This window comes from Quercus suber, unplaced genomic scaffold (assembly GCF_002906115.3).
Source record: "Quercus suber isolate HL8 unplaced genomic scaffold, Cork oak 2.0 scaffold_309, whole genome shotgun sequence".
NCBI classification, from domain to species: Eukaryota; Viridiplantae; Streptophyta; class Magnoliopsida; order Fagales; family Fagaceae; genus Quercus; species Quercus suber.
Window position 1 is genome coordinate 672,068 of NW_027069765.1, and position 72,089 is coordinate 744,156.

Consider the following 72,089-nt stretch of genomic DNA (forward strand, 5'->3'; position numbering starts at 1 on the left):
AGAAGGGTCCTACAAAGATCGAAAGAATTAGATCAAGGACCAAAAAAGCAAAGGCTCAACCATAGGAACCCTTCCTCATCCAAACAGAATGATTGTTTGGAATGAGTGTCTCATGAGAAGTGAGACGAGGGTTGGAAGAATGATAACCGGAAATGCACATAGTCAAGGAGTTAAGAGCATTAAACACTTTCTTTAACAACATGCTATTTTCACTTACATCCAGTTTACTCTTTTTAGCACAACTTCCAAGAAGTTCAAGTTTCTCTTTTCTTTTGATTCTTTTAAGAGCATGAAATTTAGAGCAATGAGGTCTTAGATGACCAAAAGCACCACAATGGTGACAAATAATGTGTTTAGGTCTACTAGGCTTTTTGGGAAGGAATCTAGCAACATGGTTTTGTTCTCTCTTCAACTTATGACATTGAGGTCTTATATGACCAATCACACCACAATGGTGGCAAGTTGGAACAAACTTAGATCCATCCAAAGCCTTAGGTTGAGACCTAAACAGAGATTTTGACTTAACAGCCTTTCTCTCCACCTTTTGATTTCTTTTATATGAAGGAATGTACACCAATTTGTCTTTTGAGGTAGAACACACAATAGGCACAAAATTGGGTACCACAACATGATTGCAACAAATATTATCATCCTTTTTAGCAAAAGGTTCAACAATCAAACACTTGGCATGCATCTTAAGAGATTCATTTTTACATTTTAGCTCATCAACAAGTTTGTTAGACAAAACAAGTTTAGCATCCAAGTCCATATTCAAACACTCAAACTCTGTCAGCTTTTCAAGAGAAATTTCAGCAAGTTTTTTATTTTTCTCAACCAATTTGTTAGATTCATTGAGGTTAGCAATCAAATCATCTTTTTCACAAAATAACTTGCTCAAACCCTTATAAAACTTCTTAGCATTTTTCTTCAAGAGTTTAATGTTAGGAATATCAACAACATTCAAAGATTCATGTAACATAGCATCACAATCTTGAGGATTCACACTCATAAAGGCATTTTCACAAACACGTGACATGCTACATTTATCATCAACCAAATTATACAAAGAGGCATATAAAGCACAATCCATGGCAAATGAACACAAGGGGTCAAGGATCACACTTAGGCTTTTTAAACCACAACAAGTATACTTACTCTGATATCAATTGAAAGTTCAAAATGTGTATAAAACACCCTTGAATATTTAGACCCTCAATTTACAAATTACCAATTCAAGCTTAATGTCAAACAATATATGTGCAGAAAATGAACAAAAGATATTGATAGAATTGATAAACAATCTAAACCAAATAAAATCGCATCCACAGCAGAGATTAAATGGTAAAGATTAAGGGAAGAGAGATGCAAACACAAGGACAACACAATGATATGTTATCGAAGGGGAAACCGAAGCCCTTGGTGTAAAACCTCTCCGCCGCCCTCCAAGCAGTTAATAATCCACTAGAAAATGTAGTTGAGATATATAAACAACAATAGACCCTCCAAGGCTAATCTACCTAGTGTACCTAAGCCTTCCAAGCTTCTTGCTCTAACGAGGTTGCACCAAACCTTTTTTTTTTTTTCCTAGTTTACCGGATTCCGCTATAGCCTATAGCTTCAACCAATAACCATTAGTACCTTCTTAACTGCGTCCCAATGCACCAAATGACCTTCTCACAAATATGGGTATAGTGAGAAAAAGATTTGGGTATGAACATCTCAAGGATGTAACAATGGAGAGGACGAGAGTAGAGGAATTTGAAGAGTTTCTTTGTGAAGATTGAGGATGAATCAATCTTGTTTTTGTCTAGAGTTTCTCTCTCAAAATTATCTCTGGAAGCTCTCTATATTTTGTGAGTATAAGGGGTATTTATACTAGGGTGAGAAAGGAATGCGAAAAGTTAGTTTTTCCCAAATAGGATGGTCTGGTGGCTTGGCCTCGCGATTTGATTGAGTCGCGAGTTCAAGTCGCGATATAACAGAATGGCCAAGCTAGACTTGTTGTCATGTAGTGCTCCAACTAGCACGACTGTTCATCTTCTCGCATGCTTCACTTGTGTGCTGCAGTTGGCGGCTTGCCTGTCGCGAGTCACCCGCGAGTCCTAGCTGCAAGTCCCTACATCTTTGCACAATCTTGAGCATTTCTTCACACTTTCTCACTCACTACTCTTATATTAATCCCACCTAAATACAGGGTTACTAAATGCTAAATTACTAGCAAATTTGGTATGGAATAAAGCCAATACAATGGTTGATTAAATTTAACCTTACAAATTGAAAAAGAGACTCGTTGAAAGAAAGTGAAACTATCCATTTACTAGTCATCTTATGATCATTACGTTGGGGACCATGACAACTATTGTCGGCTAGAAAACTACTCTAATAATGTTTAGAGTAATTTTTTCTTTGCCTTTAATGTTTGGCTTTCGTGCCAAAGTAACGGCTATTGAAGAGAGCAAGGACCTTGACGACATCAAAGTCCAAGAGTTGGTTGGCTCATTGCAGACATATGAATTGTCACTATCCACATGAAAGAAGAGCAAATCTCTTGCTTTTAAAACAATTGATGAGAGAATGGTACCTCATGACTCTTTGGAAGAAGATGGAGTAGATAAAGATGTGGCATACCTTGTGAAAAACTTCCAGAAATTCTTAAAACTCAAGAATAGTGGGAAATTTGGTGACAAAAAAAAATTTCAGAGTTCCGAGAAGGAGAAGAAAGAATTCCGAAGGAAAGAGGATAGAGATTCCCAATCCTCACAAGGAATCACGTGCTTCGAATGTAATGGACACGGACACTTCAAAAAGGAATGTCCTAACCATTTGAAATCGAAGGGGAATGTCTATGCCACCACTCTAAGTGACTCAGATTCATCACACTCTGATTCAAAAGATAGCTGTGATGGAGAAGGAAACTACTCCGCATTTATGACCATTGCTCATGTGGATTCCTCAGATGATTTAGGTGCACCTGTGAAGGAGCTTGGTGAGCACTCTAATTTGGAGTCAATTGGAATAGTTGAGGAATCTGAAGATTAGGTAGATGGAGAAGCAGTGGGACTGCAAGAGACCTACAATTCCCTTCTTGAGAAGACCGGTGAATATGCAAAGGTGGCTAACGCAGCCATTAGAAAGATGAAGAAGGCTGAGGAAGATTACAAAAGCCTTCTGGTGCGATACAAGGAGGCAAAGTGTGAGATTGAGACACTAAATGGTGAGCTATCAGAAGCTTATACAAAAGTGAGATTTCTTGAGCAAGAGGTAGTGCAAGCACATGCCAAGATAGGAAAGGTCTCCTCCAAGAATTTAGATGATGTTATTTCATCTTTAAAACATTCCTCAGATAAGTCCGGAGTAGGATATACCGGAGGGAGTAGCTCATCAGACAATATCACCAAAGAAGTGAAGTTTGTGAAGTCCAAAGATATGGTTGTAGAAGAGCCTATTTGTGAGAGACCGCGCCCCCGGCCCGTTTTGATGGATGTTGGGCCAAACCCACGTGAATGGGTGGAGTCATGTTATAGTCTCTCAAAATGAAGGTTCGACTAGTTATATTTTTCCTTTTAGATTAAGAGTTTTACAATAGAGTCGTCACTTATTTAATTGTTGGAATAAATAAGAAAACCATAATTGAAAAATTTATCATTTTATTAATTTGAAATTGAATTTACATTGAACATAGGAAATATTAAAAAGTATAAGGATAAACATTTGATCTACTAACTCTTAATCTAAGTTCGGAGGCTATGTTACAAGGTGGGAAGGTGTTAGGCACTCACTTTGCCCGGTGAAACCGGTCTTCTAGACTATGGTGGCCAACATTCATATCACATCATCCAATATGTTATCAATCAATTTGCATATTGAATTTAAAGTGTGTGCATGTGATAAACCCTAATTCAATTTATAAAGCATTTTATTTGGGTTGACAAATAAACTCTAGTGAATGTGTGTATATGGTGATATCCTAGATTCAAGGACTTGAAAGAATTATGAAACAAACATGTTTTTCATATTTTTGATGTGGATTTAAGATCAAAACTAGTGTTTATGCATGAACATATGATGAACAACCAAGAACATGTGAAGAACACATAAGAACATTTAAGAACATTCAAACATATTTAAGAGAATTTAAATAATCACTATCATGCTTTAATCCTAAATTCTCATCATGGCAACACAATAAACAAGTTAGGGAAAGAGATTATACCTTCATGCGAGATCCATACGGTGGAGAAGGAAACTCTTGATGGAGGACCTAAGGGTGAAGAAAAAAAGAAGAACTAGGAGAGGGAGAGTGAGTCTCACTCAATACCTAGAGTCTTAGGAAGACCAAGATATAACAAGACTACTCTACTTCACTAAAACTTAAGAGAAGAGAAGAGAGGCGGGATTTTTTGTGTGCCTTGGAATGAAGGAGAGGGAGGGTTTATATAGTAGTGGTGGAGGGAATATGAATGGAAGGCCATTTAATGAGAGTTGACAAGGATCATGAACCTAGACTTCATTTTAACATTGGAAAAAATTTGGTGCGTTAAATGGAGAGATTGGTGGGAGTAGGGAGCAAGCCAAAATTTGGTTTTCCCGTAGCTGCTGTAACAGCCTGTAGAGCCAACTTTGAAAAATCATATCTAACTCAATTCTGATCAGAATTGTCTCGTTCTTGTACTCAAATTGAAGCCCGGATGTCTAGTTTCTGGAAAAATTAACCTCATTTACAGATTCAAAATATTCTGAGAGATATCGATGAAATGGTGAGCAAAGGTTATGTGTTAGAAAATAGTTTCAGCACAATTAACATTAATAGGTCCCAAATTATCTCCCAATTAACATTAAATGGCTCCAATCACTCCCATTTTAGACTTAATTGGTTCCATATTTACTCTAATTAAAAGATAATTGTACGAATTACTCATTGAATAATTAATGTTTAACTATCTAATTAATTAGGTGTATGCAACATCACCATAAAATGTAGTTCTAACCAATCAAATTATGATACATCATTATCACCAATTGATTACACTTATAACCAATTGAAATCAATTGTTCATAATCACATATAGTCAGACTCAATTTATGATAGTGCATCTCAGTCATTAAAACTTGATTCAATCTGGTGGTCCGATTAGGACTTATGACCAGTCGATTTGATCGTTACAACATCAAGATCACTTGGTGAAATGAGATTAAGGATCTAATGGCTAGATTCAAGATGCATATTTTCAAGGTGAAAGTACAATTTTACCCTCCATGTGAGGTTAAATACGGGTTGCAAAATGAGGTGTCAATAGAATGCCCCTCATTGGTAGAGCTTGAAAAGCGAATGTCAATGTGTGAAAGAGACACCTAACTTTGCAATTAGTATTTAACCGTGGTGAATGTATGATGTATGTAGATAAAAATGTAGACGGTTATGTTGCGGATCAAAATGTGGACCGAATCTCGAGGGAGATTGCCTACGTACCTCTTAGTTGGAGGATTAGGTCCAAACGTAGTTCATGCAGGCAATTTTTTTTTTTCCATGAGTATAGGACATGCTTACTAGAGGTCAAGAAAAAAATGAAGGACCAAGGATCCTGGCTCATGTTTTCAGAGGACCAAGGGTTTTTTAGGCTTTGGCTCATGTTTTCAAAGGACCAAAGGTTCTGGATCCTGGCTCATGTTTTTAGAGACTTAGGATTTTTGGATCTTAGCTCATGTTTTCAAAGGACTAAGGGTTTTTAGGGCTTTGGCTCATGTTTTCAGAGGACCAAATGTTCTGGATCTTGGCTCATGTTTTTAGAGACCTAGGATTTTTGGATCTTGGCTCATGTTTTCAGAGGACCAAGGGTTTTTGGGGCTTTGGCTCATGTTTTCAGAGGACCAAAGGTTCAGGATCCTGGCTCGTATTTTCAGAGACCTAGGATTTTTGGATCTTGACTCATGTTTTCAGAGGACCAAGGGTTTTTAGGGCTTTGGCTCATGTTTTCAAAAGACCAAAGGTTCCAGATCCTGGCTCATGTTTTCAAAGGGCCTAGGATTTTTGGATCTTGGCTCATGCTGATGTGTGTGAGCCTTTTACCCTAGTGCTTGTAAAATAAATATTTTCAATTAGTAACAGAGTTATTCATTGAAAAATTTGGCATACCTAGCGAATGCCCCTAGTTTGGGACATCTTCCTTGCTTCAACGAATACTGAGGGTGGACAATTGACTTGATGTTGCACTATTGGAGAATATGGAAAAGGGTGATAGCTTTTTATTCTTGAAGAAGAATTTAATGAAGATTTTTTTTTTTTGGACTTTTGAATTTTTTTTTTTTTTTAAAAATTTGGAAATTCTGAATTTTTTTGAAGGAATTGAAAATTTTGATTGATGATTTTTTTTTTTTTTTGGGAAAAATTTGGAAATCTTGAATTTTTTCAAGGAATTGAAAATTTGGTTGATGGTTTTCTTTTTTTTTTTTTTTTTGAAATATGAAGATTTGTTCATTATCAAAAACTAAAGAAGATGAAGATAAAGATGGAGTAAAAGTGATGAAGATTTATTCATGATGATTTTTTTTTTTTTTTTTTGTTGAAAAACCTATCATTTGAATGAGAATAACTTTGGCTGGAAGTTGATGCGGATTGCTAAGTCCTTGCTTAATTCCTACAAAAAGATAATTTCAATTTAGCAATGGATATTCATTGAAATGAATTGGAAGTACTTACCCAATGCCCCTAGTTCGGGGCACATTCCATGCTTAGATTGAAGCTAAATTCAATTGATGTTGTGACCATTGGGGAACATGAAAGAAGATCATGATTCGCCATCCTTGGTTCCTACAAAAAGACTTTCTTTCTCTAGCTAGTTAGAAACCAAGTATCGTGAAAACTTGCAAACAATATAAATAGGCCAATGCACCAAGTTTAAACATGCTTAATGCAAATTAATGGGCTTAACCTAACATGCACCCAAGAAATTTTGTCACATTGTTTTGACTTTATTCTCCAAGGTTGTTTGGGTGAATGGGACCGGACCTCTGCAAGGCTGCCTACGTACCTCTCTCATAGAGGATCAGGTCAAGACGTAGTTCAAGAGAACTAGATTTTGAAAAAGAATGTTTAAAAAAAAAAAACAAATTTCCTTTTTATTTATTTATTTATTATGAACAAGAGATAGTCCTTTGAACAACCATTTTGGCAAATCAAAGTGTTTAAGAATAAAACAAATCTCTTTGATTAGGAAGGATCAAGATCATTAAACTCATGTAATCAAATTTGCTTCATCCTTTTGAACATCGTCAGATTAAGTCTCCAAAGGCAATCAAGAAATGAAATGTGATAATATTTATGAATCACATTGTTGGGTGCAAACAAGGAGAGTGCTCCAGATTTGGAAGTTCTTTTGAGTCATTTTGAGGATTTGAGAATTTGAGAAATTTTGTCCTCGAACATATCATTTTGTGGGGTTTGACAATTTTTAAGCACTTTTCCTTTTTAATTCAAGAGCAAAATATTATTAGAGTTTAAAATGCCCCTACAATTAGCAAGACTTCAAGGAGGTCTTATTCATGGGTTGTAATGTAGGTCGGGTTTAGGTTATGAAATGAATGATATAAAAAGCTCAAAATTTCCTATAATGTTCCCCCAAGTATGTATTACTCAAAAATCAAGTATTGGAGGAGTTTTCCCATTTCTTCTTCGCCATCTTCTCACTAGTCTTCATTGATCACTTGTATCAATATTTGTTTTTATACTCATCCCCTTGAATCATACCTCTAGACTTTCATCTTGTAAAATTCTTTTTTTTAGGTTACATCTTCAAGTTTTCAATTTGCTAGGATTTTTCTTCTTCTTCTTCTTTTTTTTTTTTTTTTTTGCCCTAACTTTTGCCTAGACCACCCTTTTGGGTTNTTCTTTTTTTTTTTTGTTTTTTTTTTTTGTCTTTCATCTCTTGATTAAATGAACTTTTTCCCTCCTTGTATTTCTCAGCTTAATGATTTTCGGTCATTTTGATGTACTCTCTAGACTTCTTTCTTGCCTCAATGCTCTCGTACCTTTCTATGCTTGATGAATCTTTTCCTCTTTTGATGAACTTTCTTTTGGATGAACCTTCTACTCTTCTTGGCATGATGAATTTTATGTTCTTCAAACTTGATGCACATTTTTTTTTCTGTCACATTGATGGAATTTCATTGCTCTTTCCTTGATTGAGTGAAAGCTCATTTTTCTTTGATGATCTCTTATCTTTAGCTTAATGAATTCTCTACTTGTCTTTCATGTCCTCTAGGAGAGTTTTATCAATTAGCTTCAAAGCTCAAGGTCGACTCCTTCTCAACATGAGATTTAAGCATGCATACTTTGAATTTTCCCACCCTAGGTTTAGATTTTAGTGGGTTCATGCGAAAAAGATGCTAAGTGTTTAAAGGCTCAAATGGGCTAGCAATAGATAATGATCATTCTAGGTATTAAGGTATAATCTTGTTTTACCAAAGACGGCCTCCTATCCCTAGCAATGCTTACTTGTAGGCACAATGACTTGAGCTCTTTTAATAAATTCCTCTTAAAAGAAAAAGTATAAATGCTCTATTGGAGACACAAAAGTTTTCAGAAATTTTGAATGAATGTATAAGCCTTTAAAATTTTTTGATGGATAGATTTTCTTTGATTGCCTTGTTAGACCATTTCTTCTTTTACTCAAAGTAATTCAAAAATAGTATTTACATTGATCAAATGAAATCAATCCTTTCTTAGTACAAGTTGATTGTTCAAGCTTTTAAACATCTTAATTTAGAAAATGTTTTTCCAAGGGATCCTTATGTACCATTTTGAAAAGACAACTTTAAAGAATCTTGAAATCTTTGAAAGAAAAAAAAAAAATTGGTCTTTTTGAAAAAAATCACTAGGAAGTCCAATGCCCCTAGTTCAAAGAATTTTTTTTTTTTTTTTAAATGACTTAAGGGCTCAATGCCCCAGGTCCAAGGACTTTTTTCATTTGAAAATTTTTCCCTTTTTTTGGGAAAGATTTAGAAATCTTGAATTTTTTTTTTTGAATTTTTGTTTTTTGTTTTCTTAATATATATACACGAACAAAGGTCATTAAATGCTACATGAAAATTTTGAATTCAAAGAAACATAGAAACATGGAATAAACAAACAAATTTTAAGCTTAACCATGATGTTGCAAACCAAATGTGGAGTGAGGCAAAGTGGGGCCACTTGCTTCTTCTTAGTCCATTTAGGATGCTTGAGGCATGGTGTGCTTGAACCTTGATTATGATGAAATGGCTTGGGCTTGCACTTGGAAGGCTTGAACCTTGATTATGATCTTTTGATATTTGATTGAAATGGCTTGTGCTTGCACTTGAAATGCATGCATTTTGTGAGCTTTTGGCTTTTGATGTTGATCATGCATACACACCTTTGATGGGCTCAAGTATTGGGCTTAGAATGATTCAAGAAACAATTTTCTGTTTCCATACCAAGTAGAGTTCAATCACAAGCCTTTGGGCTTGAGCTCATTCATAGCATACAAGGTTCAAACAATTATGATGGGATTAAGCGTTGGACTTGAGTCATCATGGTTCAAACAACGGTCAAACAAATGCATAATGAAATGCAATTTACATGGACCGACCTAAAGGTAGGTTCTATGGGTCATTATAACATGGGTAGAAGGTAGGTTAAAGGTTTCCACAAGCTAGGACGTCGTACCTCCCAACTTGTGATGCCAGGAGTGCCGCGTTAGTTCGAACGGTACAATTTGTCCTTATGAGCCACTATGGCATAACCATGATGATCCTTGTTGCGGTGGGTGATAAGTTCACTGCTGGGTATGTGAGTTTCAAGAAGACCACAATCCACGACTAATACTACCGGGCTTCTGGGCTAGCATACAAATACAATAAATTTCATTCAAGCAAATGATGCATGACATGCAAAATAATGACATATTAGACATGTTATATACAAAAAAACAATAAACAAAAAATGACATGGTTGGCCACCATAATCTAATTGAAGCTTAGCCCTCTATATCCCCAGTGGAGTCACCACTGTGAGAGACTACGCCCCCGGCCCATTTTGATGGATGTTGGGCCAAACCCACGTGAATGGGTGGAGTCGTGTTATTGCCTCTCAAAATGGAGGTTCGACTAGTTATATTTTTCTCTTTAGATTAAGGATTTTACAATGGAGTCGCCACTTATTTAATTGTTGGAATAAATAAGAAAACCATAATTGAAAAATTCATCATTTTATTAATTTGAAATTGAATTTACATTGAACATAGGAAATATTGAAAAGTACAAGGATAAGCATTTGATTTACTAACCCTTGATCTAAGTTCGGAGGCTATGTTACAAGGTGGGAAGGTGTTAGGTACCCACCTTGCCCGGTGAAATCGGTCTTCTAGACTATGGTAGCCAACATTCATATCACATCATCTAATATATTATCAATCAATTTGCATGTTGAATTTAAAGTGTGTGCATGTGATAAACCCTAATTTAATTTATTAAGCATTTCATTTGGATTGACAAATAAACTCTAGTGAATGTGTGTGTATGGTGATATCCTAGATTCAAGGACTTGAAAGAATTATGAAACAAACATGTTTTTCATATTTTTGATGTGGATTTAAGATCAAAACTAGTGTTTATGCATGAGCATATGATGAATAACCAAGAACATGTGAATAATACATAAGAACATTTAAGAACATTCAAACATATTTAAGAGAATTTAAATAATCACTATCATGATTTAATCCTAAATTCTCATCATGGCAACACAATAAACAAGTTAGGGAAATGGATTATACCTTCATGCAAGATCCATACAGTGGAGAAGGAGACTTTTGGTGGAGATCCTAAGAGCGAAGAAAAAAAGAAGAACTAGGAGAGGGAGAGCGAGTCTCACTCAATACCTTGAGTCTCAAGAAGACTAAGATATGACAAGACTACTCTACTTCACTAGAACTCAAGAGAAGAGAAGAGAAGGGGGGTTTTTTGTGTGTCTTGGAATGAAGGAGAAGGAAGGTTTATATAGTAGTGGTGGAAGGAATATGAATGAAAGGCCATTTAATGAGGGTTGACAAGGATCATGAATCTAGACTTCATTTTAGCCTTGAGAAAAATCTAGTGCATTAAATGGAGAGATTGGTGGGAGTAGGAAGTAAGCCAAAATTCGGTTTTCCCGTAGCTGCTGTAATAGCCTGTAGAGCCAACTTCAAAAAATCATATCTAACTCAATTTTGATCGTAATTGTCTCATTCTTATGCTCAAATTGTAGCTCCGGATGTCTAGTTTCTGGGAAAATTAACCTCATTCATAGATTCAAAATATTCTAAGAGATATCGATGAAATGGTGAGCAAAGGTCATTTGTTAGAAAATGGTTTCAGCACAATTAACATTAATAGGTCCCAAATTAGCTCCTAATTAACATTAAATGGCTCCAATCACTCCCATTTTAGACTTAATTGATTCCAAATTTACTCTAATTAAAAGATAATTGCACAAATTACTCATTGAATAATTAATGTTTAACTATCTAATTAATTAGGTGTATGCAACCTTACCCTAAAATGTAGTCCTAACTAATCAAATTATGACACATCATTGATCACCAATTGATTGCACTTATAACCAATTGAAATCAATTTTTCATAATCACATATAGTCGGACTCAATTTGTGATAGTGCATCTCAGCCATTAAAACTTGATTTGATGATAACTTTCAATCTGGTGGTTCGATTAGGGCTTATAACCAGTCGATTTGATCGTTACAACATCAAGATCACTTTGGTGAAATGAGATTAAGGATCTAATGGCTAGATTCAAGATGCATATTTTCAAGGTGAAAGTACAATTTTACCCACCATGTGAGGTTAAATGCGGGTTGCAAAATGGGGTGTCAACACTATTACTGAGAAAGTTAAGAAAAAGAAGGTAGCTGATCAACGGGTGTTAAATAAGTCCCGTAATCAATCAGAAGCCAGATTTGAAGCTAGAGGAAGATCACTTCCAAGATCAAAATGGGGTCCTAGAACGAATCAGTTGTGTCACTTTTGCGGATTGCAAAGGCATACACGACCCAACTGTCATAAGCTGAGAGCATTGAACAATGCCAGCGCTTCTCGGTCAAGAGGAAGGAGATATGACGAGAGGTCTTGGGGTGGTGAGTAACTAAAAAGCCAAAACTGTGATCCCGGAATGATGAACATGATGAAGATGATTGGTGCCTTCACAAATTACTTGGAAAGCTTCACAAAGAGGTTTGACAGTCCTAACTTTCATACCCAATCCATCAAGGATGTCACCCCAAACACACGTGACGTGTGGGTGACGAAGGGTACTCATGCATAAGCATCATAATATGTCCATGCATCAATTCTTCCTATGCTTTGTGATTATGTTTGGTTGTATGCTTTTTGCTTTTGCTTGTTTGATCTGTTGTTTTTTTATTTGTTTTCGTTTTTAAAATGTTTTTACATTGTTTTTTATCAATCTTTATTACTTTTATGTCAAAAATCTAAAAACACATAAAAAGTAGAAAATCCAAAAAGTTTGATCAATTTTGTTGAGCTTTGTCTCAAAGCATGTTTTGCCTTGTACCTCTGTACTAATGGCTTTGTGCATCTATGAGCTTAGCTTGTCTCATATGCACTCATATCTTTATGGGAAATATCTTGAAATCTATGTGATTGTTGCAAATAGATCTTCAACCTTGTCATGAATAATTAGTGAATGGTTTTGTTGATCTTGAGACATGCATAGACTTGTGTCTATATATCTTCCCACTTTTATTTTTATTGCTTTTAATTAAAGGGCTCACCAAATGTAAATCTCCAAATGAGAAGAGATATTGAGCAGTAAAAGCCTGCCACACAGACTAGTATTTGACTTGAAAAAAGGGAAAGCGACCAAAATATAATGTATGGTGCCCAAAAAGCCAAAGGCTAACTCATCAAATTGAACTATTGAAAATTTCAGGCATCGATCTCAAAATGAGATGTTTTTATTCAAAATGATCAAATGATATGATGTATTTGGAGCCAAATGAAAAGCTTCAAAGAAATGTTCTTAAGTTTATGTGGGAGGTCATATATGCATATTTCTATATTTGAGATGGGTCACATTATCTAGTACTAGTTGTGTATGCCTTGATTGAATTAATCATTGAAACTTCACATTAGACTAAGGACTATCTCATTTTTTATATTCACACACAACACCCAAGTCTATATTCAATGAATGCCATATTCATTTGTGTGATTGTACTTGTTTAAATGTGTTTTCACAAACTCAATCTTTGTTGATCAAACACAAAAAGATTTTTGAGTGTTTTAGCTTGTTTTTGGAAAGTATTTTGTTCTACAAAAATGTCAAAAATTTCAAAAACAGTGTTGCCTTGTTTTGGTGACTCAGTCGGGGGTTGGTCCAGTCGCATGCACCAGTCGTGAGCTCATTCCAAGACTTATCGTGGATCACTGGCGAGTCAAGATTTCAGTCGCGAAAAATACTTAGAAAATTTTTCAAATTTTGAGTTTTTGTGATTTTCGCGGTTAAGTGTGGCGACTTGTTCACGGGTGGAAGGTCTAGTCGCGAGGGGTACACAGGTATTTTCGCAGCTCCTCTGGCGACTGTCTCACAGGTTGACCTTCCAGTCATGAAAAATACTTAGAAATTTTTTTCAAGATTCTTAACTTTTAAGTGTTTCGCGGCTTACCTAGCGACTGACTAGCGACTTGATCCAGTCGCGAAAAACGCGTGTTTTACATTTTAAGGACAGTTTTTCAACTACTTTTCAGTTTTCCCTCGATTTTCAGTGTCTGTTCATTATCTTCCCCAAATCTCTCTCTTAAGCACTCCGTGTCTCTTTTGAAAAAACTTCCATTTTTGCATCATGTCTACTTCAAACATCAAGAAAAAGGTATGGTTTTTCTCTATCTCACTTCATACTTTCTGATTTGATCTTCTTTTTCTTGATTTGTGAGTTGCATCTGTGTTCTGCGAAATAATGTGTTCAAACATAGGTTTGCCTAAAATGTTGGGTTTGAGTGTTTGGGGTTGTTTTCTCTTGTTGCGAAGTTTTTTTTAGTGTCATGTTTTTGCATCTATTACTAGTCTTTGCTCTGAGCATTGATATTTGATAGAGTTTTTACTCTTTGGGCATATGGGTTTGGGGTTTTCTGTGTTTTACTCTGAATGTGGTTTTGGGTTTATCAAGATGTATGAGTTTTTGGAGTGTGTGGCAAGCATTGTTTTGATTTTAAATCACTGTATCATGTGTGTGCTGCTACCTTGGGGTTTTTCTTGCACATTTCATACTCATGATGCCATATCTCTTTGTCATATGTCTTGCCTTGGGTTATTTGGTTTTCTCTGTTTCTATTCATCTGTTTATTTCTTGTTGAAATATGTGGTTAGGTTTGTGCTCTGAAGAGCTCTTGGTTGTTTAGACTGTGCTCTTTGTCACTATAAGATATGCATTGTTGATAAAATGTTATATCCTTTTCTGATCTGTGAAACCTCTTTTCCTGCCTGTATCTCAACTGTATTTGGACTGAATGGTGATTTCAAACAACCTCTTTCTTAACAGTTGCTAATGTTTTGTATTTCATCCATTGTGCTATGTCTTGTTGTGGCGTTTTTTGCTTGTTTATAGATGGCCTCATCTCCTACAAAGAAGAAGACTGTTGCTAAGAAATCTGACAAAAGGCTGAAAATGGACCCTAACTTATTTAGGTCGGTTCAACACTTTGAGAGATATAGGGACTCTTTCTTGAAGGGAACCATCATTCAGGAAAGATTTGTTGATTTAAGGGATTTGAAGGATACCTTCATTCCAAGTTGTTTTGAGGGTAGAGGTTGGAAAAAGTTGCTGAGTGAACTACCTCTTGTCTGTGAGCCTCTAATCAGAGAATTCTATGCAAATGCTATGATAAGGGGGGAGGAGGAGTTGAGTTGTTGGGCGAGAAGAAAGGAATTCACCATCAATGCACATGACATTGATGAGGCGCTAGGTCTTGAAGGTTTTGAGGACTCTGAATTCATTAACTACAAAGACAGGATGCTATCTTTAAACACTGTCCAGGCTAGGATTGGTGGTGTTAAAGAAAACAGATGTCTTTAACACTACTAATTTTCCTAAAGACATGAGGTGTCTGACCACCATAATGATGTACAACCTGTATCCAATAAGGAAGATGACTACATTGATAAATGCCAGAGCTATTTTCCTCATGAAACTTAAGGAGAAAACCTTCATTGACATCAGCTCACACATCTTTAACACTATAGTGGATAAGACTAGAACCACCTCAAGACCCAAGCTGATATTTCCTAGACTTCTCATGAGGCTTTTCAGACTAAAAGGTGTTGAGATTCCTCAAGATATCAATGCCATGGCTCCTCTATTAGCCATAAACAAGTTTACCCTCACAAGGATACAAGTCCATATTCCAGGTGATGATGAGGAGGGTGACCAAGGAGAAGGGGATCCAATAGAGACTGAAGCAAAAGCTACAGGATAATCAGTCACACCCAGGAACAGAAGCAAGAGGAGTAGAGCCTCAATTTCATCAACTATACCTCCTGATGCATTTCAGATCATCCTGGAAAGGCTTGATGGACTCAGAGAGGTTCAAAATTAGCATACTGAAAGGATGATAGCAATGCAGGATCAGCTTGATGTACTTTCAGCTAAGTTTGACAACATCTACACCAACCAGGAGTAGTGTCCCTTTGGCCATTCTGGTCAAAAAGGGGGAGAAGTTTTGAGGAGCATCTCTTGAGGGGGAGTGCTATTTTTGAGGGGGAGCAATTTATAAACAACTTGTTTATTTTTTAGCTTTATCTTATGTTTAGAATTTGGATATGGTTTTGCTATGTTTATGTGTTTGATACACTGTGGGTAATTGGTTCTAGTATTTATTTATTTCAGATGTTTTTTCAGTGTTTATTTACTGCAATTTGTACCTATTACCTTTGTAGGTTTTTAAGGTTCTTAGTTTAAACTTTGTACCCATGTTGCTTTTGTAAGCTTTTAGGGTGTTTCTATGTATTTGTGTAGGCTTTTATGGTTTGTACCATGCTTATGCAGCCTTTATGCTATGTTGCTTTGTACTTCAAGCTAAATGTTATGCATTTTCCTTAAGTACTCTTACTCTTGTGCCCTTGTAGGATTTTATTCCTAGATGCAGATATTTCATGTATTATGCATTGGTTGAGTGTTGGTCATTCAAGTGATTTGCTTTGTGCTTATCAACTTGAATGTCCTGATGTTCATTCCAAGTGAGAATGAACATTGTGATCACTTTTTTACAGTGATTGCTTGTTTGGTTAAGCCATGATTTATTTCTTTATTCCATTTTTGTTTGATCGCATTGTGCTTGTTTCATATGCATTGCAAGTTTTCTGCATACAATGATATTATTATGTTATTGTGTTTCAGGAGATGTTTTGGTTTTATGGTTCAAGAGCTTCACAGATTCTAGAATTAGGTGTGAGTGAGTTTTTCAACTGTTCCCAACTCACGCGTTAAGTCTAGAGTTTGTTTTAGGGTTTTGTCATGAAATAGCTAAAGGGGGAGATTGTAAGGTTGAATTTAATCAACCATCTTGTTGGTTTTATTCCGTGCCAAATTTACTTGTATTTTAGCATTTATAACCCTGTATTTATGTGGGAATCTTGTAAGGGTAGTGAGTGAGAGAGTGTGAAGAAATGCTCAAGATTGTGCAAAGAAACAGGGACTCGCGACTGGATCTCGCGGGTGGCTCGTGGCTTGCAAGTCGCCAGAAATTGCACACGTGCCAAGCATGCCAGAAGCTGAAGAGTCGCGCCAGCTATTGCATTATAGGACAAAAGTCCCAGGCTAGCCAGGCCATTAGCTCGCGGCTTGAACTCGCGACTCAACCCAGTCGCGAGGTCAAGTCGCCAGAACACCCTGTTTGGGAAAAACTGACATTTCACATTCCATTCTCACCCTAGTATAAATACCCCTCATTCCCACGAAATGTAGAGAGCTTTCCAGAGAGAATTTTGAGAGAGAAACCCTAGAGAAAACAAGATTGCCTCATCCACAATCTTCACCTAAAAGACTCTTTAAATTCCTCTACTCTTTTCCTCTCCATTGATACATCCTTGAGATGTTTTTGACCAAATTATTTTCTCACCATACCCACGATTGTGAGAAGGTTCATTTGGTGCTAAGGGAAGCAGTTTGGAAGGGACCAATGATTATTGGTTGATGCTATGGTTTGTAGCGGAATATGTTAAGCTAGAAAAGAAAAATGTTTGGAGCAACCTCGTTGGAGCAAGAAGCTTGAAGGGCTTAGGTACCTGGGTATATTAGGCTTAAAGGATCTATTGCTGGTCATGTATCCCAACTACATTTTCTAGTGGATTATTGACCGCTTGGAGGGCGGCGGAGAGGTTTTACGCCGAGTGCTTCAGTTTCCTCTTCGATAACATATCACGTGTTGTCCTTGTGTTTGCATCTCTCTTCCCTTTATCTTTTCCTTTTATTTTCTGTAGTGGATGTGATTATAATTGGCTTAGATTGTTTATCAATTCTGTGTTTAGCTTATGTTCATGTTTCGCACATTAATTGTTTAATAATAAGCTTGAATTAGTATTTTGTAATTAGGGGTCTAAATGTTCATAGTGTTTTCAACGCTATTTGAACTCTCAGTAAACAACCATGAAACTCATTATGAGAAATGTCTATGATCTGTAAATTAGTGAAGGTGAATTTGGTCATTGGATTGCCTATAGTACCTTGAAATCTATTTGCTCACAATACAAGAACCAATAAGTTTGGAAGAGTTCCCAACCAATATGGAAAGATGCCATTAATCTTATTATTACCAAGATCAAGCACTTCCAAGTGTCTACAATTGAACAATGATTATGGTAATGATTATGGTAAAGACCCTTCCAATTGATTTCCATTCAAATTAAGACTTCTTATGTTGTTTCCCTTTACAAATGTTTATGGAATGGTACCATAAAATTTATTACTGCGTAGATCCAACACCGAGAGACTATCACTGAAGTTTCCTAGACACGATGAAATCATGTCACTCAGGTTATTATGAGATAGATCAAGGACTTTAAGGGAACTAATATTACAAATCAATGAAGGGATCATTCCACTTAAATTGTTCCTTGAGATTGAAAGGAAGGAAATGCTTATCGGAGGTACTAGAAGTGGTCCTTGGAGTGAGTTGAAATAAAGATCAAGGATCTCCCAATTTTTTCCATGGAAGTTGGTCTATACTTGTCAAGACGTTGTTTGATAGATTCAAATATCTCAAAGAATTCTTCCCCACATCGAACAGCCAAGTTGGTGTATTGCCTTTGATTTGGTTATGGGAAAGGTCTAACTTTTCTAAATTTTCAAGGTTTGTTAGAAAGCTTGGAAATTCCCTAAAGTTGCAACATGACAAATATAATTCATAAAGTTAGGGTAAGGTATAGTTAACGTTATTGAAAGTGTTGACTGATAGAAGAGGGTTGTGTGAAAGATCAACAATTTGAAGGTTTTTGAGTTTTGAGAACATTTTTTACTCCATAGTGCCGCTTATATTGTTGCAGGAGACATTTATATGATAAAGGCTCACATGTTTAGAGATCGACACTAGAAGAGGGCCTTGTAGTTTGTTATTACTCAAGTCAAGATACCCAACAGATAATATTGAAATTCATCAATATGCCCAATGAGTTGGTTATTATCCAAACATAAATTACGCTAATGTGGTATGGAATACAACCAAGATGGAATCGAGCCATCTAATAAGTTAAGTGATAAACACAAAGATTCTAGCTTGGAAGGAAAAGGTATGTTTCTATCAATAGGGTTTTCTATTGCCCTTTTGCCTAGAATAGTGGACTACTGGACTTTTATAGGTGTTTCGGCTGGTTCAAGTTACATGACCATGGGAGTGTGGATAGTTTAGGGTTTGTGATTTGTTTTAGTTTAAAATATTAGTTTTTTTTTTTTTTTTTCTACTAACTATATAAAAAGAGTAAATAGCTCTATCTACATTACACATTTGGTTTGGTCAATTTGGTGGGACAAAACTTACCAATTTTGCTTGAGCTGGCCTTTAAAAAAAAATATATTATACAATATATATATATATAAGCACTGACACTGTGTTATACTTAGCTACTTACACTACAAATTGTCCTAATATTTTCACCATTGTTAAGATGTCACTTCCTTGTTGTTCAAAATAAAATTTTAAAAAATAAAAAAAGATTGGGACCAACCACAACTAAAAATAAATGGTGTTGTCAAAATGTTGTGACATCTTATTGATGTCACAATATAATCACAAATTCTAAGGTCTTAGTTCCTTATAAATCCAAAAAAAAAAAAAAAAAAAAGAGATTAGTACATAAATAAATAAAAAAAAAATAGAAAAGAGATTAGGACCAACCACAACTAGAAATAAAAGGTGTTGTCAAAATGTTGTGACATCTTGTTGATGTTACAATATTTTTATAACTGTTGAGGTGTTAATTCCTTATAAATCAAAATAAAATAATAAATATCAAATCAGGACCCACCATAGCTAAAAATAATGGTATTGCAACATGGCTTATATTCCAATATTGTTATGCGCACTAGTTAATCAAATCAACAGCCAAGATCATAATTGATCAATTAATTAATTTGGGTTGATTTGATTAAAATCAATCAACCGGGTCTAAATATCTAACACATGTTAACATACTCTGATATTAATTTCTTTTGAAGTTCTACAGACGGATTCATAAGTGTTCATGTGAAATGCCCAGATTATGATTGCACCTGAAGAACCTAATTTTGGAGCACTTCATCTTAATGAACAAACTTATAGATGAAGCGTTAGGAACAGATATGTCTTCAAGGCAGGTAATTAGTTAGTGGGGGGATGGGAATCGTTTTATAAGGGTTGGTGTAGTGTACAAAAGATATCAATATTAGGGGAAACATAAACTGCTCCCAAGATAAAATACTATATATTTTGACAAGTTAGATATGAAAAAACAATAATTTAAATCCAATTAACTCATACTAACTTCTCAACAGAGACATCCATTCTTGTGGAGTGACCTTATCTTCAATTATACAATCAGTTGAGCGTGGAATTTCACGTTGTGTTTAAAAGAACAACTTAAATATATACATATAGAACCCCAAATCTTGCATTGCTATTTTCTGGCCTGTGATTAACTATAACGTCACTAGTCAAAGCCTACTTAAATAATTTTAGCTATATTCTATACTGTTAGTTTCACTTGTAACTAACTTTCTCTACTAATGGTTCTGTTCTTATGTCAACTCTTACTTTTGATTAGAAGATTACTGCATTAATTAAGCCTGTGTTGTGTGGACTCTGAATGGGGTATAAAATGTGTATTATGCCCTACTTAGTAATCAGATTGAAAATCTTTAGGATCTTAAGGTTTCTAGGGCATGGAAGCAATAGGTTGTAGAAATCTAATAGAGACCATTAACATATGTTCGGCATGTGCTTATATATACAGCTGTAGATCAATGTCACTCCTCCTCGCATTAAATTTTGTAGAAATACAAGGATCTTAGGAATGAAAATGATGCATATGAAAACTACAATGAGAAAGGCATAAAAAATGTAAATAAAATGTACAATCCCTAATTAGATTTTCCTTTATATATTTTGATTGTGTTACTTTCTACTTCAGTCCTTAGCGTTTGTACAATGCAGTTGTGCAATACTAATGTTTAGGTAGCCAGGGCTTTTTTTTTTTTTTTTTGATAATCATCTATTAACATTAAACAAGGGAAACAAGAGAATAGCTGCAGGCAGATTATCGTTATTGAAATAAAAAGACATGTTGGAGCGTATAGCAAGCTTTGCTGCTGTATGAGACACAAAGTTGCATACCCGCTTAACCCAACGAAAACTAAAACAAAGACAGGACTCGGAGATACTAATAATATTACAAATGATGTTACTTATGGACCAATCAGATGGGAAGTCTTTGGAGATTAAGGGCTCAACACAAACTTTAGAGTCACCCTAAAAAATGACATAGCTCCATAGCTTGCTAGCAGCAATCTGAACAGCCCACAAGAGCGCAGCAGCTTCAGCTTGAAGAGGGGAGCACTTCCATGCAATTTAGTTCAAACCTTCATAACCTTACCATCAGAGTCTCTAGCTACAACAGCTAAGGTGGTGACTGAATCCGAGACTGCAGCATCAATATTGATCTTGATCACTCGAGGAGGTTCCCAAGACAAGTGGGATAAGCTTGTTACTTTACTTTTCTCAACAGACATTAAGGACTGAAACTCCATAGATTAGGCTTGAATATGCTTGCTTGCCATCAGAATATCAACAGAACCTCAATCATTCACTTTATGATTTCTCTGGCTCCATATTTCTTGCTCAGGTACCCAGGTGATGAGTATAAAAGAAGTGGCTGCACAATCTGCAAGCTGGCTAGCTTCAAAAGCCGACGATGGGAGGTGTAAACTGCCAAGATCCTTTGTCACAGTGCGCATCCATTCAAGAGTAGTTTTGTTATACTTGCAAAGCTTGAAGAATAGGCAAATAGACTGACATAATCATTCAACTGATTGATGCTCTAGAAAGGCAGACTATACAGCTTCTGACCATTAAATAGCTCAAATATCCATATGCATATCTGCCAATTTCTTCGGGGTAGATAAAACAAAAGAAAAGAAAAGGTTTAGTCAAGGCTGGATCATAAACTAGAAGTTGAGAATCCAGAGAAAGTTCAAGTTAATTACACAAGAAATAAGAGGACTAAAGCTATAATCCAATAACAGGTATTGATAACACTTGAGCCTGGATTTCTGCTTTATTTCATATCTTGGAGGAATTTTTTGTGGGTTACATATCCAAATTAAGGACAGATTGAAAGAATGAAGGCGAAATCCTGACAAGAATCCTTCAATATGAGCTGAATTGTCCCCATGAGGTAGAAATCTGAGCGGCAAATTTCTGGCTATAATGAGTTAAAAGTGCAGCACAATGAGTGTTTAGGAGTCAAGACCTATTCTCGCAAATTAATAGTATATAAGTTTAGGTTAATCTGATCTAACTTTAGCTTTGAGTCTCAGGCTGTCAGTTTTACTAGCAAAAGACATAAAGAGCAAAAAGAAAATGTTACCTTATTTGCATAGATTGTCCAATTAGTGAGAAGCTCAGAAACCATGGCTCCGAATATGCCAAAAAGTGCATCAGGTGCTTGAAGAGCTATTAGGAGAATCACCGAGGGATGATGAACAAATCATTCAAATACCACTGGCTGATTTAACATTGTTAACACTTTAGCACTTTCTTTCACCTGCAATATTATCTTAGGCGATTAATGATCAGAAAATTAAAATATAACAAAAGCATGCACTTGTACAAACAAATTTTTCTGTAACATTTGAAACCACTGCCTGTCCCTATAATGATAAAACTGATAACCAGTTATTGATGATCAAACATGAAAAGATTGGAAAGAAGTACTTATAGGTATGAATAATGCCAACTCCAAAGACAAGCCTTAAAGTTAGAATTAGTTACTACACAAATACTCCTCTTCAAGTTCTTCCTCTACTAACTTTCAAAGGTGATCTGCTCACAATTGCCAGGCAAGACAAACAACACATTTAGCACCAAAGCAAGAGAATAAGTCCTAACATCCATACCTTGATTTTTGAGATATACAAACTCGCATCATGGAGTAGGTTATTTCCAAATTCTCCACCAGCTCCTTCAAGGTAAAAGAGTGACTTGGGAATCAAGCACAAGTCCGCGTCAAAATTAGCATACAATGCTATAAATCCTGCATGAATTTAATTCAGCCACAAAAATAGGTGAAGCTAATTTATCTTCTCTTTATACATTGGCTGATTTGATTAGGAAAATTTAATGGAAGAGAAATGTGTTGGAAAGATGTAAGACCATTAATGAGAATACTAATTGACTAAGTTCTTAGCTGCCATATGGTTGTGCCCCACGTAGCACCCTAGATTGACCAATGATGGTCATTTAAGGTTTCCTGACATTCGTTCAGATATAACTTATAAGTATACAAGGCCATAGAGAACAGTGGAAGAAGTTACAACCGAAAGATTTAAATATTAAAGGACAAACTTTATAGTACCATTAATAACCAATGGGGTTTCTGATTTTCTGCTTCATCCTTGGCCAACACGTCTTTTCTCAACCTTTTTGGACTAGGTTCAAAACAGTCTACTTGCTGCTCAATAGTAGGCTGACATGTAATAGGCAAATCACCAATCCAGACAAATCCCACTCCCATACTCCAAAACCTTCTCTACAAGTTCAACATCCTCGCTAGTCAAAAACACCAATATATCATCCCCATGTAGTTTTAAAGATTTTATAAATTAGCAAGGTGTTAAGTATTATAGAATTTGAGTGCTAGCAAGTTCTTGTTCCATGTGAAACAGACAGTTCTATGTTAATTTTAGCAATGTATCTTGTTAGACTTCGTTTCATAAAGTAGCAAAAGATGCATGACTTTTCTATACTGTTGGTTTCACTTGTAATTAACTTTCTCTACTAATGGTTCTATTCTGATGTCAACTCTTACTTTTTATTAGAAGATTACTGCATTAGTTATGCCTGGGGTGAGTAGATTCTGAATGGGCTGCAAAATGTGTATTATTCCCTATTCAGTAATCTGATTGAAAATCTTCAAGATCCTAAGGTGTCTAGAGCATGGAAGCAATAGGCTGTAGAAATCTAAAAAGAGACCATTAACACATGTTCAGGGTTTGCCTAAATGAAGCCACTGTAGACTGTAGGAATTTGAAAGAGGTTAACACATGTTCAGGGTGAGCCTATATACAGCTGTAGATCAATGTCACTCCTTGTGTTGCATTAAATTTTGTAGAAATACAATGGATCTTAGGAATGAAAATGATGCATGTGAAAAATACTTTGAGATTGGAATAAAATATTTAAATAAAATGTACAATTCTTAATTGGATTTTCCTTTATATATTTTGATGTGTTGCTTTTCTACTTCAGTCCTAAGTGTTTGTACAATGCAGTTGTGCAATACTAATGTTTAGGGATACGGGCCATTAGCATAAAAGAAATGGCTACAAAATCTACAAGCTAGCCAGCTTTGAAAGCCGACAATGGGAGGCATAAACTGCCAAGATCCTTTGTCACAGTAAGCATCCATACAAGAGTAGTTTTCTTATACTTGCAAAGCTTGAAGAATAGGAAAATAGACTGACATAATCATTCAGCTGATTGATGCTCTAGAAAGGCAGACAATATGACTATACGGCTTCTGACCATTAAATTGCTCAATAAATCCATATGCATATCTGCCAATTTTTTCGGGTAGATAAAACAAAAGAAAAGAATAAGCTTAGTCAAGGCTGGATCACATTTCCATGGTAGATACTTAAACTAGAAGTTGAGAATGCAGAGAAAGTTCAATTTATGGCTATAATGAGCATGAGAGTTACAAGTGCTGCACACTACATATATAGGAGTCATGACCTATTCTCACAAATTAAGAGTATATAAGTTTAGGTTAATCTGATAAAACCTTAGCTTTGAGTCTTGGACTGTCACTGTTACTAGCCAAAGACATAAAGAGCAAAAAGAAATGTTACCTTATTTGCATAGATTGTCCAATTAGTGAAAAGCTTAGAAACCATGGCTCCCAATAATACAAAAAGTGCACAAGATGCGCCAATTAATATTTTAATTTCACATGTCATCATATAGCTTAAAGCCATCAGATCTGTTAGGAGAATCACTGAGGGATGATAAATAAAAGCATTCATAGACCACTAGCTGATTGAACATTATTAACGCTCTAGCACTTCTTTCACCTGCAATATTAACTTAGGTGATTAATGATCAAAAAATTGAAATTTAACAAAAGCAAGCATTTGTGAAAACAAATGTTTCTGTCGCATTCGAAACCATAACCTGTCCCTATAATGATAAACCTTATAACCAGTCATTGATGATCAAACATGAAAAGATTAGAAAGAAGTACTTACAGGTATGCATAATGCCAACTGCAAAGTCGGGCCTTAAAGTTGAATTAGTGACCACACAAATACTCCTCTTCAAGTTCTTCCTCTACTAACTTTCAAAGGTGATCTACTCACAATTGCCAGGCTTGACAAGCAACACATTTAACACTAAAGCAAGAGAATACACCCTAGAATCCATATCTTGATTTTTGAGATATACAGACTCACATCCTCGAGTAGCTTATTTCCAAATTCTCGACCATCTCCTTCAAGGTAAAAGGGTGACTTAGGAATCAAGCACAAGTCCTTATCACAATTAGCATACAATGCTATAAATCTTGATTTAGGTGAAGATAATTTAACTTCTCTTTATAAATTGGCTGAGTTGATTAAGACTTATTAAGGGAAAAGAAATGTGTCAGAAAGATGTAAGACCATTAATGAAAATATTAATTGACTAGGTTCTGAACTGCCAGATGGCTGTGCCCCATGTAGCACCCTAGATTGACCAATGGTGGTCATTTACAGAGTCCTGACATTTGTTCAGATATAACTTGTAAGTATACAAGGCCATAGAGAGCAATGAAAGATGTTACAACTGAAAGATTTAACATTAAAGAACTAACTTTATAGTACCATTAATAGCCAATTGGGTTTATTACTTTCTGCTTCATCCTTGGCCAACACATCTTTTTTCAACCTTTTTGGACTAGGTTCAAACAGTCTGCTTGCTGCTCAATGGTAGGCTAGCTTGTAATGGGCAAATCACCAACCCAGAAAAATCACACTCCCATACTCCATTAAAACCTTCCATACAAGTCCAGCATCTTCTCTAGTAAAAAATTTATCATCCCCGTGTAGTGCTAAAGATATTATAAACTTAGGGCATTAAGTGTTATAGAATTTGAGTACTAGCAAGGTGTTATAGAAAATCTCAAAATTTCATTGCAGTTAGGCCCAAAGAAATAGTGATAGGATTATTTTGCTGAAAAGATTTGGGATGTTCACTCTATTCACTCATATGTGAAAACAAACACTTCGTTTTACCAACCAAACCGAGAAATTTCATCAAAACTAGTCAAACGTTATCACAAAAATAAGAGATTAATTAAAAAAGAATCAACATTCACCTCACTTGTATGTCCAAGTTTTCATTAAAAAATTGAATTGACAACTACTAAGATTCAAAAATTCATCATGTTTGAATGGGTTTAAGATTCAATCATTTACGTATTTTTCAACTACAACAGAAACAGTATTGTAGGGACTGGATGTTGTCATTAAGATATGAAGATCATCTTTATGCCAAGCTCTTCCACCATTTAATTTCACTTCGCTGCCATGATCAAGTAATATGCTGGGTATGATGAAAACATGGACTTGAAATTAGGATCAAACCAATTACAACAAGAGGATCTGGAATAAGTAAAAAACACAAACCTGAAGAGTGTGGAAATGGAGATGGTGAGAGTGAGGGTTTATTTGTTTTGATTTAGAGGCAAGAGTGAAAAAACGAAGCAAAAGACAGAGAGCCAAAGCCACCCTCAAACATCCACAAAAGAGGCTTTTAAATTCCTCTTCTCTCTCATAGTGATTATTCAAAAAACCAGGTCCTCAATTTCTGTCATCCTCCAGCTACATGACCAAAAGAACATAATATAATGAGTTATGTCAGATTAGTCTAATAGCCAAAATCAATAAAACTCACAGGACCCATATTGATATAAGAAGAATCAAATATAGTAATAATACTTACTGGTTACTAGTTAATGTGGAATTACATGCCTAAAAATCAAAGGACATATTCAAAACAAATAACATATTAGACCAAAAAGGGTCACAACCAAATAAAATTCAGTTTGTGGTGATTACCTTGAAAGAAGAAAATGTATTTTAGATTTGCAAATAGTGGGCATAGGGGATAGAATGTTGGGTGGGAATGTGTATGTGATTTACAATACAGGCTTGATATCCTTCTTCTCTCTCACCATCATCATTCAAACAAATTTTACTTGTGGCTAAAGCATGATCACACGCGCACACACAAAAATTCAATAAAACAAATCAATAAACGTTACTATAGTTTTGACGACTACATCATTATTATTTTTCTTTTTTTCATTTTTGCTAAATGACTATATAATTATTATTTACCTCCTCCTTTGTGGTCTTCAAAAATTTTGTCCATTCAACACCTTGCTCTTATTATCCAATCTCATAATATGTACTGTCTGCTTCATAGATCTCTGTCATCATTGTCTACTTCCACTTGTTCATCCACGACACACTCAGCTCTGTCAGCCCCAACTTCCTAATGATTCTTGTCCACCTCAACCACATCATCTTTGTCATTAATTTCTTCTACATCATCTTTGTCATTGATTTGTGGTCCAAATTCATTGTGTTGACTGTCATTAGCCTACATGCATGTCCAAAAGAAAAGCATATGAGTAACAAGTTATGTTAGATTTAATTTAAAATACTGAAAATCAACAAAACCCACAACAACCCATATAATATTAAACCAAAAAATGAACAAGAAATATAAAATTTAATCAAAACCCATATATTTATATATTAAATTGATATATTTAATAAATAAAAAATGCATGCGTACAAGTTGGCATTGAGTGGAAGAGAGTTGGAGTAAACTAATCTTCCAGACATTTTTCACAATCCAATCCATATATTTATATTTAATTGATATATTTGCAATGCAAAAATAAAATAAAAGAAGAAGGAAGAAAGGTAGGAGAGTTACCTCTGAATGACTGTTTGAATCAATTCTGGGGTTCACCATCTATTTGCACATACACCCAACCCAATATGATGTTTGGGATGGGAGAAATCCTAGGCCAATTCTCTCCGGCCCCTGTTTTGTAACTTTCTTCGAGAAGTAGGGATCCAAAAATCTCCAATTCCTTCAATAATGGAGCAGTACACAAGTAGTCTGGCAAAGGCTTCAACTTGTAGCAGTAAAAAATTTTCAAGGACTGAAGACGGGGCATTATTTTTTATTATTATCGGACTTGTAACAATACCATCATCATTTTCTTCTTCTTCTTCTCCCATTCCTCCCATCCCAATCCATTCTTCCCAGTTTCTCAAATACGCAAATTGTAGAGATTTCAGGTTTGGGAATATGATGTCATAGTCTTTCTTGTTTTTGGAATCTTCTATTCCCATAAATTCATCTCCCACCTTCTTCAAATTATCAAGGAGCGATAAGCTTAATACTTCAAGGAAGGGTAACTGCCCCAAAGAAAGCAAATGCTCTAAATTTTTGCACATAATAAGTTGAAGCGTTTTCAATGTGGTACATGACATCATCCAATTAGCATAAATTGTTTTGCCTGTGTAGGTTAATCTGATAAAACCTTAGCTTTGAGTCTTGGACTGTCACTGTTACTAGGCAATAAAGAGCAAAACAAAAATGCTACCTTCTTTGCATAGATTGTCCAATTAGTGAAAAGTTTAGAAACCATGGCTCCCATAAGTACAAAAGAGCACCAAATGCACCAACTGATATTGTCATTTCACATGTCATCATATAGCTAAAAGCCTCCAAAGCTGTTAAGAGAATCACCAAGGGATGATGAATAAAAGCAATCATATACTGCTGGGTGGTTGAACATTATTAACACTCTAGCACTTTTTTCACCTGCAATATTAACTTAGGTGATTAATGATCAAAAAATTGAAATTTAATAAAAGCATGCACTTGTAAAAACAAATTTTTTTGTTATATTTGAAACCACAACCTATCATTTAAAGATAAATCTGATAACCAGTCATTGATGATCAAAAATGAAAAGATTATAAAGAAGAACTTACAGGTATGCATAATGCCATCTACAAAGCCAAGCCTTAAATTTGAATTTATTACTACACAAATACTACTCTTCAAGTTCTTCCCATACTAACTTTCATAGGTGATCTGCTCACAATTTCCCAGCACGACAATCAACACATTTAACACTGAAGCAAGAGAAAACACCCTAGTATATACAGACTCACATCCTGGTGTAGCTTTTTTCCAAATTCTCCACCAGCTCCTTCAAGGTAAAAGGGTGACTCGGGAATCAAGCACAAATCCTCATCAAAGTTAGCATACAATGCTATAAATCCTGCATGAATTTAATTCAGCCACAAGATTTAGGTGAAGCTATTTTAACTTCCCTTTATAAATTGGCTAATTTGATTAAGAAATGTTAATGGAAGAGAAATGTGTTGGAAAGATTTAAGACCATTAATGAGAATGCAGATTGACTAGGTTCTTAGCTGCTGGATGGCTGTGCCCGACGTAGCACCTTGGATTGACCAATGGTGGTCATTTACAGATTCCTGACATTTGTTCAGATATAAATTTTAAGTATACAAGGGCCAAAGAGAATAGTGGAAGAAGTAACAACTTAAAGACTTAAATATTAAAGAATAGACTTTATAATACCATTAATAGCCAATGGGGTTTCTGACTTTCTATTTCATCCTTAGCCAACACATTGTTTCTCAACCTTTTTGGACTAGGTTCAAACGGTCTACTTGTTTCTCACTACAAGGCTGGCTTGTAAGAGGCAAATCACTAACCCAGACAAATCCCACTCCCATCTCCTTCAACCACATCATCTAAAATCAAATTCAAAGAAAGAGCTAAACCCAAAATCTAAAAGTATTCTCCACTTGATCTCTGAATTTTGAACCCCTTTGTCTTCCTCACTGATTTCTAGTACATCATCTGCTTAATTCTGGGCTAGAGCCATAGGAACCATGGGAATCATGATCCGTCTACATGCATGTCCAAAAGAAACTCATATGAGTTATGTTAGATTTAGTTTAAAATACTGAAAATCAACAAAACCCACAACGAACCCATATAATATTAAACCAAAAAATTAACAAGAAATATAAAATTTAATCAAAACCCATATATTTATATATTAAATTGATCTATTTAATAACTAAAAAAAATGCATGCGTAGAAGTTGGCATTGAGTGGAAGAGAGTTGGAGTAAACTAAACTTTCAGACCTTTTTCAAAATCCAATCCATATATTTATATTTAATTGATATATTTGCAATGTAAAAATAAAATAAAAGAAGAAGAAGAAAGGAAGGTGAGTTACCTCAAAAAGATTGTTTGGATCCAACTGGGGGTTCAATTCGATGTCAGAGATGTGACCATCATTTTGAGTTACCTCAAAAAGATTAGTTGCCTCAAAAAGAATGCTTGAATCAAACTGGGGGTTCAATTCGATGTTAGAGATGTGACCAATAATCTCTCCAGTCCCTCTTCGGTAACGTCGTTCAAGAATCTTTGAATTAATAATCTCCCATTCCTTCAATAATGGAGCAGTAAGCAAGTAGTCTGGCAGAGACATTAGTTTGCAGCAGGATGAAATTCTCAAGAACTGAAGACGTGGCATTATTATCGGATTTGTAACAATACCATTATCATTTTCTTCTTCTTCTTCTCCCGTTCCTCCCATCCCAATCCATTCTTCCCAGTTGTCAAAATTCCCAAATTTGAGAGATTTCAGGTTTGGGAATATGATGTCGTAGTCTTTCTTGTTTTTGGAATCTTCTATTCCCAGAAATTCATCTCCCACCTTCTTCACATTAGTAAGCCACGACATTTCTAATACTTCAAGGAGTGGCAACTGCCCCAAAGAAGGCAAATGCTCTAAATTTTTGCAGGAAAAAAGTTGAAGATTTTTCAGTTTGGTCCATGACATCATCCAATTAGGATAAATTGTGTTGCCTGCGTAGCACCAAATTTTTAAATATTGCAAGTTTGGTGGTGGCTCTAAGGCATTCAATACTTCTACGTCATTCTCCATTCTTCCTTGGAGACTATCACAAAAAGAGCCATACATAGCACCAATCCACAGAGATGTATTTTCTCTTTCAATTGTGCATTCTGAGCTTCATCTACATTTATCACTTTTTGCATCCCATTTATTGTAAGAGTCCCTCGAAGTTGATTCAAATTTTTTAACTCTCCAAGTTTACATTCTCCTATGTTGAACATACTTAATGTTCTAAGTCCAATTAATTTCCCAATCCCTTTCGGAAATACTATATTTTCTATATCAGAAGGTGGGCCGCATATTAAATGTCTTAAGTTAATTAGTTTACTCATCCATTGTGGTAATTTCTTGAAATATAAACAATTCTCGATAATCAAAGTTTGTAAATTATAGAGATTGCACATGGTTTCAGGAAATTCTTCTATTTTAACGTTGTCAAACATGTGAAGACACCGTAAATGTATCAAATTTTTCACTGCACCCGGAAGTTCCTTAATTGGACAATCCAAAATTAATGTTCGTAAACATTTAAAATGACAGAACGAGTTGGATAGGAGCTTCTCCAAACTACATTCCCTTTCATGTGAAAGAAGAAAGAGAGTGTGCAGTTTTTTTGCACAAAAGATGGATTCAAGACATTGCCTTTCTTCTGAAATTTTTAAACGTAAATGACGAGCACTTTGACAATCTATCTCTAACTTCTTATCACCATCAATTTCAAAGGATTCATTTTTGGTCATAAATTGGACAAAGTCATGCATTATATCATGCATTTTGCAACCTATTATCTTACCATCACTATCTTTATCTTTCTTAAAATCTTGGAAGAAAGAGTGCATGGCTAACTTTCCAAAGTATTCTTCTACTATGACTTCCATCTCTATATTTGCCTCTGACTCAACATATCCATGTGCCATCCAGTATAAGACCAATTGATCTCTATAAAAGAAATAATCTTTTGGAAAGACAGCACAATATGAGAAACAACGTCTCATATTTATGGGAAGTTCATAATAACTCAATAACAATGGTGCCAAAAGGCCTTTTTCAATATCTTCTAATTCCCATAAACGACTATCCAAAATCGTATTCCATTGATCTATACTTCCCTTATTCTGCATGAGGCTACCTAGAGTCTTTGCAGCAAGCGGTAAGCCTTTGCACTTAATTGCTAGTTTTCTACCGACATCTTCTAGAGACCTAAGTTGCTCCTGATCATTAGAAAATGCTATTTTATTGAAGATCGACCAGCAGTATTCATCAGACAATACCTCCAAATTTATTGTGAGGACACTCCCCATCACCTCTGCAACTTTGTTTTTACGTGTGGTTACTAGAATTCTACTGCCATGGACATCATTTTTGAGAGCATCTTTGAACGGCTCCCATTTTTGGGAGTCTTCAGTCCAAACATCATCTAAGACAAGAAAAAACTTCTTCTCCTTAATCAAATCATGAATATTACGCAATAGAGTTTGTAATTCAGTATCATTGAGAGGTCCAACTTCAGGGTCAACCTCCTTAATGATTGCTTTGGCAACCTTGCGCTGATCAAATGGATCAGAAACACAAATCCACATTCTTTTTTGAAAGTGAGCTTGCACATCAGGATGATTGTAGGCTAGTTGGGCAAGAGTTGTTTTTCCAATACCGCCCATACCCACTAAGGAAATGACACGATAAGAATTTCCTTCTTCTAGACTACCCACACCTAATAGGTTTCTTAGTGGTTCATTGCTATAGATATCACGGCCAATTATATCGGACACATCCACAAAGGACGTAGTTGTTGGTCGCTCAACTACATCAGGTTGCCTATTAAAGTCAATCCCATAGGTTGCTTTGTCTTTGACAATCATATCTAACTTTTCATTCAGTTTTCTTATCCTGGAACCAACATCATGATGCAGAGGAAGGTTAAAACAACATGATGGAGATGGGACGAAGCAGCATACCTTCTTCTTGACAACAGCAACAGCGTTAGTATCAGCTGGTTTTCCTTCTTCTTTCTCAATCTCTGCTCTGATCCTTGCAGTGTTCCATGTGTCCAAGATGTCATCCATCTCGTAGTACTGGTTTTGGAGTTGCTCTAACCAAAGCTTCTCAGTACGCAGCTTCACAGCATGTCTTTCCTCAGCATCGTCCAGCATTGCCTTGATGAATCCGAACCTGTCTTGAAGCTTTTGGACTTCATCAACGCCAACTAGCGACTTGATCTCTTGCTTAGCAACCTGAAAAACGATTGAACCCACCTCCTTGAAGAGTTCAATGAGTATTGTATCAGCCATAGCTTATGGAGAATGAAAGTAAAGTTGGATTGAACAACACAAGAAAGAAACAGAAAGTGTTTAGCAAGTGCGCTTGTGAATGTTCCCGGTTTCTTTTGTAGTAGTTTTGGACAAGAGTGGCAAAAGATATAAATAATATAATTTGACGCGCACATTGCTTTACAAATTTTCTAGGCAAAGTGGGGTCACGCGGTAACGTTGATTACATAACATGTTTTCCGTGATCCAAGAAAGAAAAGTAATCTTTTTTCTTTTTTCTTTTTTTTTTTTTTCTTTATGGAAAAAGTAATCTTGTTGAATTTATACTTTTTTTTTTTTTTTGAGAAGCTGTTGAATTTATACTAAAATCAAAATTAAAGGGGAAATTAAAAGTTACATTTTATATCTTTATGAGGATTTTTTTTTTTTTTTACCTTCTCTTTTGCCACATTAAGAATGACGTTTAATAAACCGTGTACTTTCCCAATTTATAAATAAACTCAGTTTAAGGGATATTCAAAATTAAACTTTATAGTTTTACAAATTTTAACAAAATCCTAAAGTTTTATATCTTTTTCAATTTAAACCTAAGCCTTCTGGTCATTACAGTGACCGTTGCAAATTGCCACTAAAATAGAACGTTTCAGTAAGTAATAAAAGAAAAAGGGAATATATGTGTAAGTGGAACATAGAGAAATTAACTTGGAAATAACATATTTGGATTTTTTTTTTCTTTTCTTTTTGTATCTGATTGTAAGAAGAAAAAATTATTTTTCTTTCACAAAATGTAAAAATATACATTTTAAAATATAAAATTTAATATGAAAGGCCACCAATCAAATTCAATGGTATTTTTTTAAAACCAATTTAGTTTCAAATCATTTCATTTAGTGTACACTTGGATTAGGGTTGGAATTAACATCTTGCCCTGCCTAACTAACTTATCATGTCTTGCACAATTGTTTTCCACCCAAAAGAGATAATAGGGCAGGGACAAGTTTTTCTCACCCTGCTTGATCCCAAGTGAGTGTATATATATATATATATATAATTTATATTTAAATTATTTATGCGTATAATTTAATATTTTCTATACATAACTAGTTATAATTTATTTATTTAATACATATTGTATTACTATCTCCAAATATTTGCCTCTCCTTCTCTCTAAGTATTATCATTATAGCCCTTTCCTTATCTGTTTTTGTAACATCCCGACCTAATTTTATAGTTAACCTGTGTTTAAGTGGCTAATTACTATTTTAAGCCACTTTCTTTTTATAATTAATAGAAGAGTATTTAATAAAAATATTATTTTATAATGCCATTGCATAAGAATTTGTAGGGTCCAGGTTTGAGCACTTCTACTGTTGAGAGAGTGGACTCAAGCCCAGTTAGCCCAGTACAATGAATTTGTAGAGAGCGGGTTCAAGAACTAGGCCCTAGCAAGCGGACAACGCCCAATGTGGCATTCACCTCCATCGAAGGTTGGCAGACCAAGATTACCCTCCAAGGTGTGCCCTCGGAACCGGTCCGAGGAGCTTGACAATGGTCTCCCTCTCTCCTAGAGGATCATCCAGGGAAAAGACCCCCTTAGCTGATCTGTTTCTTCCCCTTATATAGCCCTTTTTTCACAATCTCTCTCTTCCACTTGTTGATCATCCATGCCCCTCCCTTCTGGCCGCCCGTCCCATCAGCCGTTTTACTAGCACTCATGTGAGTTGCAGCAACCAAGGCTGCCCTGTCCAGAGGTCACATCTCCATTAGTACAGCCAGGGGGTTAGATGAGCGCATTTAGTGTGGAGGTGACAGCTTATCCTGGACTTGCTCCTCCGTTTGGTGTTGGTCTTGGTTGGCCGAAGGCAAGGTCATCCTTGGCAGGTTTCCTAGCAACTTAGACTTTCACCCTTCATCCTCGGACGTTCCTTCCTCCTCGGCATGGTCCTTAGGCCGGATGTAAAGTGGGCCGAGATTGCCAAGTTTTCAGGCCCCACAATAGCCCCTCAAAATCCTGTTGTCCGTATCCTCAGACGAGGAGGAGGGTTTTAATATCCTCGGGCCTTCGTTATGACTCTCCCAGCCTCAGCCTACGTCAGCGTTGGAGTCCTTTTGCCTGTCCGATTCGCGTTTCTGGCGCCTCAATATATGGTGTGCACCCACATTAAATTCTGGAGCCTCCATGAGCACGACAAGTACTTGAATGCCGCGAATACCCTTAAGAGATCTGAGGCCGATCTCAAGAAGGCAATGGAGGATTTGGAGGAGTTGACAAGGGCCCGAGATAGCGCAACATCTGACCTAGCCGATGCTATGAAACAAGCCGAGGACCAAACAAGGCGCTTGCGGGATGTTGAAGGTTAGCTGCAGGTTGCCAAAGAGCATATTGCCGACCTAAAGAAAAAGTTGGCCGAGGCATTAGGGACGAGAGGTGTTGCTGAGTACGCTAGGGATAAGGCCATGAGGGCTAAGAGGCCATGTTTACGAGAATAGATGTTAAGCGCTCCCTAGAGCAAGCAGAGGAAGAGGCCTTTGTTGAGGGGGTGGCTAAGACCGAGGCTGCCCTTAAGGCTTAAGTGCCTGAAGTATGCAGGCGCTACTGCTCCCAGACCTAGAGTGAGGCTCTCAACCAAGCGGGGGTCGAGGCCTTGTCTGAGCTCAAGAGGGCGGACAGGGTGTATTACCCCCCCACAATTCACGAGCTTGTCCCCGTCGCTCTTGAGGCAGGCTCCGCCTTACAAGCGGTAGATGAAGGCTAGGCCAGTGCTACCGAGGACTCAACTTTGGCTGATAAGCCTATTGAGGAGACCAAGCGCCACGGAACATTGGAGGGGGCAGGGATTGATAGCCAAGAAGCACCCAGGATGTGGTGAAGCCTTCTGCTAACTCCCAAGCTATGCTTGCTGTCCCTCAGATCCCTCTTGCTGGGGGAAGGTCCTCCGACGTAGCCCCTCCGAGCCAAGGTCCCGAGGCACCAGTCGAAGCCCTTCGAAAGACTCCTCCGGACAAGCTGTCTACCGAGTTGGGGAATTAGGCCCTCTCGTCGGGCTATCCTGTGTTGACGGCTGGGGCCATCCTGATCCCACTTTCTTTTTATTTTTGCTTTTTGTCTTGGTGACATTATAACAAAATTATTTTTTGTGTAATATATCCAATCGTTGTTTTTAGTTCTTCGAATAATGCTTCCTTTCACTTGTCATATTTTAATGCTTTGCTCAATATCTTGGTTCTATCCAACACTTTTGTTCTCCTGCAAGTAGCTAGTTTTCCCTTAGATTTGAGTCCGAGGACCACGCAATACCTCGGTTCGGCCTAGCCCCCAGGTTTTCCTTGCAATGGTTAGTTTCCCCATAGGCTTGAGTCCGAAGACCATGCAAGACCTTGGTTCTGCCTAACGCTTATGTTCTTCTGTAAGTAACTAGTTTCCCCATAGGCTTGAGTCCTTGGACCATGCAAGACCTTGGTTCAGTCTAGCGCTTATGTTCTTCTGTAAGTAACTAGTTTTCCCATAGACTTGAGTCCTTGGATCATGCAAAACCTTGGTTCAGTCCGGTACCCAGGTGTTCTTATGTAAGTAACTAGTTTCCCCATAGGCTTGAGTCCTTGGACCATGCAAGACCTTGGTTCAGTCTAGTACCCAGGTATATTTGGGTTGTTAGTTTTCCTATAGGCTTGAGTCCAAAGACCATGCAAGGCTTTGGTTCTGTCTAACGCTTATGTTCTTCTGTAAATAACTAGTTTCCCCATAGGTTTGGGTCCTTGGACCATGCAAGACCTTGGTTTAATCTAGTACCCAGGTATATTTGGGTGGTTAGTTTTCTCATAGGCTTGAGTCCGAGGATCATGCAAGGTTTTGGTTCTGTCCAACGCTTATGCTCTTTTGTAAGTAACTAGTTTCCCCATAGGCTTGGATCCTTGGACCATGCAAGAGCTTGGTTCAGTGTAGTACCCAGGTATATTTGGGTGGTTAGTTTTCCCATAGGCTAGAGTTCGAGGACCATGCAATGCCTTGGTTCTGTCTAACGCTTATGTTCTTCTGTAAGTAACTAGTTTCCCCATAGGCTTGGGTCCTTGGACTATGCAAGACCTTGGTTTAGTCTAGTACCCAGGTGTTCTTCTGTAAGTAACTAGTTTCACCGAAGGTTTAGGTCTGAGGACCGTGGAAGACCTTGGTTCAACCTAGTACCCAGGTGTTCTTCTGTAAGTAACTAGTTTCTTCAAAGGTTTGGGTTCGAGGACCGTGGAAGACCTTGGTTCAGCCTAGTACCCAAGTGTTCTTCTGTAAGTATCTTTTTCTTTAGGTCAGCAATATGCTCTTGGGCAAATTGCAACTAACCCTCAACATCCCACAAGCGCCTTGTCTGATCCTCGGCTTGTTTCATAGCGCCGACTAGGTCAAATGCCGCGCTATCTCGAGCCCTTGTCATCTCCTCCAAATCCTCCATTGCCTTCTTGAAATCGGCCTCAGATCTTTTAAGGGTATTCGCAGCATTCAAGTACTTGTCGCGCTTTTGGCCCAGAGCTTTACCCTGGCTATCGGCCTCCTCGTCCAACCCAAAAGTGGCCTGGATAGCTTGCCAGCCAAAGCAAGTACATCATAAGTTATGGACTAAGCAATAAAATTCAAACAAGGGAACAGGTCTCAGATGTCTTACCATGCCCAGGTACCTCTTAAGGTTACGGGCAACTTCTTGCCTCCTCATGCCCCCCAGCTCGGCCATGTCGACGAGAAGAATAAGGGACCTCTCCAGGGCATCGGCTACGTGAGCCCCCTTGCCCCCTCGAAAGTCCTTGAGAGTGGCATCGTCCATCAAAGGCTTCCTATGAAGCATGACAGCGGGTAGCCAAGCCTGGGGCTCAGACCGCTGAGACGACCTCTTTCCCTTTACTCTGACCACCAATCCTCAGCTGCTTGGAAGGTCGGCGAGCTTCATCTTCCTCTTGGGAGGAATGAGATCTCCCCCCGTCCACAGGGTCTTTGCCTTTGGAAGGCCTCTTCCTCTTCAGGTCGGTGGATACAAGCCACGGGTTTAAGATTGTCAGAATGGAGGACGACTTGGCCTGCGCAGGCAAAGGCTTAGGTAGTGAAGGAGGAAGCTTGGGTGTGGGTGGAGGAGGCTTGGGCTGTGACTCCCTTGGCACGTCCTTCCCTGGCTTGCCCTCAAGCAAGTCAAACAGACTGGTTTGGGGTTGCCTCTTGGAACCCATTTCAGCCCGAATACCAGCCCTTGGAGGTAGGAGATCGGCTTCAGACAAATGGGGATCCCCCAAGTAACCGAAAGGATCCTCGAACAAATAGGCTTGGTCGAATGCACCAAATTAGTCCTCGGACGAACCCAGATCAACTACTTCTCCCTCCTTTTCCAAACTCTCTTTCTCGACCTCCACAGCTTGATAGGACGAGGACGAACCTGCCAACAGGATGCCCTCTGGAATGGAAGATCCTTCAGAAAATGAGAACCCGTGCTCCACCACAGTGATTTGTCGAAGCCGAGGATCACGAGCCCTGATCATGTACTTCGGGGCTGGGAACGACTTCTGGGTCGGATCGTACCCGAGGATCTTGTGAGCAGCTTTAACTTGATTGTCACCCTCGTTCATGAAAATCTCCGCCTTAAGAACAGCTTCCAAATCCGCCTTGTTGACCAAGTTCAAATAATGTTCGAAGGCGTGCGGATCTGTGGAAAGAAAAACGAGCTCCTGTCATCAACCGAACAAAACGGATTTTAAAAAAAAAAAAAAAAAAGGGCTAGTCCCTCTCTTACTCCGAGTATCCTACCTGGCTCTCCCTCTACCGTCGGGCAATGGAGACCATCATGCCATTCCCCTGACACAATGAGAAATTCCTGATCTAACCCCTTACTGGACTCAGGGAGGCACTGGATAAGCCGAACCCTATCGTCCCTCGTCTTTATGTAGTACGACTTGCCCTTTAGGAGTTGGAGGTTATAGCACCAGTTCACATCATGATGGGTTAACCTCAACCCCATCTTCTCATTCAAGGCGTCTACGCATCCTAGTATCCTAAACACATTGACGGCACACTAGGTGGGAGCTAGCCAAAAATGCATAAGGTAGCCACTCGTCACCAGGCCCATAGGGATTCTCACACCCCCTTCTAAGAAGGCGATTATGGGAATCACAACCTCGCCCTCTTCCCTCCTAATATACCAGTCCCCTTCATCGCAATACCTCAGGCGCACGTTACTGGGTATCCTATAATCGGCGATAAACTTCTCATCGCCTCTTCAGACTCAACTAATTTCTTAAATCTACCCATCCTTAGCAACGACTGAAAGACTCGAGAAAGAATGAAGGAAGGAAAGAAGTCAGAAAAGAAGTTTGAGCTAGAGAGAAGAGGACTTACAGAAATGAGGAAAAGCTCCTCGGACAGGCCTTTTATGTTGGAAAGGGACGCTGATTGGGTTGGAGGTTTGACCGAATTCAGGGTAAGTGCGCCAAAGTTCTTGAATGCAAAAATAAAGAGGCAAAGCGGTTCAAACAAGTATTTATATCCTCAATTAAAGATAATTGGGCGGAGTTTCCCACCATAAAGGCAGGAAATCCCCACTGACTGATTACCATCACACCATTGGACGTAAGGAGCATGGAGCCGCCAAAATTTAATGTGGGTGCACACCGTATATCGAGGCACCAGAATTGCGCATTGGGCAGGTGAAAAGACTCCAACACTGACGTAAGTTGAGGCTGGGAGAGTCATGACGAAGGCCCGAGGATATCAAAACCCTCGTCCCCATCCGAGGATACGGACAGCAGGATTTTGAGAGGCTATTATGGGGCCTAAGAACTTAGCAACCTTGGCCCACTTTACATCCAACCCAAGGACCATGCCAAGGAGGAAGGAACGCCCGAGGATGAAAGGTGAAAGTCTGAGTTGCTAGGAACACTGCCGAGTATGACCCTGCCCTCAGCCAACCGAGACCAACACTAAATGGAGGAGCAAGTCCAGGATAAGCTGTCACCTCCACACTAAATGCGCTCACCTAACCCCCTGGCCACACTGATGGAGATATGACCTCTAGATAGGACAGCCTTGGTTGATGCAACTCACATGAGTGTTGGTAAAGCGGCTGATGGGATGAGCGGTCAGAAGGGAGGGGCATGGATGATCAAAAAGTGGAAGAGAGAAATTGTGAAAAAAGGCTATATAAGGGGAAGAAATAGATCAGCGAAGGGGGTTCTTTTCCCTGGACGATCCCCTGGGAAAGAGGGAGACCACTGTCAAGCTCCTCAGACCGGTTCTGAGGACACACCTTGGAGGGTAATCTTGGCCTACCAGCCTTCGATGGAGGTGAATGCCATATTGGGCGTTGTCCGCTTGCCTGGGCCTAGTTCTTGAACCCGCTCTCTACAAATTCATTGTACTGGGCTAACTAGGCTTGAGTCCACTCTCTCAACAGTAGAAGTACTCAAAATTATATTAAGTGGTTTAAATTATTAAATACATAGTTGTTGGTGTTTTAACTATGTATAGTGCATGAGATATTATAGTTGTAATTCCACTTACACATGCAACCAATAGAAATGCAACACATGCAAGGCCAAAGTACCATGCATGTGGAAAAATAAACCCATAGACCAAGACTTGGCCGGCCATGCAATCACCAAGTGCCACCTTATTCCTTCTTTGACTTTCTCCAGAAAATAGAACTTCCAAGAAGCTCACTCCCTCTCTATTCCCACTAGTAAACACAAATCAGATTTCTCACCTCAAATTTACTCTATTTTCTCTTAAGGAAAGAGCTAGAAACTCTCAAGTCTTCTCTTGAGTCCAAGGGTTCACACACCAAAAGAAATATAAGTCTCCATCTTATCTCATCTTTGACTCTTTCCAAGCAACTACAACAATCAATGACTCTCTCCCCCTTCTCATGCCCACGGCTCCAACACCAAAAAGAGAGAAAACTCTCTCAAGCTCTCTACCTCTAATCCCCTCAAGAACAAGAAACTTGGTAAGGGCTAGCTACTCTCATCTTAGAATCCATAATTTCTTAAAAGAATTTTAGTAATGGTATTTGTGGTTTGTGAAATTAGGGAATCATGAACTTGTAAGTTTATATATACATATATATATATATATATGTGTGTGTGTGTGTGCTGTTTTAAGAAGCTTTGAAATTGTGTTGGTGATTAGTTGAAGGTAGATTAGGGTTTTTACTAATTAATGATTGTATATGATTAAGGAAGTAAGATAAAGTCAGGATGAGTGCCTTTGATGTTACTGCTGGGATTTTTGGTTGTATCTAATATTGCTACAAATGGTTAAATGACTGTATATAAGTGTTTTCTAACATGTCTAATGAGTGTAAAAAAATCCCCATATGAAAATACTGTCCTTCGATAATTGTTTGTGAATTTACAAGAAAATGTTGCAAAGCTGTCACTGTGACAGATTCTGTGTTTATGAATGATAAATTATGTATTAAATTTTATACAGTGAATTTGGATGCTAGGGTTATTTCCTATGAAATCTAAGACACATATGGTTTTATTGGAAGTGGTCTCACAACATTTGGATCAATATAAAAATAATGGTTTAATTTCTAAATTGCATGAAATTTTGTCAAGACAGATTTGAGTATGCTGTATTGTATGATTTTTAGTAAATTATGGTTTTATGTTTTGACTATGAAATTTTTATTGTATATACTGGACATACAGGGAGTTTCTCTGTATAATTGCATGAGGTTTGGATGGGGTTTGAGGGCCCGTTTGTATTTTATAAGTGAAGTATATGCTGCTGGAATAAAACAGTGAACAGTAAGGGACATGCCTAAATTTGAGGATTTAATTCTAAAGTTAGGGTGAATAATTTGAGCTATAATTTATTATGCTCATTATTTGGTATGTTTGGATCATAGCTAAATTTTTTATAACTTGGTTCAAGATTTAGTACTCAAAGGAGGGGTTCTAAATCATTCGATGGTTGTATTTATGAAGCTGTTTTGTTGAACATGCTGTATGTTTCCTTAAGAGTGTTTATGGTTACATGACAATGCTTAAAAGAGTTTATGTTTATGCATGCATTATTGCCCTAAGCTCAAAGCACATTTTGAAATGAAGATGACTCTTCTAGAGATATGATATTATTATGAGAATGTTGATTTTTCCTTAGTTGGTACGTCATTTGTTAATGTGTGCATTATATGTTTGTGGGAACCTCTTTGAGGTGGGATTAGGATTTCATTGATTATGAGAGATAGGCTTTGGGATAAATATGTAAGTTATGATAAGGAGTTATGGATAGTAATAAGCTTTGATTTTGGTTTAGGTGTTACCATTCGCCAGGTCTAAGCTCCTTCGACTTTAGGCTCTCGGTTCCTCTACTTTCAGGTAAGAGATAAGTTATATGGATATTTGGTAAGTCATGAGGTTATTTTAAAGTATATTATGCACTAAAAGGTTTTTTATTAGAGATATGGCATATAATCATTATTCAGACAAAGATATGTTTGTGAGTTTTTGAAACCTTATGTATATGATTTGAGCATATTGATGCTATTGCTAATTCACGAACATGATATTTAAAGAAAATAATGGGAATGCTATTATTGCGAAATGTAATGCAAACTAGGAATTTCGGTATTATGTATAAGTAAGAAATATTTTCAGGTTATGTCCTTTGGTGATCTGAACTCGGCCAATAGGGGTTAATTATTGGCTTTCCATGGAAAAAAAATGTTATCTGTTTGGCCATTTAAAGTAGAGGAAATGGGGTTGCCCATAACTCTAATCTAAATAAGGTCTTCTCCCCAATGTGTACGGACGGCGAGGAGAAACAAGATCTTGAGGGGATGTGCTATCCGGCCTCCCAAAGAGGACAATATCATGCACATGAGGTCACCCAAATGTGATGAGGCCTTCTCTACACAGACTTATTAGATATGGACTAACTAATATATTATTTATGAATAACTATATTATGTTATTAATCATGAGAGAATTGATTTTCTTAACTGTATTGTGAAAAGTTAAAAGCTCTCATGAAAAGAAGAAGTTTCTGATGAAAAGAAAGCTGTTCATTAAATATAAAAGTTTCTAAAATTCTATTGTGCTATAAAAAGATAAAACTTCTGATGAAAGTACAAGTTTATGTTAAGAAGTTATCAGATATCTGTTTTCTTTATGAAACGTTAAGTTTTATGATTATGAAAGTTATAATATTTTACGAGAAGAAGTTTATGAAGGAAAGTTTTATTATTCTTTAAGATGCTTCCAGTTTAAGACAAAGTTACCGATTATCTGATTTAAGTTAAAATGATTATTTGTAATGAAAATATATATGGTGACTTTGTAAGAAATGAAAGAAATTATATCCGAAAGGTTTTGGTAATATTATTCTGATAAGAAAAGGGAGAGCAATTATTTTCCTACGAAGAGCGTATAAGTTATTATTATAAATAGTATAAAATACTATGCATGAAAAGATGTTCTCCTATCCAAATTTTTGTAGAAGGAAATGAATTGATTTACATGCATCCTTATTAAAATCTCATATATCTTACCTTTACTGAGTTGTGTAGCTCACCCCTTCCACTCTTTCAGTCAACAGGTTTTATTTTGAAGCAGAGAGAGCCTTAGTCGAGTTTTGGAAGGAGCCAGTTTTAGTTTATATGTATAGATCCTAAATTAGTATTTGATATTTAGTTTATGGTATTGTGTATTTTAGGATCTAATGATAGTTGTGTACCTTAAAGTACTTAAGAGATGTATTATGTGAGATTTAGCATTGGAGTAATTGGTGGATTATGTTATTCTTTGAGTACAGTGTAGATGCTCTGAATGTCAAGTGAAAAGTTATATCATTTTTTTTAGGTTCTAAAGATTTAGGAATTTATATATTTAGAACTCTAATGTGTAATGTTGGCAAACCATGATCAAAACAATATGTTTAAGTCTTGTTTAGGCTTGCTCAAAGTTGAGTCTTTCATGTATAGTTGGAATCGAGAAGCTGCAGATGCATTGGTGCATTTCGGCCTAGCTCGATCGATCAAAAGAAAGACTCAATCGATCGAATCTCGGGCAGAATGTTTCTCTGCAGAATATTCCAGCTCAGCCCTAACTCATTAAACGTTTTGGGTTTTCTGTTTTTACCCTAGGTATATAAAGAAAAACTCTAGCCACGTTTTTAGAGTTGCTCCTGTTGTATTGTTGCTTATACTTTTCTGTTTTGTGTAAATCTCTTGTGAGATCTAAAGGAGTTTTCCTTTACACAAAGTTTAAGGTTTTCAAGGTAGAGATTACTTCAACATCTTGATGATCAATTCGGTTGCTTCCATTGGAGTTTAAAGAATAACAAGCGTGGGTGCTTGTAGCTGATTGGAGAATCCAAGAAAGAAGAGTTCGTGGATTCGGAGCTTGCACATGGTCATGTCAGTAAGTTCTACTGGTGGGTAGCATTAGGAAGTCAAGCGGGGAGCTTATAAGTCCTTTTGTATGAACTTCAATTCTTTCATAGTGGATTTAGGTTTACCTTAAGGATAGTTAGGTCAAATCCTCCCCAAGTTTTTTACTGGTTTGGTTTTCTTGAGTAATCATATCTTGTCTTATTTTTTATTCCGCTGCTTTATACTTTTGATATGATTGTATATTTATGATAACCTAGAATTGCATAATTTGACTAAGTAACAACTTGGCTAATTAACTAGGTTAATCTGGTTGGTTGAAGGGGTCTAAAACCGTTCAAGTGGTATCAGAGCGGGTAGCTCTCTTATTGGAGATTTTTTTATCTCTGAGCTGATCCTTGACCCTTGTTGTCATGGAGCATGGACACTCTCTCGTTATTCCTCTTCACTTTGATGAGAATAACTATGCTTATTGGAAAGTAAGGATGAGAGCATTCCTAAAATCCATTGATGAAAGAGTTTGGAATTCTGTTGAGTACGGATGGGAGAAGCCCACTACTCCTATGAGTGAATGGCAAACTTCTCAAAAAAAAAAGCAGCTGGTTTCAATAGCAAGGCTATAAATGCTATCTTTAATGCTGTTTACATAGAGGAATTTAAGAGAATCTCTAATGTTGAAGTTGCTCATACTGCTTGGAAAATCCTCCAGACTGTGCATAAAGGCACAAAAGCAGTTAAGATTAACAAGCTGCAGCAATTAACTTCTAGATTTGAAAGCATTAGAATGTCTGATGATGAATCTTTTGATGAATTCTATGCTAAATTGAATGATATTGTTAATTCTGCTTTTAATTTGGGTGAAATTTATGATCAACCTAAAATTGTTAGGAAGATTCTTAAATTTTTAACTGAAGATTTTAGACCCAAAGTAACTGCTATTACTGAGAGCAAGGATGTGGACTCCATCCTTATTGATGAGCTTGTAAGATCTCTTCAGTCCTATGAGTCTGACCTACCCAAAACTTCCAAATCCAAATCAATGGCTCTTAAGTCTGTTAAGGTTGGTAGATTTGATGATGAGCTCTCTGCTACAGAGATTGCATACCTTGCCAAGAATTTTAGAAACTTTCTTAGGAATAACAACAGAAAGGCAAGAGGTACAAACACTGCAGAACCTAGAAATTTTAGGAAGAATGATCCCACTAAGGTTAATAACTTTGAAAAACCTAGAGATAAAGTTGGTCAATCTTCAAACAATTCCTTGGGTGCTCAATGTTTTGGCTGTCAAGGGTATGGTCATGTTAAATCTGAATGCCCTACATTCTTGAGGTCTAAGGGTAAAGCTATGGCTGTAACCCTTAGTGATAATGAGGTTTCTAATGATGAGTCTAGATGTGACAAGGATGAAAACTTCATTACTTTCACTGCTACTGCTGTAGTCAATGAAAGTATATCTGTTAAAGAGAACCCTTCTGATAGGGAACCCTTTGAGGATGCAAATCTTCAAGAGGCCTATAATAAACTTTGCAAAGTTGCTGTAAAGGATGCTATGAATGTTGAACTTGGCCTGAAGAAAATTGATTTTCTTGAGCTTGAAAAGAAAATTTTGCTTATTAAATTATTTGATGCTAATGATCTTTTGAATCATGTGAAATCTGAGAATATGCTTTTACTTGATAAAGTTAAAACTTTAGAACATAATTTATCTGTTGCTAAATCTACTAGTTTTAAACTTGATCAAATGCTGAATGTTTAAAAGTATCCTTCTGACAAATCTGGGTTAGGATATGTTAAAAGCATCTCTGTGTCTGCACCTACTTCCACGAACTTTGTTCCTTCATCTTCTTCTGAACCTTCTGAGAGTGAGGTTGTGAGTGAAACTGTTAAACTCCCTGTGAGTGAGGTTGTCCAACCTATAGAAGTTTCACCCCCTAGGAAGATTAGGGTTGATCTAGGAGAGTCCAAACCTAAAGATTCTACCCTTTCTAAGGACAAGATGCATGGAAAACCTGCTTGGGTTTGTCATTTTTGTGAAAAGTCTGGACATATTCGTCCTAACTGTTAGAAGCTACAAGCTACTAAGAGAGCAAACAAACCAAAAGTGTCTGTGCCTCAAGCACAAGATCCTATGGCACTCATTGGTGAATTGGTAAAGGCTTTGAACCTTTATTCCAATCCTGGAGTTAGAAATCACTCGAATGTGAATAAGAACTCCAATGCTCGTGGTGCATCTAAAAGGTTTTGGATGCAAAAAACTCGGTCTAATTGAGTCTTTCTGACATGGTTCTTATGCTTTATTGCTCATTTCTTTGTGACCGTTGTCTTGCATTGTATTCTAAGACTTGCATTGCATTACATTCATGCATTTCATTCTAGGATTTATTTGTTTTCTCTTTTAAAATAATTAAAAAAAAAAAAAAAGGAAAAGCAAAATATGTTTGGCACTATTTTTCTTGGACTTTGAAAGCAAGGTTGGTCAATTTATTTACACATAACATGTCTTATGTATCTTGTTTAGCTTCGATGAGCTTATTTATTGCACTTGACTAGTTGAAACTTTGTAGTGCATGTTGTGTGAGAAAAATGTTTATGGTGTTTATCACTTTGTCTTGATCTTGAAGTCACATGTTATTTAACTGTCAGACTTGATCCTTTTGAGAAAGGCATAAATAACCATCTCACCACTGTTCACTAGCCAATCATGAACACCTTAGTGCATATCATAAGATTTTATGCTCGAGAAAGTGTAGCACATGCACAAAAAGAATATAAGGTGTAGCCTCGATTAATTGCTTAATGCTTAAAATTGGTGTGTACTATTAAGCTTGATGTCATTTCACATAATTAAAATTGGTGTGTACTATTAGGCTTGATCCTTTTCAGAAAGGCATAAATAATCATCTCACCATTGTTCACTAGCTAATCATGAACACCTTAGTGCATATCATAAGATTTTATGCTTGAGAAAGTGTAGCACATGCACAAAAAGAATATAAGGTGTAGCCTCGGTTAATTGCTTAATGCTTAAAATTGGTGTGTACTATTAGGCTTAATGCCATTTTACATAATTAAAATTGGTGTGTACTATTAGGCTTGATGCCAATCCATAAAATAAAATAAAAAAGTAATGAGGCAAAATTCAAGAAACTTACATGATTGCAAGCTTATGTTCTAGGAGATGTGGGAGTTATATGATGTAACTCTTTAGGTGATAGTCTCTTTTAAAATTCTGTGTGATGAATATTGTAGACTTTGTAATTGATTTCTATTCACATATCAGCTCACATATATCTCAAGTTTTTGCTAGATTGCACACACTACACAAGTTACTCTTTGCTAAACACTGTACATGTAATTGTGTGTGTTTTTGGTCTGACCAACCAAGTTTGAAAATACCTTGAGTATTATGCAAAACATTTTGCTTACTTGAGAACTTAAAGGGAGAATGGCTAAAACTTTCTTTGGAGAAACTGGGATTAAAATTTTGGGTTTTTGAAAACGCATTCCATTACATCTCATACTCATGCATTTTGTTTAATGCTTTGAGGAGTTATTTTCAAAAACTGGTTTGAGTTTTTCAAAACTATATTTTTTTTCAAAATACTATGAGCCGCTATCTATTTCGATCGATCCAAGCTGTTTTTCGATCGATCGAAAATATTTAAAATTCTTTTAAAAATCTCGGATTGATTCGATCGATCGAATGTAATTTTCGATCAATTGAAAGTCGCGAATCAGTTTTTTTAAACACTGTTCTTGATTGATTCAAACACTTTTTCAAAAAGTTTTTTTTCAAACTTTTCTTCTCTCTCTGACTAGGCAAGGCTCTACAATCAATTTTTTGTCGTTTTCCTCCAAATTTTTTTCAAAGATTCTCTTTCCTCAAGCCGGTAAGTCTCTTTTGCCATTTCTTTTTGAGTTTATTTACATTTTTCATGCATTTACACTCAAATTTTTGGACCTTTTTCTTTTTGGGATTTTTGTTGATTCAAGCCCAAATTTGTGCAATTGATCAATGGGTTTTTATGGGGACATGATATAAACATGATCTTGCTAGTTTAATTTGATCAATTTTGGGGTTTGTGAAAAATTGAAATTTCTAGGGTTTGTATTAATTCTGAATTGGGGATTTTGTTCAATTAGGTTGAAATTGATGAAATTGGCATGTTGTTTTGATGTAATTAAGCATTATAATCTGTGTGTTGTGTTATGTAATGCTCAATTCATCAATCTGTTTCAAAATTCTCAAGTGGTTTTTCAAATTTTTAGGGTTTTTGTTAGAAACTCTATGCTCAAGCCAATTTTGTGCATATTGAACTTAATTTGAACTTTGCTTACTGCATTAGTACATGCATCACGACATTGTGGTTGTTCATGCATCATATAGATTTTTGGTCTATCTCTTTTTGTGCTAACTTGTAGTCTGTCCTTGGTCTTTGTGTTATTTTTTGGTTTTCTCTTTGTATCTCTATCCTTTCCTTAGCACTATGCCTAGGAAGACTAGGGCTCGTAGGTCTGCCCCCTCACCTACTCCTTCCCCTCTTTCCTTTGATCGTGAGAGGTTTTCGAGTGAGAAAAACTAAGAAACTTATGAGAAGCTGAACCTTAAGAGAAAGATTTGGTCTGAGCGTTCTATCATCTTAAATGAGCTTGATCTTGCCATTAGGGCAAACTCTGAGCGTTGGGGTTGGTTACCACTATTGGATGTTTCTGATCCTCCTCCTCCAACTACCCTGATTAGAGAGTTCTTCTCGAACATCTCTATCTGCATCTATAATTCCAACACTTTGGTAAAGAGTTGGATATGAGGCGTAGAGTACTCCATTACTCCTTCGGTAGTGGCTGATGCTCCTAGGGTATCCTTGGTCCAGCACCCAGTCTATCCTTATGGTGAGTCTCCTGTTTTGAGTGATGTCATGTCTTACATCATTAGGTCCTCTATCCAATGGGTTTCTAATCCTAGGATCACCTCTGCTGAGCTTTTTGAGTTGCACTATATCTTTTTTAAGATAGCATGTCACTCTATCTGGCCCATTTCTCATCTTCACACCATTCCTTTTAAGCGGTGTGTATTTTTGTACGCTCTTGTCACTGATGCTCCTATTAGTTTTCCTCATTTGTTTCTTCGTTCTTTGAACGAAGTTTATAGGAGTTCATCTTCTTCACATGCTCTTGCTCATCCTATTTTCATTCATAGGATTTTACTTTATCTTGATCTTAGTGGTTTCCCTTCCTCTAAGTTTGTTCATGTGATTGCTCCTATAGGTGTGTCTTTTCTTAGGCAGAGAGCTGCTCACCTTCGAGCTGGCTCTAAACACCCTAGGTTTGAGCCTTCTGGTTCCACACCTCCTCCCTCTTCTTCTACAGGTCCTGCTAGTAAGGCTGTTCCTGATCCTGATGCTGCTACTGTTGCTGATGTTCCTCCACCTCCATCGGATGACTTTGATATCTGTCGTACTTTGGAGACTGTCATGACTGTTCAGGCGGCTCATGGTCAGATTTTGGTGGACTTGCTTGACGAGATCCATGCGTTACGAGCTGATCTGACACATCTTCGTTCACTCTCACCACCTCCTTTTGATGATGGATTGTGATTGCCCTTTGGCATTCCATCACAAAAAGGGGGAGTAAACTTTGTAGAGGAGTATTGTAGTTAGGGGGAGACTTTTGTAGAGATATTAGATTGTATCTAAGTGCTTCACTGTGTATATCATTTTTTTTTTTGGGATATTCATGTTAGGGGGAGTTACATTGTTTTTTGATATACATGATATATACATGATTCTTGTGTCTTTGGATTCACTGTTTATTGTTTTATATTTATGAGATTATTCATTGATATATGTTTCTGTGTGAATCATACAAGAATGTTATACCTGTTTATTTACTATTTTCTACCACACATGCGTTCATGCGTTTGTTGAATGTTTCAAGAATATACAGGTAGATTCAATTGAGCTGCTGTCTACACTTGCAACTGATAGATAGTAGTTAAAATTGAATTTTAGTTTTTATAAGCATTATTTATGTAAAGGGCTTTCTCTTGTAAACTTTAAGCTTTACTTTGTGTTTTGTCATGGATTGCCAAAAGGGGAGTTTGTTAGGTTCTAAAGATTTAGGAATTTATGTATTTAGAACTCTAATGTGTAATGTTGGCAAACCATGAGCAAAAAAATATGTTTAAGTCTTATTTAGGCTAGCTTAAAGTTGGGTTTTTCATGTAAAGTTGGAATCGAGAGGTTGTAAATGCATTGGTGCATTTCGGCCTAGCTCGATCGATCGAATCTCGAGCAGAATGTTTTTCTGCAGAATATTCCAGCTTAGCCCTAACTCATTAAACGTTTTAGGTTTTCTGTTTTTACCCTAGGTATATAAAGAAAAACCCTAGCCACGTTTTTAGAGTTGCTCCTGTTGTATTTTTGCTTATACTTTTCTGTTTTGTGTAAATCTCTTGTGAGATCTAGAGGAGTTTTCTTTTACACAAAGCTTAGGGTTTTCTAGGTAGAGATTACTTCAACACCTTGATAATTAACTCGGTTGCTGTCATTGGAGCTTAAAGAATAACAAGCGTGGGTGCTTGTAGCTAATTGGAGAATCCAAGAAAGAAGGAATCCATGGATTCGGAGCTTGCACGTGGTCGTGTCAGTAAGTTCTACTGGTGGATAGCATTACGAAGTCAAGCAGGGTGCTTGTAAGTCCTTTTGTATGAACTTCAATTCTTTCATAGTGGATTCAGGTTTACCTTGAGGATAGCTAGGTCAAATCCTCCCCAGGTTTTTTACCGGTTTGGATTTCCTGGGTAATCATATCTTGTGTTGTTTTTTATTCTGTTGCTTTATACTTTTGATATGATTGTATGTTTATGATAACCTAGAATTGCATAATTTGACTAAGTAACAACTTGGCTAATTAACTAGATTAATCTAGTTGGTTTAAGGGGTCTAAAACCGTTTAATTTTTTTTATAAAGAGGGAAGCTTTTGTAAAAGTTAAGTTGGTTCTTGTTAATATCAGGTTTAAGCTTAATATTAGCATGCCGATCATGGTCACAAATCCGGGTATCGGGTTTGGGGCGTGACAGTTTTCATCTTTATCTGATCAACATTAGAGCAATCTTATTAGAATTAATAGAATTCCTCAAATCAGAATTTCCTTATTGCCTTGAGGAGGAAATGAGGGACCCATGATATGACCATATCATGCTCCATTGTCATCCATAATTTGGATATGTTTTCTCGATTGTTTATTTATTGAAAATAATTTAAAATAATGTAAAAAATTAGTGTAATATTTTTCCTTTGTTTGAGCCATCAAAATAAGCTCAAAAAATCCCCCCAAAACCTTTTCTTTTAGCTTACCAAAGGAAATTCTCCTTTTTTATTTTTTTTATTTTTTATTTTTTATTTTTTATTTTTTATCTATCTATCTATCTATCTATCTATCTATCAATATATATATATATATATAACCAAAACTTTTGAATCTCTCACAATTTTTTACGTCAGCACAATATTTAAATAAAATTATTTTTGTTTAATCCAAACTTAACAAGGAGTGAAACTCTATCTCTCTAACAAGTTCAACTTAAACTCAACTCATCATTATCATTTTTGAATGTTCAATATGTGAGTAAAACACTGTTGAACGTTTAGACCCCCAAATAACAAAATACCAATTCAAGCTTATTAAAATGGAATTGATAACATAATCTAAACTAAATAAAATCACATCCATAGCAAAAATTAAATGGTAAAGATTAATAGAAGAGAGATGCAAACATAAAGACAACACAGCGATGAGTTATCGATGAGGAAACCGAAGTCCTTGGCGTAAAACCTCTCCGCTACCCTCCAAGCAGTCAATAATCCACAAGAGAATCAAGTTGGGATACATGAACAGCAGAAGACCCTCCAAGCCTAATCTACCCAGTGTACCTAAGCCCTCCAAGTTTCTTGCTCCAATGAGGTTGCGCCGAACCTTTGTCTTCTCTAGTTTACCGAATTCCGCTATAGCCCATAGTATCAACCAATATCAATTGGTCCCTTCCTAATTGCTTCCTAAGCACCAAATAGCCTCCTCACAGATATGGTTATGGTGAAAAAAAGTTTTGGCTAATGTACCTCTCAAGGATGTAACAATAAAGAGGGTGAGAGTAGAGGAATTTGGACAAACAAGGATGAAGATTGTAAATGAGTCAATCTTGTTTTNTTATTTTGGACTGGTCCAGGTGCAATCCAAGAGGAATCCTGGTGTCCAGAATGGGCTTCCAAATAATTCGATTTCCAAATAGTTGAGTTATGTGTTATGCACATCCATAACAACTTGCAGCTTATTTTGGACTAGTCCAGGTGCAATCCAAGAGGAGTCCTGGTGTCCAGGTTGGGCTTCCATGTAACTCAATTTCCAAATAATCGAGTTGTGTGTTATGCACATCCATCACAAGTTGCAGCTTATTTTGGACTGGTCCAGGTGCAATCCAGGAGGAATCTTGGTGTCTAGAATGGGCTTCCAAGTAACTCGATTTCCAAATAATCGAGTTATGTGTTATCATCATTTACATCCCGTCCACAACTTTGGATTGGTGCAAGTGCGATCCACAATGAATCCAAGTGTCCAGAAGTGTGCTTCAAATAACTCGACATATTACTGATCGAGTTACATGTCATATAACTCGATTAATGAGATGTCGAGTTATGTGCTGCCTTGTACCCCATACACACTGAATGTTAAACAAACTCATGCAGTGACTATTCACCCCCATGCACGATTTCCCCTGGTTATATATTCATCAGTATACTGAACCTGATCACAAACACAACCATCTGTTCATCAATATAGATACATAAACTTCCATGATCAAATCATCCATACAATGCCATAAACATATGCCAAATCATCCCTTCATTAAATTTAGACTGAATACCTAAAAACATCCATATGAAATCGTATAATGCATAGAGGTGAATTATATGAAAACTATGACAACTATTCAGAAAGCCTTAATTAAAAAACAAAAGGACAATAACAAGCGAAGATAACTTTTTTCGTAATAGGGATTGAATATACAATTATACACTTCCTCTTCTAACAATAGAGATAGAGGTGATGCATGATTTCAGACTGCTGTAACTTCACTTTAACACAAAACAAGAATTGTGACAACTTTAATTTAATGAATCTGATATAGGACAAAAGCCTTAATGGATCTTATACAAATTTTGATGCAGGAATTTTAAAACTCAGCATTCAGTTAAGGTTCTTGAATAGGGTTTTGATGTTTAAGAGTTTACGTAGGTTAGGTAATAAAAATTTTGGATCTTGAATGAGTCTGATGATTGTTTGCCTATTTGGTGTTAAAACAGTGACTAGAACAAGATACAAATAAGGATAAAGTTTAGGCACTCACACCTAGGTTCCCTAAGTAGTTAGATTTAGGAATGAGAAGGGAATTTTTACAAGTTAATTTTTTCAAGTGAATTTTTAAACACTATACAAAGTATTTAAACAAAACAATCACATTACATTTATAATGTCATCATTGCAGCATAAAAACACAACAAAATTCTCATCTTTATTATTAAATTTACTACTTTTGAGTTAGTTTCAAAGAATGCACTTTGCCAATAGACACGGACAAAAATCATCTTTCACCATCATCATCCAAATATCTCTACTTGAAGCTAAAATTCATGAACCCAGAAACACAGAGATCACAGGAAACTGTAAATGAGCACGACCCATATAAACAGGAAACTATAAATGAATCAGGAAGACGTAGGTAGCCATTGATTGGAGTTGTTTATATGGTCTCTACACGGGTGCACACACACAAGATTGATTGAAAGCCCAAAATACCCACACACAACAAAAAATTGCTTCGTATGTGTGAAAAAGAGATTTCCAGATGACTTTTTCTAAACCAACAAGATGCATGCAAGGCTAATTATGGTCAGTTGTGATACACAAAAGAGAAAGAGAAGAGCAACGTACCTGTAGTCAACGGCAGCGATGAAGGTTCGACGGAAGCACCACGGAGAGTGAGAGGGTTAGGGAAAGTGTAGAGGGAGAGTGAGACTAACGAAGAGTGAGACGTTGAGGCAGAGTACAGGAGAGAGTGATGGCAGAGCGAGGGAGAGTATATAGGAGAGAGTGAATAGTTTCTGAGACGTTAGGGTTTGAAATAGTAACAGGTTCAGAAAACTCGATTTACAGGTTACCGAGTTCTGTATGCATACATAATTCGAAAAAGCCATGTCTGTTTTGCCAGAGTGGCACAAAGTTCATACCAAACTCGATTATAGTAACATCGAGTTTTTCAATATATATCGACTTCTCTATTGTCGAGTTACAAAATAGGGGCATTTTCCTATATAGTTTGGGAAAGGGGGTAAAAAGCCACTATTTTTGCCCAAACAAGGCATTTAGCAATTTTGTTATTAAAGCACTTTTTTGGCTGGCAATCAAGTCATGCCGCCCCCCCCCCCCCCGGCGCATAATGACATATATAAATAACACTTTCTCAAAAAAAAAAAAAAAGAAAAGAAAAGAAAAGAAAAGAATCACATAAATAACAAATATGTACTTATGTCATCTCCATCCTTATCTCTTTCTAGTACCGATTAATAATTATAACAAAAAATAAAATAAAAACTCCTCAATGTCTCTTAATGAAAGAAATATGGGGACACTCCTTATGGCTATACGAAGGCCACTTTCTTCTTTCTTACTCTTGCTTTCTAATCTTATTCTTCCTTTTCATAGGACTTCACTTGCTCCTCTTCTTTTTCTTCTCCTTCATCCTTGCCATTAATTATCATTATGGCATCCAAAGTTCTGCTTTCCTCCAATTCAAGAATTCATTTTTACTTCCCCCTGACAATTCAATTTCATTTCATCGTGATTTTTTTTAGAAGAATTACATTTGTGATTTTATTTCATGGAATTCAGTCATTTACTGAGACATATTCTTGGATAAATGGTACAAATTTTTGTCCATGGAATAAGGTCACGTGTGATAACATGTGTGATCGCCATGTCATTGCACTACAAAAAATAGGCTTTCTGCAGCGTTTTAAAAACGCCGACAAAAACCGAAAATATCACTATAGACACAAATGGTCTATTGTGACGGTTAAAAATGTCGCTACTTGATTGTCACAATAGTTGACTTTCCCATTATCCAGAAATCATATTAATTATAAGGATTTATTTTACATCTTCATAAAATTCAAATAATTTCTTGACTTGTAAAGTTATGAGATTTTATATCCAATGAAAAAATCAATGCTTTTTTGGTTTTTTGTTTGGGACTAATTTTTTTGGTGATTTGACATCAAGTTGGTCAGTTTTGAAAAGTTTTAGACTTGACTAGCATTCACCTAAATCTCAAGGGTGTTGACTGTCCTATCAAGAAATTGTTAAAGAAATTTATTTTATTTTATTTTTTTTTTATAGTTAATTGTTAAAGAGTTAGTCAATTGATTTCGTTAATCCTCAATGTTCCTTATATACGACCAATTGTAGCTAAATTGACACCATCTACTTTTTTTAATAAAAATGTTTAGAGTTCTTCAGCCACTATTAATATCCATTATCAACAAAAAATAAAAAGACGATAAAGTGTTGTGACATGTTACTCGTGTGACTTTGCCTTGGAATGGTAAAAAAAATAGTTTATGATATTTCGTGATTGCCTTGAATTAGAATAGCAAATATAACAATAGCAAAGTCTTAATTCCAAAAATTTTGGTTCAGCTATGAATCCTCAAAAGCTAATCAAGACTGACTACATATATATAGTTATTGGTTCAGCTATGAATCCTCAATAGCAAATATAACAATAGCAAAGTTTTTTTTTTTTTTTTTTAAATTTTTTTTATTTATATTTTGAGAGGAGAGAGACATAAAAAGGTAATAAAAATACAAATTTTACACTTGTTTTTAATAGAGGTAGGTAACACAAGACAAACAAAGCTAACTTCAAGTGGGTAAAGTGTCAATTTTTAAATTACAGATAAGCAAAGTGTTAGAACGCCTTTCCTCTCTCTTGTGTGTGTGTGTTTGTTTCTCCAAAAAAAAAAAAAAAAGACAAGCAAAGTGTTTTACAGGTAACCTACATGTGGGCAAAATTTAATTTCTCCTTTTTTTTTTTTTTTTTTTTTTTAACAATTGCTTTAATTACACATGTAGTTTTCGGTCTTCATATTTTAAAAAGATCCTTATCCTTTTAAATAATTTTAAAAAGAGCCCTTTTATATAATAAATGTTTGTTAAAAACTTAAAAGACATTAAAAGACACATTTTGTTAATTGGTAGATGGAAAAGTATGACGGCCCCATGAAAACACTAATGTCAATGATTGATGCTAACGTGAAGCTTATAGGTGGTAATAAAAAAACAAATCGATTATTGTAAAAGAACACGTTATGAATCTTTTTGACAACAACATTATCTAAAAAATATATGCTCACGAAATATATATATATATCTTTATTATCCTCTATAAGTGTTTTTTTTTTTTTTTTGAAAGAACTTTACATGTCTTAGATTAGGCTTGGAGGGTCTTTTTGATATTCGTATACTCCAATTTATTCACTAGTGGATCGATTTCAGCTTGAAGGGTCGCGGAGATGTTTTCACCGAGTACTTCAATTTCCTCTTCGATAATACGTCTCGGTGTTATCTTGTACTTGCAGCTCTCTTCCTTACTCTTTAAACTTTATATTTATCGCTTATTGTACTTGCCTATGGCTTAGAGTAGTGTTATGGTTTATTGTGCTTCATTTACTCTTGTTTCGCATTTAAATAAGTTAGAGTAAAAGTAATTAAGCTATAATTTAAAATTAGCGATCTAAACAAGCATTAGTGTTTTCACACTAATTGAACTTTCATTTTCAAATTCATAAAATCCATTTCTCACTCATTAAACATTCAAGGAAGTTAATTAATGTATAGAGGTCCATTATATTTAGGATTAGGCAAGAATTTGCTGCAAAATAAGTTGCAGCAACTACTGCAAAATGCACACATATCAAGTGGTCATTTGGTGAAAAATTCAATTTGGATAAGAAAGTTTTCATTTAAATATAAGAAAAAGTTTAGCTACAAATTTGGTTGTAACTTAAGATTACAACTGTACTCAATAACTTTTTATTAGAAGTGAATTTGAACAAATCCACCATTGAATTACATATTCTTCTTATATCCTTCATGTTTGCAAAATTTCTATAAAATTAAAGATCAATAACTATGTCATCAATAAATTATTTAAATACAAGTTTTTGTAGTTTGAAATTATACATAAAATATAAGTTTATAGATCATATAGTAAAATAATATCCGATTGACACAAAATTTGACATGTGTATTAAGAATGTAAAGAATATGCAATTTAACGGTTGAATTTTTAAAATATATAATAATAGTTATTTTATTTAGTAAGGTTGTAGCCTATTTTATAGCAAAACTTTATCCTTAAATATAAGTCTAAACAGGTGTTTATTTTAGTCATTAACATGTGTATATTTTTATGGAAGTTGCTGCAACTTAAGGCTTATTTGGTTAGAGATGTTTAGTATCGTTGTTTAAGTGTTATGAAAATACATGTGATTAAAAAATTGTTATAAAAATACGTGTTCTAATATTTAAGAGGTGTTTAATAACGTTATTCTAGTAATGTTGTTTGTATTTTTTGAAAATACGTATCGGTAAAAAAGTGTGTGAAAATATAGATAATATTGTTTAAACACTGAAAACTATTATTCTAATTATACTATCAAATAACTTCTTAAACACTAAAAATTATTGTTTAAACATCACAACCGAACACCCCATTAATTAATTCGAAGTAAATCCTTTCCCTTTACGATTTAGGGGTGAGATGTACCACATACTTGGTACTGCCAATTAAAAAGTCACAAATAAATGTATGGCAGCTGAGCAATGATAAAGAGCTTGACTTCGTATTCAGTCAGTGTCTCAATTGTAAAGTACTGGTTGCCTAGAAACTAACGAGGGGATAAAAAAATATATTTTTGAAGATAAGGCATGGGATTTCCACCAGTGAGAGGCGGACATGTAGTTTAAAATCTTATCAATATTGAGTTTGTACTTTGCTACGTTTCTGACTAATTTACTGTAGCTAGCGTTACAAAACAACTGAAAATACTAATGGCCCAAAATCTAATGTTTTATTTTGTTATTTTTAACTTAGCAAAGGTGTGATTGGAATTAAGGGGGAATGGGCAAACTAACAACGTAAAGGCCAAGTATATAGTAAGTTAGGTAAAGTTTTGAAGAATTAAGAAAAATAGCATCTCAAGTTTTAGAAACTCGAGATCCATATTAAAACTCGAGTCTTAAAGACTCGTTTTGCGAGCGTTGTTGGACTAAAAATGCCACATGGATCTCGAGTTTTTGAAAATCGAGTTCCATGTAAAAAAAAAAATTATTTTGATCGCCCCTATAGTGGCGTTTTTAAGTCCTATGGTGACGTTTTAAAACCATATAGCGGCGTTTTCCTGCAAAATTTTTTTTATTAGTGTTCAATTTCAGGTTCAGGGAGCCCTATAGTGACGTTTTTAAGCCCTATAACGACGTTTTCCTGCAAAATTTTTTTATAACTCCATTTTTAAGCTTCTATAGCAGCGTTTATGGAACTTGAGTCTTTAAAACTCGATTTCCACGTGGATTTTTTTCCACATCGCACTTATCTGCTTACAAATCGAGACTTAAAAACTCGATTTTTATCTTGGAACTCGAGTTTTAGACACTCGAGATGCTAGTTTTCTACGTTCTTTTGAAACATGACACATAACTAAATTTTTTAATATTTGTTGTTATTTAGAAAAAAAATTCTTGGAATTAATCTTCACCGTTGGCGTTCAAAATCTTATCAATATTGAGTTTGTACTTTGCTACGTTTCTGACTAATTTACTGTAGCTAGCGTTACAAAACAACTGAAAATACTAATGGCCCAAAATCTAATGTTTTATTTTGTTATTTTAACTTAGCAAAGGGGTGATTGGAATTAATCTTCACTGTTGGCGTTCAATCCATCCCATCGTTAAGCAGAATGTTATGATACAATCTAGAAGATCTTCTGGCAAGCATATCTAAATTGTAGGACCCAATCACCCTCAATGCCAACTTCCTAATGGGACAAATAGATCCAATTCGACTGTGACAGATGATAACAAGAATAAGGATAATGTATTAATGTTACCATGAGGGTGCCCTCTTTTGTTACCAGTAAGCTTTGGTTTTCATTGGATTCATTAGAAATAGATGCTTACTTTTTTTCATTGAATCTTTTTTTTTTTTTTTTTTTTTTTTGGAGATTAATTCAAACACTTCCATTGTTCCATCAATATAAAATTTGCATATTTCCTGTTGAATTATTGAAGTGACTCAGGAATTTTATTAACAAATTATTATTATATGTAGAGTTTTCTGTTTTCTAATTGATCTTCTTGGCAATTGAGACTTCTATTATATGGAAGGCCGGGCCCAAGACATACAAGTATTCTGCACTTGACAAAGTCTTTGCATTCTTTAGCAAGTCTATTACATGCGTTAAAAGCGTTCAACTTTACAGTCATTATGCGCCGGGGGGGGGGGGGCGGCATGACTTGATTGCCAGCCAAAAAAGTGCTTTAATAACAAAATTGCTAAATGCCTTGTTTGGGCAAAAATAGTGGCTTTTTACCCCCTTTCCCAAACTATATAGGAAAATGCCCCTATTTTGTAACTCGACAATAGAGAAGTCGATATATATTGAAAAACTCGATGTTACTATAATCGAGTTTGGTATGAACTTTGTGCCACTCTGGCAAAACAGACATGGCTTTTTCGAATTATGTATGCATACAGAACTCGGTAACCTGTAAATCGAGTTTTCTGAACCTGTTACTATTTCAAACCCTAACGTCTCAGAAACTATTCACTCTCTCCTATATACTCTCCCTCGCTCTGCCATCACTCTCTCCTGTACTCTGCCTCAACGTCTCACTCTTCGTTAGTCTCACTCTCCCTCTACACTTTCCCTAACCCTCTCACTCTCCGTGGTGCTTCCGTCGAACCTTCATCGCTGCCGTTGACTACAGGTACGTTGCTCTTCTCTTTCTCTTTTGTGTATCACAACTGACCATAATTAGCCTTGCATGCATCTTGTTGGTTTAGAAAAAGTCATCTGGAAATCTCTTTTTCACACATACGAAGCAATTTTTTGTTGTGTGTGGGTATTTTGGGCTTTCAATCAATCTTGTGTGTGTGCACCCGTGTAGAGACCATATAAACAACTCCAATCAATGGCTACCTACGTCTTCCTGATTCATTTATAGTTTCCTGTTTATATGGGTCGTGCTCATTTACAGTTTCCTGTGATCTCTGTGTTTCTGGGTTCATGAATTTTAGCTTCAAGTAGAGATATTTGGATGATGATGGTGAAAGATGATTTTTGTCCGTGTCTATTGGCAAAGTGCATTCTTTGAAACTAACTCAAAAGTAGTAAATTTAATAATAAAGATGAGAATTTTGTTGTGTTTTATATGCTGCAATGATGACATTATAAATGTAATGTGATTGTTTTGTTTAAATACTTTGCATAGTGTGTAAAAATTCACTTGTAAAAATTCCCTTCTCATTCCTAAATCTAACTGCTTAGGGAACCTAGGTGTGAGTGCCTATACTTTATCCTTATTTGTATAAGGTTCTAGTCACTGTTTTAACACCAAACAGGCAAACAATCATCAGACTCATTCAAGATCCAAAATTTTTATTACCTAACCTATGTAAACCCTTAAACATCAAAACCCTATTCAAGAACCTTAACTGAATGCTGAGATTTAAAATTCCTGCATCAAAATTTGTATCAGATCCATTAAGGCTTCTGTCCTGTGTCAGATTCATTAAATTAAAGTTGTCACAATTCTTGTTTTATGTTAGAGTGAAGTTACAGCAGTCTGAAATCATGGATCACCTCTATCTCTATTGTTAGAAGAGGAAGTGTATAATTGTATATTCAATCCCTATTACGAAAAAAGTTATCTTTGCTTGTTATTGTCCTTTTGTTTTTTAATTAAGCCTTTCTGAACAGTTGTCATAGTTTTCATATAATTCACCTCTATGCATTATACGATTTCATATTTTGATGAAGCTGTACAAATTTGACTGCTCCTTTTGTGCTGAATGCATAATGTATACACTGAATCCTAGTGTCTCAATGTTTTCTTCATCTTGGCATCTTGGGTTTAAATAACTGTTGGTCTAATTTGTTAATAAATAAACTATTGAGATGATATGTCAATATAGCTTGAGATGAAATTTGTCATCAAGAGTTTGTGTTCTGTGACCAATATATTGATACTTGCTAACAGAATATTTTTAATTATGTTACGATGGTTAATTCAGCTGAGTCCACAATAGGATAGGTAACTGGCTGCCTAAAATGGCTTAGCTATTGCCTTAGCTTTGAACTTAAACTTTGGGTAAGCATGTGTTCAACATCTAGAAGTCTTAAAACCTGATAAGAATCACCTACCTACGAAAATATTCATTCATTTTGTTGCTTAACAACCCTACTAGCCTCAGTGCTGAGATAAAGAAAAGCCTTATATTTCTATTGTATGTGTGCTGGCCTTTTATTTGACTTCATTATATACTATGTGGAAACAACTTCATTATATACTATGTGGTACTAGCCCATGGTTCATACAATGAAGTGTAATAAAAAGAGATATTATAGAAAGAGTTTGAAAAAGATAATTCACAAAGACTCACTGTGTGTGAACAATTGGTTTTCTTCGAAATTATTACCATTTTTCATTTTATTGTCAAATGCAATTGGTTTTTTATAAGTCAGTTTTTTAAGAAGGATGTGCATATGTGCATATATATAAAAGCTTGTAATTTCCATTTTTGTTATCTTGAGATGATCTACTTTACCTTGGTATCATGAATATGTCATCAAGGGTTTGTGTTCTGTGACCAATATATTGATACTTGTGTGAGTTGCCTTAAATCAAACCCCCCATCTCTTCCCTTCTTTTCTCTTCAATTGATTGATTTAAAGTGGGAGAGGTAGCAGTTTGGTACAGAGGCGAATGGCTTAAGGTTAAGTTTTGGGGATTGAACTAGAAATTCATTATATTGGTCATAGAATGTATAAGACCATCCCCATAGTTGCATTTTAATAAAAGACAGTGAAGGAAGTCTTTAAAGTAGTTTATAACACTAAAATATGAAAGGTCATCCTTGTCTATCTGAATGTTTTGTTTCTTGATTCTTTTTTAATTTCTTTGATTCTTATTTTTATTTTAACTAGTCGGTAACCCTGACCAAAGGAGAGTTTTATTGAATACTACTTTTTCTCTCCTTTAAATTTTGTCCAAATATGAAATTGGATAATTATGATAGTTATTAATATGCATTTATTTGATAGTTGGGGGATAGGGGTTTTGAACTTTGGAATCTGAACTGTAAACTCTAGGAGGTCATCTTTCATTTATGGCAATACTTGATCGTTATATGGTCATCTTTCTTTTTTATATGGTATATACTGTTTCTTTAAATTTATAAAGAACATTGGATGACACCATTTCATACGTGAATTATGAGTTTTTACCCACAATTTGATTACTATATGATTATGTCGAACTGCATGATTTGCTATTGTAATTACATCTTGTCATAGAGTGAATCATGAATAATTGCTAACAATCTATTTGCTGCCATGTCAGATATGCAGGCAGTGGATAGAGTGTAGCCTGGACCTGACGATGGTACCCAGTTGAACCAGCAGCCGGATCATCGGTTAACTCCGCTTTGGAGGCACGCCGCCAATGAGGTATGTATTTGTATTATTAATACATCTCTGTTTTATAATTACTTCGTGTGCACTACCTAACACAATGCTCGTCTGTGTGCAGGAGGTGCCTGGCATCGTAAAGGTTTGACGCTGCAAATGTGTACTACCACAAGGTGGGCTAGACCCACGTATCACGCAGTACATAGATGCAGCAGGCTTCACTGTCTAGTTCAAGGTTCCCGATATGGAAATTGATCACGCCTTGATCACGGCCTTAGTCAAGCGGTGGCGTCCGGAGACGCACATGTTCCACTTACCTCATGGAGAAATGGGCATCACCTTGCAAGATATAGAGGTGATGTTGGGGATTCCAGTGGATGGGTTGCCTGTCACTGGGAGGACAGACATGAATTGGAGTCGGTTGTGCTGAGAGTTGTTGGGCCATCAACCTCCGCCCTCGATACCTAACTCAAACACGTCTACCCTTGCTAGGGCAAGGATAAAATACAAGTGGCTTGATGCACGGTTTGCTGCTCCCCCAGCTGCGAACGCCGGTGATGAAGTAGTGCAGCAACATGCCCGCAACCACCTACTTGTTTGGATGGGGGCCCTGTTGTTCATGGACAAGTCGGCGGACCAAGTCTCACTCCTGCCTCTGCAGCTCCTCAACCCAATCAGCAATGCGAGACAATAGAGCTGGGGTAGTGTAGCGTTGGCTTGGCTCTACAGGCACCTTTGTAGAGCATCCATGAAGGATGCGATGCAGATTGGAGGAGCACTGGTGTTGGTGCAGCTGTGGGCCTATTCAAGGTTCCCACGAATATGCCCAATTGCGAGGCCGCCTTTACTGCTAGTGCACTCAGGGCCCCTTGCCATTAGGTACGTTCATCGAGTTCTCATTATTTATGTGTAATAGTATATTATATATAATTTTTCTCTTTGATATAATTAAAAATATGCCAAACTAACAAACAAATGAAACTTTGCTAATGCTTATATGGATTAAAAATATAAAACATTGTTCTTAGTAATGACATTGTTTACAGTTCATCACACGAAAGTTCACTAACGACCATTTGTCGAAACCCCATGTTTGCTAGGTGGAGCAGGCCAAAGAGCACCGCACAGCATGCCACACACGTCCTTGCTGCGTACCGAACGTCATTGGCTACAGTACGGGTAGAGCAGGTATTCATATTCGGTTAATTTATGACCTCAATTTGCCACAATTGGAGGTTTTTATTTTTGTTTCCGTCAATTGAGTTGATCTCAGAATTTTGGTTCCTTGCTAGGTTGGTTGTGCTGGACCAAAATATCTAAACTTACTCGAGCATGAACAAATTTTACGACCATGGTCCAGTTATGTTGTACATTCTCAATTAGTTGGGCAGGAGACACACCTACCATAACACTACATTTTAACAAGTCAACCCTTAAATTTTGGTTGTGATGCATGATTGAATTGTGCCCAACTTTCACATCTCAATTAAATAGATGTTGCAATAAAATAGAGTTTGCTAATGCTACTCAATAAATAAATAAACCTTGATGACAGAAAACTTTAATATCCTTGTATATTGAGACTTTTGTAGTTTTAAGACATTCATTACTCTCAGTTTCTTCCAAATTCTTTAGGAACTGAATCTTGAAATAAAAAGCCAGAACATCTAGTAAAATTAATTGGTCCTATTTTACCGCTATCTGGTTGCTATCTGAGTTAAGTTCCAAAGGACATTTGCATACAAACTCATATTCAAATGCAATATGCCCCACCGCCACGAGACTTGGACTCAGATATCAAGTACCATCAGCTGAAACCCATATCCAGCTTACCAAATTTTAATTCATTATGCACACAAAAACAAAGAACAAGTGCAATTATTAGAGGTCCAGATAAGATTGATTTAATACTACCTTGATTTAATAGTGCAATTTATTTTGTCTATTCAAGATTTAATTGGGGTTCAAGTATGAAGTCCAATGAAACTGAAAATTGAGTGGTTTAAATGCCCAGTTATATTTGCCTAAGGGTCAAAAAAGAAATTTAATTTGGGTTTGTATTTGTATTTTAAAAGTTATGGTAAATTTTGTTGATGTTGACAAATTGTAGTTTTTGCAATCCTTGTGGTTAGGGATATTTTGGTAATTTAGTTGAGTCAAGGATTTTCTAGGAGATCCTAAGTATCTTAGGTTTTATTTTCTTACGAGTCTTAGTAAGTCTGTTATTAGTTATTACCTTATTAGGCTTTTAGTTTACTAGTGAATGCACCGACTCCCATTACTATTGGTCCTACTACCATTAGTACAAGAATGAGTCCTTATATATATTTTTGTGCTCAAAATACTTGAAAAATAGTTGGAGTTGACAAAAAATACTGAGTGGAAAGAATAAATTTTAACCTTTCACGTTTGAGCTTAAACACCCTAAATTTCAGTTAGTCATGTATGGTGTCAATGAAACTCGGGAAAATATTAGTGTGTTAGTGTATGGTTAGAATGTCAATGAAACCCAATTAAAATATTAGTGTGTTTGGCTCTAACCTATTTCCTTATTGTATTTATTTATTTATTTATTTAAAACTTTTGTGCTTTTTCTCTCAACCTTTTGGTAATAAACTAGATTTTAGTGTTTTGTATCTTGTATATCACATTTACAATTTCCTACTTTTGTGGTCTCCACAATGATTGGTTTTGCACACCTTCAAGGAATGGCAACTGCCCCAAAGAAGGCAAATGCTCTAAATTTCCACATTCTCTAAGTTGAAGCTTTTTCAGTGTGGTCCTTAACATCATCCAATTAGGATATATTGTGTTGCCTGGGTAGCCCGTAATTTCTAAATATTGCAAGTTTGGTGCTGGCTATAAGGCATTCAATACTTTTACATCATTCTCCATTCTACTTTTTTCTTTGAGAAATTTCTCCATTTCACTTATACCCACTTCATTATCGCCAACATCCGCAGTTTCATATGATAGCACCAATCCACGGAGATTTATTTTATCTTTCAATTGTGCATTCTGAGCCTCATTTACATTTGCCACATTTCTCATCCCATTTATTGTAAAAGTCCCTCGAAGCTGATTCAAATTTTTTAACTCTCCCAGCTTACATCCTTCTCTATCATCCTTATCACTTATGTTGAATACACTTAATGTTCTAAGACCAATTAATTTCCCAATCCCTTTTGGAAATACCACTTCGCCCAAATCATCATAATGATTATCATCATACTTATGAAATATAAGATGTCTTAAATTAATTTGTTTGCTCATCCCTTGTGATAATTTGCTGATATAAGAACACTCAAAAATCAAAGTTTGTAAATTATATAGATTGCAAAAGGTTTCAAGCAATTCTTCTATTTGAACACGCCAAAGCATATGAAGACACCTTAAATGTATCAAATTTTCCACTGCATCTGGAAGTCTCTTAATTGGAAAATCTAAAATTAATGTTCGTAAACATTTAAAATGATGAAATGAGTTTGATAGGAGCATCTCAAACTCAAAATCCCTTTCATGCCTATAATACCAGTCACACGAAAGAAGAAAGAGAGTGCGTAGATTTTTTGCACAATAGATGGATTCAAGACATTGCATTTCTTTTGAAATTTTTAAATGTAAATGATGAGCACTTTGACAATCTATCTCCAACTTCTTATCGCCATCAATTTCGAAGGATTCATTTTTGGTCATAAATAGGGCAAAGTCATGCACTATATCATGCATTTTGCAACCTATTATCTTGTCATCATTATCTTTATCTTTCTTAAAATCTTGGAAAAAAGAGCGCATGGCTAACTTTTCAAAATATTCTTCCGCTATGACCTCCAACTCCATATTTGCCTTCGACTCAATATATCCTTGTGCCATCTAGTGGAAGACCAATTGATCTCTAGAAAAGAGATGATCTTTTGGAAAGAAAGCACAATATGAGAGACAACGTCTCATTGTTGAGGGTAGTTCATAATAACTCAATAACAATGGTGCCAAAAGGCCTTTTTCAATATCTTCTAATTCCCACATATGACTATCCAAAATCGTATTCCATTGTTCTCTACTTCTCTTGTTCTGCATTAGGCTACCTAGAGTCTTTGCAGCAAGTGGTAAGCCTTTACACTTACTTGCTAGTTTTCTACCAAGATCTTCTAGATACTTAAGTTGCTCATCATTAGAAAATGGTATTTTACTGAAAATCAACCAGTAGTCTTCTTTAGACAATACCTCCAAATTTATTGGGTGGACATTCCCCATCACCTCTGAAGCTCTATGTTTACGTGTGGTTACTAGAATTCTACTACCATGAACACCATTTTTGAGAGCAAGTTTGAACGGCTTCCATTTTTGGGAGTCTTCAGTCCACACATCATCTAAGACAAAGAAAATATTTCTTCTCCTTAATCAAATCTTGAATTTTACACAAGAGTTTGCAATTCAGTATCATCAAGGGGTCCATGTTTAGGGTCAACCTCCTTAATGATTGCTTTGGCAACCTTACACTGATCGAAAGGATCAGAAACACAAATCCACATTCTTTGTTGAAAATGGGCTAGCACATCAGGATGATTGTAGGCTAGTTGGGCAAGAGTTGTTTTTCCAATACCGCCCATACCCACTAAGGAAATGACACAATAAGAATTTCTTTCTTCTAGACTACCCACACCTAATAGGTTTCTTAGTGGTTCATCGCTATAGATATCACGGCCAATTATATGGGACACATCCACAAAGGACGTAGTTGTTGGTCGCTCAACTACATCAGGTTGCCTATTAAAGTCAATCCCACAGGTTGCTTTGTCTTTGAAAATCATATCTAACTTTTCATTCAGTTTTCTTATCATGTGACCAACATCATGACGCAGAGGAAGGTTAAAACAACATGATGGAGATGGGACGAAGGAGCATACCTTCTTCTTGACAACAGTAGGAGCGTTAGCATCAGCTGGTTTTCCTTCTTCTTTCTCAATCTCTGCTCTGATCCTTGCAGTGTTCCAGGTGTCCAAGATGTCATCAATCTCATAGTACTGATTTTGGAGCTGCTCTAACCAAAGCTTCTCAGTACGCTGCTTCACAGCATGTCTTTCTTCAGCATCGTCTAGCATTGCCTTGATCATTCCGAGCTTGCCTTTAAGCTTTTGGACTTCTTCATCAACGCCAACTAGCAAGTTGATCTCTTGCTTGGCAAGCTGAACAGCGATTGAACCCAATTGCTTGAAGAGATCAATGAGTAGTGTATCAGCCATAGCTAATGGAGAATGAAAGTAAAGTTGGATTGAACAACACAAGAAAGAAACAGAAAGTGATTAGCAAGTGCGCTTGTGGTTATTATATACTATCAGTGCTTGGAACGTTAATTATTACATACATACTGGAATTATTTGCTGTTCAAACTATTTTACACAATTTACCTAACCCAAAAAACAACAAAAACCATGACTTAGAGCATCTCCAACAGCCCCTGTATATCTATTTTTGGAGCACCAAATGCCACTGTTCATGCTCCAGCGGCTTCTCCATACGCGCAGATTCTCCAAATTTTATTTTGAAGTTGCTACAGTAGTTCTCTTGTTTTAGAGAACATTGTAGCAACTCCAAACCATTATTTCATCTTAAAAAATACCCGGCCGAATAAAAAAAAATTCTTTCTCTTTCCTCCTCTCTTCTCTGTTCATCTCTCTCTCTCTCTCAAACGGTAACCAATCAAAACACAAACACAATCACAGATCAAGAACAGGGAAAAATACAAATTTAATTAGAACAACAAATCAAAAATCAAAACAAAAACAACAGATCAAGAGCATGAAAGCCTATCTAAGCTCCATTGTAACAAAAAAGTGAATCAGAACAAGATTATAAAAAAAATAAAAAAAAATAAAAAAAATAAAAAAAATAAAAAAAAAGAAGAAGATAGACGAAGCTGATCTGACCCAGCCTGGTGGTGGGGAGGATTATTTAAATTATAAAAAAATTTTAATAATATTATTCTAAAAATATTGTCTATATTTTTTATTTTAAAAATAATATAAATAAAAAATATATAAAAATATTTATAATATTATTTAAACACTTAAAATTATTGTTCAAAACACTATACTAAACCGCCCATAATTCTCTTATATCATGACATAAAATTTGGCCTAAAATGAGATTAGAAAAGACAGGGCTCACCATCATAAAATTGCACGGATCTGAATGACATTTTGTTTTGAGAGATACGGAAGATTTTTAAGTCTGTTGCAAATCGTCCGGTTGTGTTTGAAGGTCCCATGCTTGGTACAGGATATTTATTTCACAAGACAAAAATGGAGTATTTTATTTTATTTTGTTTTGAAAGGTGTTTTGGCTATTTATTGAGTTGCAGAGAGAGACGGTTGAGGGTGTGGACCAGGACCATGTTGATGTGGGACTGGTTTGTTCCTCTCTCTTTTTTGCATTATGCTCTGTGAGCATTTATATCGGTCCATGTATAAGTGTGTATAATAAAAAAAATACTCAAATTTACATATTTTTATTCAAAAACAGCCCACATCAGTCCGTTTAAAATCTTGCAAAATTGTCTAAAATTATCCACAAGCTACAGTACCTGTGTAAATTTACACGGGCACTGTAGCACGTGCATATCATTTTTTAATAGTTTTTTTCTCTCCCTGCAACTGTAGCATGACTTTGCCTGGTATTGTAGCATTATAACATTGGGTTAAAGAAATGAATATTTTATTTAAATAAATGTGTATAATAAATAAACTGATGTGAGTGTTTTATAAAAATAAATGTGTAAAATAAAAAAAATAAATAAATAAATTTTAGACAAATAAAATGAAAAAAAAATTTCGCATGGGAATGCTCTTACTTCTTTTCTCTGGGTCTCAAGCTCAGAGCTGAACTCCTTCTCCAAAAGTAGTAGTAGTACACTCCAAACTTCACCAACCTTGATTTTTAAATCTTATCACCTCAGCATTAAAAAACTACAAAAATTCTCTAGATGCATGTTTTCAATCGGCTAAGATGAGAACAGTTATCTAGATACTCTTGATCTTATCTGTTGTTTTGTAACGCCAGCTACAGAAAATGCGTCAGAAACACAGCAAAGTACAAACTCAAAAAGATAAAATTTTAAACTACGTGTCCTTCTCTCACTGGTGAGAATCCCACATCTTATCTTCATAAATATTTTTTTTATCCCATCGCTAGTTTTTAGGCAACCAGTAATTTGTAATTGAGAGACTGTTATATAATTCATTGACACGTACAAAATATTTAGTGCATCTCACTTCCAATTTAATGGACCCCTATACAGCAACTTTCTTGAATTTTTAACGCGTGAGAAATGGATTCTACGAGTTTGAAAAGAGACTCGCTGAGAGTGAAACTGCTCTGAAGGTGTTTTCAATTTTTAAAAAATAGTTTGATGGCAATTTCATAAATAAGTGCAACCGCGTGGGGCTTGTCAGTGACTTGTCACATCCTTGCACAACACTGTTGGAAGCTTTTCTCTTCTGTGGTTTTAGCTCCAGCTTCACAATGATGGTCTATAAATACATACACCCACCGTTTTCTTAAGTTTTTTCTCTTTACTCTCTGGAGCCATTATCACAATCCCAACTTCCTCGTTCACCCATCCCACCCACCTCTCTGAACCTAACATGAATTTCTTCCTTTACTTTTTTTCTTTTTTTTCCTCCCTACTTATATCCCACGCGGAGGGAACAATGACCGTTCTGAATTGTGGAGGCTGTGAGCTCTACGAAAAAGTGATAAAGTTAAGTTATAAAAATGACAAACACGATTTAAAGTTATGAACCAAACAAGAAGTTTTAGTTTTAGGTTTTTGATGAGATAAAGCTGTGAGATATGAGTTTTGAGTTTTGAGTGAACAGGAAAGTCGATAGATATGTATACTGTGTATACAGTGGTAACTCTAAGATTTTCTTTTAAGAAAGCCAATAAAAAATATAAATTATACAAAATTTATAATAAAAAAAAATTAAATATATCGACATCACAAACAAAACAAAACAAAAATTGAAATGCATAAAGTTTTATAATTGTTTTTTATGATTTTTTATATTTTAAAATCGTTACACGATTTCTTTATTATTAATCTTACTAACTATTTCCTTTAAAAAAAAAAAATCTTACTAATTATATTTTTTTAAATGTACACAGTTAAGCAATCATTCATATATTGATCTTTCATTTAATTGATTTATTTCAAATTTGTTAAGATATAAATGGGTTTTTTCTATTGTTTAAGATTAACAAATTTTTAGTCCTGTTGTTGGACTTTTTTCTTTTTTCCCAGATTTTAAATTAAATTGGTTTGTTATTGTGGTTTTTTTATTTTTTGTGTTTTAAAATGTTAGGATATTGTTGAGAGGATCATAATCAGACTTATTTTAGCTGAGGTTTAAAAAAATTTAGATCAAGATATTCAAAATTTTATTTTAGGGTGGTCAAAATATATATATATATATAGTGTTTTTTTTTTTTTTTTGGCCACCAAGTGGAGCTGCCCAAGTGTGTGTGAGTACGCGCAATAGACATTTCCAAAAAAAAAAAAAAAAAAATTTGTAAAGAGATGTTTATGTCAATGGGGTATTCTATTGCCCTTTTGCCGATAACAGTGGACTTCTACAGGTTTTTGGGATAGTTTAGGGTTTTTGTGTTTGTTTTAGTTTATTTTCTCTTTATTTATAGTTTTTTTTTTTTTTTTGAAGTTGAATTTTTTAACAAGGGTGACTTCACAATAAGTTTAGAGTTGTCACAAATTTTGGACAAAGGTTGACCACAAACCATAGTTTTAAAAACCGGACCGGACCAGCCGGTCCGACCGGTTCGACCGGGAACCGGTC

At 35.9% G+C, this 72,089-nt stretch overlaps 2 protein-coding genes across 23 annotated transcripts; one reads left to right on the forward strand and one right to left on the reverse strand.

Annotated features, from left to right (window-relative positions):
• Window positions 1-20,789: 20,789 nt before the first annotated feature.
• Window positions 20,790-33,294, reverse strand: LOC112031124 (putative disease resistance protein RGA3). Of its 22 annotated transcripts, XM_065782658.1 has the most exons (12): window positions 30,119-33,294; window positions 29,447-29,781; window positions 29,244-29,340; window positions 28,831-29,123; window positions 27,758-28,657; window positions 27,151-27,415; window positions 26,437-26,631; window positions 24,625-26,353; window positions 24,238-24,330; window positions 22,672-23,303; window positions 22,143-22,319; window positions 20,790-21,663 (listed from the first exon to the last, which is right to left on the reverse strand). In XM_065782658.1, the coding sequence occupies exon 1, from the start codon at window positions 33,088-33,090 to the stop codon at window positions 30,817-30,819; it is 2,274 nt and encodes a 757-aa protein (XP_065638730.1). In that variant the 5' UTR covers window positions 33,091-33,294; the 3' UTR covers window positions 20,790-21,663; window positions 22,143-22,319; window positions 22,672-23,303; window positions 24,238-24,330; window positions 24,625-26,353; window positions 26,437-26,631; window positions 27,151-27,415; window positions 27,758-28,657; window positions 28,831-29,123; window positions 29,244-29,340; window positions 29,447-29,781; window positions 30,119-30,816. The 22 variants fall into 22 exon arrangements, with proteins under 22 accessions (XP_065638730.1, XP_065638722.1, XP_065638721.1 ...); XM_065782650.1 differs by having other exon boundaries at window positions 22,672-26,353; window positions 28,831-28,933; window positions 29,014-29,123; XM_065782649.1 differs by having other exon boundaries at window positions 22,672-25,262; window positions 25,633-26,353.
• Window positions 33,295-40,795: 7,501 nt separating this feature from the next.
• LOC112008179 (uncharacterized) lies at window positions 40,796-48,250 on the forward strand. The gene is made up of 3 exons (XM_065782667.1): window positions 40,796-41,039; window positions 42,359-42,420; window positions 43,633-48,250. Exon 3 carries the CDS (start codon window positions 45,004-45,006, stop codon window positions 46,186-46,188), a length of 1,185 nt encoding a protein of 394 aa, XP_065638739.1. The 5' UTR covers window positions 40,796-41,039; window positions 42,359-42,420; window positions 43,633-45,003; the 3' UTR covers window positions 46,189-48,250.
• The last annotated feature ends 23,839 nt before the right edge of the window (window positions 48,251-72,089 follow it).

Coding starts and splice junctions, on each gene's coding strand:
- LOC112031124 (XM_065782665.1), bottom strand. CDS start 33,090: ATGGCTGATACAATACTCATTGAACTCTTCAAGGAGGTGGGTTCAATC.
- LOC112008179 (XM_065782667.1), top strand. CDS start 45,004: ATGGCAAACTTCTCAAAAAAAAAAGCAGCTGGTTTCAATAGCAAGGCT.